General features: G+C 43.0%; 1 protein-coding gene and 2 long non-coding RNA genes across 3 annotated transcripts in view; all 3 read right to left on the bottom strand.

Moving 5' to 3' along the window:
* The window catches only part of LOC141277986 (uncharacterized), a 255,725-nt gene extending 252,054 nt beyond the window's left edge, over positions 1-3,671 (bottom strand). The window contains exon 1 of the long non-coding RNA XR_012330003.1: positions 3,444-3,671. This is a non-coding gene — a long non-coding RNA (uncharacterized lncRNA). The remainder of the gene's footprint in view (positions 1-3,443) is intronic.
* A 24,657-nt stretch (positions 3,672-28,328) lies between these two features.
* Positions 28,329-56,930, bottom strand: EGLN3 (egl-9 family hypoxia inducible factor 3). The gene is made up of 5 exons (XM_033851193.2): positions 56,264-56,930; positions 34,437-34,556; positions 32,704-32,840; positions 30,870-30,943; positions 28,329-30,005 (listed from the first exon to the last, which is right to left on the bottom strand). The coding sequence occupies exons 1-5, from the start codon at positions 56,618-56,620 to the stop codon at positions 29,974-29,976; spliced, it is 720 nt and encodes a 239-aa protein (XP_033707084.1). The 5' UTR covers positions 56,621-56,930; the 3' UTR covers positions 28,329-29,973.
* Positions 56,931-66,172: 9,242 nt separating this feature from the next.
* On the bottom strand, positions 66,173-69,066 carry LOC109548084 (uncharacterized). The gene is made up of 2 exons (XR_002174097.3): positions 68,166-69,066; positions 66,173-66,658 (listed from the first exon to the last, which is right to left on the bottom strand). It is a non-coding gene; the product is annotated as an uncharacterized lncRNA (long non-coding RNA).
* Positions 69,067-72,089: the final 3,023 nt, after the last annotated feature.

The following is a 72,089-nucleotide window of genomic DNA, read 5'->3' as shown; positions in this document are numbered from 1 at the left end:
ATGACAAACCCTGTTACCTCACCATCAACCAATCAGAGACTTGTGCATAAGCTGATCACACACCCTTCCATCCCCCTCCCTCACCTGGCCTTCAGAAATGCTTTCCTGAAATCCATTGGGGAGTTGGGGCTTTTGGGGCACTAGCTGTCCCAGACTCCTTGTGGCGCCTTACAGGAAATGCGGTGCTTTCATTCACCACAATCCAGTGTCAGTAGGCTGGCTTTACTGTGTGCTCGAGCAGACCCAAGTTTGGTTCGGTAACAAAAATAATCCATCAAAAGAGAGTAGGCCAGGACTTCCCTGGTGGCGCAGTGGTTAAGAATCCGCCTACCAATGCAGGGGACATGGGTTCGAGCCCTGGTACAGGAAGATCCCACATACCGCAGAGCAACTAAGCCTGTGCGCCACAACTACTGAGCCTGTGCTCTAGAGCCCGAGCCACAACTACCGAGCCCGCACGCCACAACTACTGAGCCTGCACACCTAGAGCCTGTGTTCCACAACAAGAGAAGCCACCGCAATGAACAGTAGCCCTCGCTCGCTGCAACTAGAGAGAGCCCACGCACAGCAAGGAACACCCAACGCAGCCATAAATTAATTACTTACTTAATAGAGTAGGCCATGGGAAATAGAAAAGGGAAAGTTGCAGAGATGAATGTTGGCAGCACCTACTCCCAACCCTCAGACACCAGGGAAAGGTACCCCAAATCATGTTTTAAAACAAAAGAAAATTTCTGTGTACACACAAGCCCTAAGAGAGAAGTTAATGGAAATACACTTTTTTTTTTCCAGTGGCTGGTCCAGTAGCTCAGGTGGTGACAGCACGTTGCTGAACGGTAACAACACTTCAGATTCATCACTTTGATAACTGTGATTTATAAAAGTAAATTTCTATTTGTCTTCCTCCTGTTCCTGGCGCAGAGTTCCTAAAACCCTTGGAATTTCCAGTGAGGAGAGCAATCAAGGTAGCTGTTGTTATGGTAATGAAGTGACTCTCAGAAAGCACCTAAGGGTGAGGGCTGGTAGCCAATAGAACCAACCAGGGGATTAGAGGGTTGAACTTTTAGTCCTGCTGTCCTCACCGCCCATCCCCCAACTTCCTGGGAAGAGAGGGGCTAGAGATTGAGCTCAATCATCAATAGCCGATGATTTGATCAATTGTGCCTATGTAATGAAGGCTCCATAAAAACCCAAAAGGAGAGGGTTCAGAGAGTTTCTTTGGTGGGCTCACACGTGGAGATGCTGGGAGACAGCAGGGAAACTCAACGCCCCTTTCCCCACACATTGCCCTGTGCACCTCTTCCATCTGGCTATTTCTGAGTTATATCTTTTTTTTTTTTTGCGGTACGCGGGCCTCTCACTGTTGTGGTCTCTCCCGTTGCGGAGCACAGGCTCCAGACGCACAGGCTCAGCGGCCGTGGCTCACGGGCCCAGCCGCTCCGCAGCATGTGGGATCTTCCCAGACCAGGGCACGAACCCATGTCCCCTGCATTGGCAGGCGGACTCCCAACCACTGCGCCACCAGGGAAGCCCAAGTTATATCTTTTTATAATAAACCAGTAATCTAATAAGTAAACCGTTTCCCTTCCATGAACTACTGAAGCCAATTAATCAAACCCAAGGAGAGGGTTGTTGGAACTTCCCATCTATAGCTGATGGGTCAGAAGCCCAAGTGATAGCCCAGACTTTCAACTGGTGACTGAATTGGAGGATGAGCGGAGAGAGTCTTGTAAGACTGAGCCCTTAACCTGTGGGATCTGATGCTATTTCCAAGTAGACAGTGTCAGAATTAAGTTATAAGACACCCAGCTGGTATCAGAGAATTGCTTGGCCATGTGTTTAAAAAGCACACACACATTGGAATTGGTGGCAGAATCATAGCTGATGATGAAATCGAGCAGGACCCTGTGGCGCTCCTGGGTCCAAAGCCTTTCCGTGTCCCCTGTTTCTTGTTCGTAGGAAATAGGCTTCATTCAGCCTCCATGACCTTCCCTGAGTTCCAAAGGACAGGTTCAAACAGTTGCTAATCAGGGAAGGGAGGGGATGCAGAGACAAGGGAGGAGCAGTCAGGAAACAATAGTGCATCTTGGGGCAGGGTCCTGGGTCCTCCTCAAGGAATATACATAACAATATTTTTGAGCTCTGCAGAACTAAGGCTCGCACGGAGGTGGAGGGGGGCCACTTCCGGCTGAGCACAAGATTCCTGGAACACCGCCCTGTTACCTCACCACCCACCTATCAGAAGAAAGTCACACACCCTGCAGCCCTCACCCCAAATTTTGCCTATAAAAACTTTTTTCAGAAAACCAATGGCGAGTTCAAGGTATTTAAGCTCTCCTTTCTCCTTGCTTGGCCCTGCAATAAACCTTTCTCTGCTCCAAACTCCGACGATGTTTTGGTTTATTTGGCCTCACTCTTCAACAGGCACACAAACTTTGTTCCATAACAATGATCAAAAATGGGATCAGAATCAGAATCATAAGCACTCACTTATGCAACTGCTATTAAGTGACTACTTGATAAAAGGTATTCAGCCAGGTTCTTTGTTTCCCCCAAAGATATATACAAAACCAAGCAACATAAAACATGCTCACTAATAGCTACAAAGGCAGTTTGTAATGAATTCCTTGAAATTCATAACATAATGGGAAATTAAGGCAAAGGATAAAATTGAAGTAGCACTGAATTTTGTCTCGAACAGATAAGGTTTTGGTAGGTAAAAGGACAGGAGAGTCAAGGTTTTTCCTCCTACACCAGCTATATCTATTTTTCAGATATACTGTAGCTGCTAGGTCAAGAGTCTGTAAAAGCGAACCCATCATCACTACAGGACTGACCATTCAAAAAGACAAATCCAGCTGATGGTGGACCAAAGATACCACTGTGATACAAAAACGTTATATAAAAGAAAGCAGACCAAAAAACTGTGGGAATAAAAACTCAGAGCTGCGCAAGACAAAGTCTGGCAGCAAATCCACTCCTTCCACTGGTGCAGCACCAAACCCTGCATTGAGCCACCTTGGAAGTCCTTCGATTGAAGGGGAAGGCATTCAAGGCAGGAGGTTCGCACAGGCAGTTAAATGCAGAGGTTGTGCTCCCTTGATTTTGCAGCCTTAGAAAACTGGGCCATTCCATCACTACTAACAATGTAGGCAGAGGAGCAAAGACAAGAACGCTTTGCTTTTGAAGTTAAATCCCCACAGGAAAGCTGCTTTGCTCTATGTGGGTAGAAACAAAGAGTTGCAAGAAAATGGTCACATCCTCTAGCACTTTTATCTCCTTGCTGCCTAGACATTTTCATGTGGAGAGGGAAAATTCTCATGGAAGTCTGAGAATAAGCAGGCACTGTCTTACGAGCTTGAATAACACTACCTCTGTGAGGTTTAGTAACATGACCTCTGAAGAGCTGCCACCAACCAAGAAGTTCTGGAGAGCGTTCTTACCTCTTCAGGTCTTTTCATGTAGAAGCGTATATCCGGCTGGTTCTTGGGGCTTTCTCCTCAGGCTGCCAGGAGGAAGAGGAAAGTTGTATTATTGGAAGCCAAAGGAATATTGTGGTTTAAAAATAAGCATGAGTAAGTTTAATAGCATCAGTTTCCATAGCCTTCTCACTCCAGCATCTTGACAGAACAGTCCCTGTTTCTGCTGGTGTCAATCCAGTGACGGCAGCACAGCTGGCTCCCACCATCATGGGCTCCTCCAGCTTCCAGCAGGAGCTTCCTAATCTTAAGCCAAAATCTGACTCTCAGGGATTCTGAGAAAACAGCAATAAGGGAAAGGAGAGGAAAGGGACAGTTGAATAGAAAAGTATTTCACTGCGCAGAAATGAGAAGAATTCACTAACTACCTAACATCAGAGCAGTCCTTAAAAAAAGGCGTGGGGGGGGGGTGGCGCATCACAGGGGAGACTAAATCCAAAATACATGTATCTGGAGATACTGTGGAGAATTTCTGATTTTCAGATCAGGTAGACTTGAAACCAAGCAGGACCCTGTGGGGCTCCTGGACATGGAAGCCTTTCCATGTCCCCTATTCCTTGTTTGTAGGGAACAGACTCCAGCCTCCATTACCTTCCCTGAGTCCCAAAGGGGAGATTCAAACAGTTGCTAATCAGGGAAGGGAGGGGATGCAGAGACAAGGGAGGAACAGCCAAGAAACAAGAGCGGCAGCCTTGGGGCAGGGTCCTGGTTCTGCCTCAAGGGATGCACATAACAATGTGCATCTTTACAGAACGAAAACCCCCAACAAATGGAGCTCTTTACAGAACGAAAACCCCCAACAAATGGAGTTAGCATTCTTCATTCTAGAGAAGACCACCAGAGGCCAGATTAAAGGAACCAGAGTAGCTCATTAGGAGATTACCTGAGACCAGAGTAAAGGAGTGCACACCCTAATCTTATCAGCAACCTTGCCCTTGAACTACTGCTGTAAAAACTCCACCAAATCCTCCCAGGTGGGGACACACAGTTATCGAGGGCAGGAGCCCTCTGTGTCCCCTTTTGCCTGGCAAAGCAATAAAACTATTCTTTTCTGCTGCACCCAAAACACTGTCTCTGAGATGAGATTTGGCTCGGCACCAGTGCATAGAGGCTAGGTTTTCAGCATCAGACTAAAAAGTACAGAAAATTAACGTTAACAAATACGGTTTAATAGACATCTATAGGTACACAAATAACATTGTATTCTTTAGAAAATAGACATTTTCAAATTTGTCTGGGACAAAATTTGTTTAGGCATTAGATTACTAAAATACTTTTAAGATTATAATATGCAATAAAAACTGAAAATAAGTTAAAAAACTGTATATATACAAATAGTGTGTGTGTATATATATATATATCTAATATATATGTACACACACACTCTAAAACTTGAAAATTTTAACAAATTTTCAAAAAAAAACAACCTAAAGTTAGAGGTTATTCAGCAATAATGAAAAACTTACTAAGCGTAAAATTGTAACTTGTGTGTCAAACACTAACCACTTTACGCTTAATCTTCATAATAACACTAAGAGGTAGATGCCCTGATCTCCATTTTCCAGGTGAGAAAACTGAGGCTCATAGATGTCAAAAAGCTTGCCTAAGATTATATAGATAGTTAGTGGCAGAAGTAGAATTTGAACCCAGGCAGCCTGGTTCTAAAGCATAGATCCTTAACCACTGTACTGTGTAATTTCATATAAAAACCCATGGGAATGGCCAAAGCCATAAAGAGGAAAAGTCATACCTTTTATTTATTTCATACCTTAATAGCTTTTCTTTTGAATTTTATTTTATATACAGCAGCTTCTTATTAGCTATCTATTTTATACGTATTAGTGTATACATGTCAATCCCAATTTCCCACTTCATCCCACCATCACCACTTCCCCCACCAGTTTCCCCCCTTGGTGTCCATACGTTTGTTCTTTACATCTGTGTTTCTATTTCTGCCCTGCAAACCGGTTCATCTGTACCATTTTTCTAGGTTCCATATATATGCATTAATATACGATATTTGTTTTTCTGTTTCTGACTCACTTCACTCTGTATGACAGTCTCTAGCTCCATCCACCTCTCTACAAATGATCCAGTTACATTCCTTTTTATGACTGAGTAATATTCCATTGTATATATGTACCACATCTTCTTTATCCATTTGTCTGTCAATGGGCATGTAGATTGCTTCCATGACCTGGCTACTGTAAATAGTGCTGCAATGAACATTGTCATACCCTTAATAGCTTTTTATATTAAAAAAAAATAGGTTATTTAACACAAGATTGCAACATGGTGGCAGACTTTAGCAAATGATCCTGTTGTTTCCTCCTGTGCTAAAAACTAGGGTACAGAGTGGGAGAAGGAAAAAAAAAATGGAAATGGTATTACATTGGCCAAGGATTTACCAGTGTCTACGTGGATGATGTTTAGGTAAGACATGCAGAGCCGTGTATATACACTGACACAGCTAAGGATTGGTGTGAATCATGGCTCTGACTAGCAATGCCACAAGTATTACACCATCTGTGCATATTGAGTGAAAATTACTTCTGTGCATATTGAGTCAAAATTGAGTTCTAAGTGATTAGTCCCTAATGACTTTGATTACAGTAACTTGCTAAATTGCTATAAATGGGGGCCTCTAGGATAACGTGTTTAAGAGCCCAGGCTGTGCCCTCAGATCTCAGCTTCAGGCTATGGCTTGGCCACCTGAGAGCTTTATGACCTTGAATAGCCACCACCGACTCTACCATTTCCTGGCGTTGCTGTAAGAACTAATTATAAAACACCTGATATGGTGCCTGGCACAGAATGGCTGGAAAACAAGAAACGGTTATTTGCAGAGCAAAAACTGACAAACACCCACCTTCCAAAAGTTAAAGTAGGCAGAAATACTTTGTCAGAAGGAATCATAAGACTTCAGATTCTCTGTAATAATGGGCTAGGATATTTGGACAAGCCCTCTTGAAAACAAACAAAACACACACACACACACACACACACACACACACACACACACACAACCACTAAGGGAATTACCTGGTGGTCCAGTGGTTAGGACTTGGTGCTTTCATTGCCCAGGGTCCCGGGTTCGATCCCTGGCTGGGGAACTAGGATCCCACAAGCCATGCAGCACAGCCAAAACCACCCCCCGCAAAACAACAAACAAACAAAAACAACAAACAAACACTAAAATCTATGGGTAAAGTGTTAAAAAATAAAAGAAAAGCAGACATATTTCTTAAAAGTAAGAGGAGCTAACACCATAGTTAGAAATAACCAGAACAAAAGGAACTCCAGAGATAAATGAGCGCAGAAGCCACTTTTGTCCTGAGGGAATCTGCTGCTCCCACTAGACTTGAACTTGCATGTGAATGAATTTTGGCTGCAAATGGGACACAAATCAAAGCTCAGACTCATACCAGGTGGGATGTCTAGTGGGAGACTCTCCCCTCAGTAAGCCTGGGGCCCAAAGGTGAGGATGAACCAAAGGAATGGAGGTTTTCTGTGAGATCTTGCATCCTAAATGGACCCAGACATAAAGTCTTAAACTAAGATTAGGGTGGTCCTGGATTAGAATTGCTTTCTGGTGCCAAGCAGAAGCAAACTCAAGCAGAAGCTCTCTGGAGGACCTGTAGCTGTGTTCTAGTTCTCCACTTCTTCCTAGAGATAGTTCCAAGTACAACAGTCAAGAATCAATGATGAAGATGCACACTAAAGATGTTACCATGAAGGAGAAAAGCAGAATCAGGCATGTGTGCATGTGCACACACGGACACAAACAGGTCTACAAAGGATTCGGACTGATGATAAAAGCATTCTGCTTATTATGCTTAGTGAAATATATAAGATATGCTCCATCTGCAGGGAACAGGAGACTTTTACCAAGTGATCTTGCAAGTGAGAAAGAGAACCAAATAGAACTTCTAGAATTTAAAAATGTGATAACTAAAGTTAACTCAGTGGATAAAATTAATAGCAAATCAAGCACGTTCATGAACAGGGATAAAAATCAAAAGAAGTTATCCAGAATGTAGCCCGAAGAGACAAACAGAAAACGCAGAAAAGCTGGTAGCAAATAGGAAGTACAGATGTGAGATCAAGGGTATTCAGTTGGGATCCCCAAGGAAGAAGAGAGTGGGACAAACATATTTGAAGAGATGGTGGCTGAGAATTTACCAAACCAATCCAGATTCAAGAAGTTCAATGAACTCCAATCAGAATAAGTAAAAATAAGTCCACACTTACACACATCATAGTAAAACTACTGATAACCAAAGACAAGGAAGATAACCCTTAAATGAAGTCCAAGAAAAAGCAACAGATTTTCTTAAAAGGAGTGTCGAACTAATAGTAAGAAGACAGAAAACAATAGAATGGTCTTTCCTCTTTGTATGTTGAAGATTGCTGTTAAGCTAGAATTCCATTTCCAGTTGAAATATTTCTAGAATGAAGGGGAAATAAAGACACTTTGAGAAAACAAAAACAGGATTTATCACCTAAATAAAGGAAAATCTAACAGATGCTCTTTAGGTAGCAAATATGACCCAAAGTGAAGATCAGAGATGTGAGAAGGATTTGTGAATTCATCTAAATAAACAAGGAATGCATAAACTAGGTTGTGTGGGTTTTACATATAGAAAGGTCATTGCATTTTCCAGAGGAGAGTAGTTACCAACTAACTTTAAACATTGATACGTGTTGTAATTTTTAGGATAAGATCTAAAAGGGATTAAAAAAAGAATGTATAATGTCTAATCTCGTAGAGGAAAAATGCAATTATAAAATAATTTAAGAGATGCATGAAAGAAAAGAGTGCAACAAGATAGGGTAAGCACAAAATAAGATGTCAGATTTAAGCCCAAATAAAACAATTAAATTCATATTTTAATCGATTTGAAATGTAAGAATAAAAGAATAAAGAAAATCCCTATGAGTTGACATAGGGTGATTTTCAGGATATATTCTTAAGTGAAAAAGCAAGATGCAAAAATTATGTCACATTTTGTGTGAGAAAAAAATAAGAATACACACATTTATTATTACAAAATTAAACAGAAAGGACAAATGAGAAATAAAATCAGTGGCCTACAAGGGTGTGGAGGTTGGTATCCACAGGGTGGGAGGGATAGAGAAGGGAATGAGACTTTTAAGCAGACCTTTTTATAGAATTTTGACTTTTGAACCATGCTAATCTTTTATATATTCAAAAAATAAATTGAAACAAGAAATGAGGAAAACTCTAACATTGAAGGCAGATAGAAACAAAACCATATCACACTGATACATAATTACCCAGAAGGAAAAAATAATAATAATTTCTGACCACAGTACTCTGACAGTACACACCCAATGTAATATAGTTCAGTCTTAGAACAAAAAGAAATCTTAAACGTAAGTAAGTTTGTTGTTGATGAATCAATTATGAAATATTTTTAGTTTACTGCCTGACTGAGTAAATATACTGTTGGGAACGCAGGTTCTCATTGTGGGAGGAGAGAAGTACAAAGAGCCAGTGTGGGCAGGACAGAAGAAACCCTGTGGTGTTAGGATGAAAATGGAGACATTGTCAGTGTAAACTTGAGATTTCTCAAGCTCTTTCCACGGAAAGGGCCTGGAAGCAATCACATCTCTGTACCAAGGAGCACACTTAGCATCCAGATCTTAGTTTTGAATACTATTCCCCACTACAAAGGAACAGCAGGACGTCTTGGAGAAATGCCTGACTTCAGGACGGAGACAGGGAAAGTAAAAGGGAAGCCTGGAAGATCTGGTAGCAGAGAGTTAAAAAGTGCTCAAAACTTATGGGAACTATCAAAAACACACAGGATCCCGTGACTCAGAAACTTAAAGGAGCTCACAATGGCCAAATATGGGAGAATTTAAACTTCAAAACAAATGGTGACAGGAATAGATTGTAATGCTGAATAAAAATAATTCATAAATCCACACTGGTTCCAAAATCCCTTTCCTTTAAAAAGGATGGGGCAAGAGGAGCGAAGGGAAAGTTTTCCTTAGAGCAGGTACCAACTAACAGGTGTAGGAGGAATAAGAGAAATAGAAAATCATTATTTTACATTAGTAGAAATCACCAGTGGATGATAAAATATGGGGTAAGAGATTGTTAGGGAGCAGAATGTGGAGAAATTTGACAGACACCCACCTTAACCAAGTGTTCAAACAGTATCAGTAATAATGGAACTGTGTCATGCACCCCTCACACACCACACTGAGGAGAACACGGCATGGGGCACCCCTAACAAAAAAAAATGTTTACCTGGGCCTGATTGTGAGGCAAGGAAGAGTCAGAAAAATGCAAATATGCAGAAGGATGTCCTGCAAAATAACTGAGGTGGATCCTTTAAAAAGGAGAAAAGAGAGAAGAAAAGGAAAAAGGAAAGAGAAGAAAAATGAAAAAAACCCAAAAGCCTGGGGACCTGTTCTACCTACAGAGAAAACTAAGTGTGGTTCATGACCCTTAACTGGGTCCTGGATGGAAGAAAAATTGTTAAATACTTTAGTGGGACACCTGGACATATCTGAATGTGGACTGTATATTAAATGATAATATTGCATTAATGTTAAATTTTGGAGAGGATAATTATACTGTGGTAGGAGAATGTCCCTGTTCTTAAGAGATAAAGGCTCAACTCTCATCCAGTTAAAAGTACATGTGTGTGTATGTATACATATATAAATACATACGTGTAAAAATGAATGATATACATATGCATTTGTATATACACATATTCACAGAGTGTAGCAAAGTGTTAATAATTGGTGAATCGAATTGATGTTTATTATTCTTGTGAGTTTTCTGTAGACCTGAACTTTTTAAAAATAATAAAGTTTGGGGAAAATTTAACTAAGATTTATTTATCTAAAAGACAAATGCTGTTATACTAGGTAAAGGGAGAAAATCCAACTAGTATATGCAGTGTAAAGCTACATTTAAACCCAAAGATACTAAAAGATTGAAAATAAAGGAGATTAAAAAAAGAAAGCTCAGGTGGCTCTATAAATATCAGATAAAACTAATTTTAAACAAAAAGCATTACCAGAAAAAACGAGTTGTCTCATAATGATTTTTCAAAAAGTTCAAATCACAAAGAAGTGATTAAAAAATCCCTAAAACGTTTACATTGAATGAGGTCTTCAATATATAAACCAAAATTGATACAACTACAAGAAGAAATAGAAAAATCTACATTCATAGTGAAAGACTTTAACCTAAATCTCTGTAATTGATAGACTAAGTGGCCAAAGTGGAATTCAAACGAGGAAAAAAATCCAGACATGCAAGGACCCAAAGTTTAGCAGCCACAAACACCTTCTGAAATACTAAAGGATATCTCTTGCTAAAGAAAAAAAAAAAAATCCAAAAGGAAGACATGGAGTACAAAAAAACAATGGCAATCAAGAAAGCAATTAAACAGATTGGTTCAAGATGGCAGTCTACAAGGATGTGCTCCCACTTCCTCTTGCAAGAGCACCAGAATCACAACTAACTGCTGAACAATCATTGGCAGGAAGACACTGGAACTCACCAAAAGGATACCCCACATCCAAAGACAAAGGAGAAGCCTCAAAGAGACGGTAGGAGGGGCGCAATCACAAAAAAATCAAATCCCATAACTGCTGGGTGGGTGACTCACAAACTGGAGAACACTTCTACCACAGAAGTCCACCCACTGGAGTGAAGGTTCTGAGCCCCACGTCAGGCTTCCCAACCTGGGAGTCCGGCAACGGGAGGAGGAATTCCTAGAGATTCAGACTTTGAAGGCTAGCGGGATTTGACTGTGGGACTTCAACAGGGGTGGGGGAAACAGAGACTCCACTCTTGGAGGGCACACACCAAGTAGTGTGTGCATCGGGACCCAGGGAAAGGAGCAGTGACTTCAGGGGAGACTGAACCAGACCTACCTGTTAGTGTTGGAGGGTATCCTGCAGAAGCAGGGGGTGGCTGTGTCTCACTGTGAGGACAAGGACACTGGAAGCAGAACTTCTGGGAAGTACTCCTTGGCGTGAGCCCTCCCAGAGTCGGCCATTAGCCCCACCAAAGAGCCCGGGTAGGCTCCAGTGTTGGGTCATCTCAGGCCAAACAACCAACAGGGAGGGCACCCAGCCCCACCCATCAGCAGACAAGTGGACTAAAGTTTTACTGAGCTCTGCCCACCAGAGCAACACCCAGCTCTATCTACCCACCACCAGTCCCTCCCATCAGGAAACTTGCACAAGCCTCTTAGACAGTCTCATCCACCAGAGGGCAGACAGCAAAGCAAGAAGAACTATAATCCTGCAGCCTGTGGAACAAAAACCACATTCACAGAAAGACAGACAAGATGAAAGGGCAGAGGGTTATGTACCAGATGAAGGAACAAGATAAAATCCCAGAAAAACAAGCAAATGAAGTGGAGATAGGCAACCTTCCAGAAAAAGAATTCAGAATAATGATAGTGAAGATGATCCAGGACCTCGGAAAAAGAATGGAGGCAAAGACTGAGAAGATGCAAGAAATGTTTAACAAAGACCTAGAAGAATGAAAGAACGAACAGAGATGCAATACAATAACTGAAATGAAAAATACACTAGAAAGAATCAATAGCAGAATAACTGAGGCAGAAGAACGGATAAGTGACCTGGAGGACAGAATGGTGGAATGCACTGCTGCAGAACAGAATAAAGAACAAAGAATGAAAAGAAATGAAGACAGCCTAAGAGACCTCTGGGACAACATTAAATGCAACAACATTCGCATTATAGGGGTCCCAGAAGGAAAAGAGAGAGAGAAAGGACCTGAGAAGATATTTGAAGAGATCACAGTCGAAAACTTCCCTAACATGGGAAAGGAAATAGCCACCCAAGTCCAGGAAGCACAGAGAGTCCCAGGCAGGATAAGCCCAAGGAGAAACATGCCGAGACACACAGTAATCAAACTGGTAAAAATTAAAGACAAAGAAGAATTATTGAACGCAGCAAGGGAAAAATGACAAATAACATACAAGGGAACTCCCATAAGGTTAACAGCTGATTTCTCAACACAAACTCTACAAGCCAGAAGGTAGTGGCATGACATATTTAAAGCAATGAATGGGAAGAACCTACAACCAAGATTACTCTACCCAGCAAGGATCTCATTCAGATTCGATGGAGAAATCAAAAGCTTTACAGACAAACAAAACCTAAGAGAATTCAGCACCACCAAACTGGCTTTACAACAAATGCTAAAGGAACTTTTCTAAGTGGGGAACACAAGAGAAGAAAAGGACCTACACAAACAAACCCAAAACAATTAAGAAAATCGTAATAGGAACATACATATGATAATTACCTTAAACGTGAACGGATTAAATGCTCCAACCAAGAGACACAGGCTTGCTGAATGGATACAAAAACAAGACCCATATATATGCTGTCTACAAGAGACACACTTCAGACCTAGGGACACATACAGACTGAAAGTGAGGGGATGGAAAAAGATATTCCATGCAAATGGAAATCAAAAGAAAGCTGGAGTAGCAATACTCATATCAGATAAAATAGACTTTAAAATAAAGAATGTTACAAGAGACAAGGAAGGACACTATATAATGATCAAGGGATCAATCCAAGAAGAAGATATAAGAATTATAAATATATATGCTCCCCACATAGGAGCACCTCAATACATAAGGCAACTGCTAACAGCTATAAGAGAGGAAACTGACAGTAACACAATAACAGTGGGGGACTTTAACAGCTCACTTACACAAATGGATAGATCATCCAAACAGAAAATTACTAAGGATACAAGCTTTAAATGACACAATACACCAGATAGATTTAATTGATATTTATAGGATATTCCATCCAAAAACAGCAGATTACACTTTCTTCTCAAGTGTGCACGAAACATTCTCCAGGATAGATCACATCTTGGGTCACAAATCAAGCCTCAGTAAATTTAAGAAAATTGAAACCATATCAAACATCTTTTCTGATCACAATGCTATGAGATTAGAAATCAATTACAGGGAAAAAAATGCAAAAAACACAAACACATGGAGGCTAAACAATATGTTATTAAACAACCAAGAGATCACTGTAGAAATCAAAGAGGAAATCAAAAAATACCTAGAGACAAATGACAATGAAAACACGAAGATCCAGAACCTATGGGATGCAGCAAAAGCAGTTCTAAGAGGGAAGTTTAAAACAATACAAGCCTACCTCAAGAAACAAGAAAAATCTCAAATAAACAATCTAAAGTTACACCTAAAGGAACTAGGAAAAGAAGAACAAACAAAACCCAAAACTGGCAGAAGGATAGAAATCATAAAGATCAGAGCAGAAATAAATGAAATAGAAACAAAGGAAACAATAGCAAAGATCAATAAAACTAAAAGCTGGTTCTTTGAGAAGATAAATAAAATTGATAAACCATTACCCAGACTCATCAAGAAAAAGAAGGAGAGGACTCAATCGATAAAATTAGAAATGAAAAAGGAGAAGTAAAAACTGACACTGCAGATATACAAAGCATCCTAAGAGACTACTACAAGCAACTCTATGCCAATAAAATGGACAACCTGGAAGAAATGGACAAATTCTTAGAAAGGTATAACCTTCCAAGACTGAACCAGGAAGAAATAGAAAATATGAACAGACCAGTCACAAGTAATGAAACTGAAACTGTGATTAAAAATCTTCCAACAAATAAAAGTCCAGGACCAGATGGCTTCACAGGGGAATTCTATCAAACATGTAGAGAAGTGCTGACACTCATCCTTCTCAAACACCTCCAAGAACTGCAGAGGAAGGAACACTCCCAAATTCATTCTACGAGGCCACCATCACCCTGATCCCAAAACCAGACAAAAATACTACAGAAAAAGAAAATTACAGACCAATATCACTGATGAATAGAGATCCAAAAATCCTCAAGAAAATACTAGCAAACAGAATCCAACAACACATTGAAAGGATCATACACCATGATCAAGTGGGATTTATCCCAGGGATGCAAGGATTCTTCAATATATGCAAATCAATCAATGTGATACACCATATTAACAAGTTGAAGAATAAAAAACATATGATCATCTCAATAGATGCAGAAAAAGCTTTTGACAAAATTCAACACCCATTTATGATAAAAACTCTCCAGAAAGTGGGCATAGAGGGAACCTACCTCAACATAATAAAGGTCATATACAACAAACCCATAGCAAGTATCATTCTCAATTGTGAAAAGCTGAAAGCATTTCCTCTAAGATCAGGAACAAGACAAGGATGTCCACTCTCACCACGATTATTCAACATAGTTTTGGAAGTCCTAGGCACGGCAATCAGAGAGGAAAAAAAATAAAAGGAATACAAATTGGAAAAGAAGCAAAACTCTCACTCTTTGCAGATGACATGATACTATACACAGAGAATCCTAAAGATGCCACCAGAAAACTACTAGTGCTAAGCAATGAATTTGGTAAAGTTGCAGGATACAAAATTAATGCACAGAAATCTCTTGCATTCCTATACACTAATGATGAAAAATCTGAAAGAGAAATTAAGGAAACACTCCCATTTACCACTGCAACAAAAAGAATAAAACACCTAGGAATTAACCTACCTAGGGAGAGAAAAGACCTGTATGCAGAAAACCGTAAGACACTGATGAAAGAAATTAAAGATGATACAAACAGATAGAGAGATATATCATGTTCTTGGATTGGAAGAATCAACATTGTGAAAATGACTATACTACCCAAAGCAATCTACGGATTCAATGAAATCCCTATCAAATTACCAACGCCATTTTTTACAGAACTAGAACAAAAAGTCTTAAAATTTGTATGGAGAAACTAAAGACCCCAAATAGCCAAAGCAGTCTTGAGGGAAAAAAACGAAGCTGGAGGAATCAGACTCCCTGACTTCAGACGATACTACAAAGCCACAGTAATCAAGACATTATGGTACTGGCACAAAAACAGAGATATAGATCAATGGAACAGGATAGAAAGCCAGAGATAAATCCACACACATATTGTCAACTAATCTATGACGAAGCAGGTAAGAATATACGATGGAGAAGAGACAGCCTCTTCAATAAGTGGTGCTGGGAAAACTGGACAGCTACATGAAAAATAATGAAATTAGAACACTCCCTAACACCATACACAAAAATAAACTGAAAATGGATTAGAGACCTAAATACAAGACCGGAGACTATAATAAAACTCTTGAGGAACACATAGGAAGAACATTCTTCGACATAAATCACAGCAAGATCTTTTTTGATCCACCTCCTAGAGTAATGGAAATAAAAACAAAAATAAACAAATGGGACCTAATGAAACTTAAAAGCTTTTGCAAAGCAAAGGAAACTACAAACAAGATGAAAAGACAACCCTCAGAATGAGAGAAAATATTTGCAAACGAATCAACAAAGGATTAATCTCCAAAATATATAAACAGCTCATGTAGCTCAATATCAAAAAAACAAACAACCCAATACTAAAATGGGCAGAAGACCTTAGACATTTCTCCAAAGAAGACACACAGATGGCCAAGAAGCACATGAAAAGCAGCTCAACATCACTAATTATTAGAGAAATGCAAATCAAAACTACAATGAGGTATCACCTCACACCAGTTAGAATGGGCATCATCAGAAAATCTGCAAACAACAAATGCTGGAGAGAGTATGCAGGAAAGGGAACCCTCTTGCACTGTTGGTGGGAATGTAAATTGATACAGCCACTATGGAGAACAGTATGGAGGTTCCTTAAAAAACTAAAAATAGAATTACCATATGACCCAGCAATTCCATTACTGGGCATATACCCAGAGAAAACCATAATTCCAAAGGACACATGCACCTCAGTTTCATTGCAGCACTATTTACAATAGCCAGGTCATGGAAGCAACCTAAATGCCCATCGACAGATGAATGGATAAAGAAGATGTGGTACATATATACAATGGAATATTACTCAGCCATAAAAAGGAACGAAATTGGGTCATTTGTAGAGGCGTGGATGGAGCTAGAGACTGTCACTGAAGTAAGTCAGAAAGGGAAAAACAAATATCGTATATTAACGCATATATGTGGAACCTGGAAAAATGGTACAGATGAACCGTTTTGCAGGGCAGAAATTGAGACACAGATGTAGAGAACAAATGTATGGACACCAAGGGGGGAAAGCGGCAGGGGGCGTTGGGGTGGGGTGGTGGTGGGATGAACTGGGAGACTGAGATTGACATATATACACTAATATGTATAAAATGGAGAACTAATAAGAACCTGCTGTATAAAAAAATAAAATAAAATTCAAAAAAAATCAAACAAAAATGAAAAAGAAATTCTCCAGAAACTCTTTATTACAGGGAAAAATAATAACCCTAGAAATATTATGAGATTATCTTAATATGAGAGATAGATGGAATAGAGGAAGGAGGAAGTGAAAGCATGCAAACATTATTTTGTGCAAGAGGAAGCTATAGATTCTGGTTACCTCTAGAACGTAGAAAAATATTTATATACACATCAAAAATTTAAGGTTAGCTAGTAGAAAAACACTTTAGTTTCTAGACCACCAGAGTAAAAAACAAGAACAAAAGCAAACAAGAAATTGATCAAAAACAGGCAAGGAACAAAACAAACAGAAAACAAGAAGCATGGTAAAACAACGCGTCAATCCAACACATGACAGTAACAGATGCCTTGTGTGAGGGAAAGCAAAGCTATGGCTATGAGCTATTTACAAGAGATACTCCTAAAATAAAATGACAGCAAAAGATTGAACATAAAGGGATGAAAAAAACATATCAGAAAATGCTAACTAAAAGAAGATGTGTAGCATAGTATTAATCTGACAAAATAGCGTACAAGGAAACAACTGCTAAGAGACAACAGTGAGGGATGTTTTTATTTTTAAAAAATTACAATCCACAGAAATCATAAGAGTGACAAACAGCTGTCCATTATCCCCAGAATTTCAAAGTACATAAAGCAAAAAGCCTTGTAAAAATATAAGAAGAGGAAAATCCATAACCACAGTAGGTCTAACACCCTTAAAATCCACTCCTATATATTCTGCAGGTTTCTCCTGATAGATTAGCAAAGCCTTACAGTGTCTGTAGTGTGTAAGTTGTTTCTTCCCAGGTGTTAGTATATCCCTGTCCCTGGAGCATGCAGAGAATTGACCCTAGTTACAGGGCTAATGGCAACAAGGACTGGTTTTGGTGCGTCTTGAGGAGAACAAGCATCCCCTTTCAAAGCATCTGCCCCAGATGAGGCTAGCATGGGGTTTTCGAGCAAAGGAAGGCTAGTCTCTTCAGATACCAGAGGGCAAGATAGTTCCACTGGCAAAGGAATCCTGGGGTGACTTGGGGTTTCAAGATTGTTATTTTATCAGAATCTAACAAGATGTTTCTCTTCCAAGTTTCAGAATCCCATTCTTTCCTAGTCAATGCCCTAAATTTTAACATAAGAAACTTGGCATCACTGTGAATTTAATAATCATAATTCAACAACCCACACAATTAAATTTTCTATAACATTTCAGCGATTATCAGCCCTGTGGCTATAAGAAATAATCCTTGTAAGGGCTTAAGAGAAGCTCTGTGACATTCTATAGTCAGACCATGACTTGAGCTGAGAGTTAAAGGACCTGACCTTGTCATATTCTCTTCGTAAATACTCTAGTACCCTCAGGACAATCCACCCCACATCGTTTTTATCATGACTGCCATTAACAGTCCGGCAGTTTCTTGGGATTCCAAGGCATTTGCTTCCATTGAGATTGCATCATAACGAATCACAGGTGATAGCTTGATTAACTGTGGTGCCGCTACAGTACCAGCATCCCATTTCCCACTGGCAAGGAGCTGAGCACTGCACTTAAGCTCAGACAAATCCCCAAATACTATTCGTGTGTGTGGTTGGAGTGGGGAGGGGGACATCTATCTACTGGGACCACTTCCGCTATCAATAGCTTTTTTTTTTTTTTTTTTTTTTTTGCCGTACGTGGGCCTCTCACTGTTGTGCCCTCTCCCGTTGCGGAGCACAGGCTCCGGACGCGCAGGCTCAGCGGCCATGGCTCACGGGCCCAGCCGCTCCGCGTCATGTGGAATCCTCACGGACCGGGGCACGAACCCGTGTCCCCTGCATCGGCAGGCAGACTCTCAACCCCTGCGCCACCAGGGAAGCCCCCGCTATCAATTCTCTGATAGGGTCCAGACAGAGACAGAAACTACACAGGAATTTGAACATTTGCAACCATACGGGGATGGTTAATATAAAGAACTATTTACAGGGAGTACACACTAATAAAGCAAGAATACCCTAGGACTGAGGGAGAACAGCCAAGGAAAGAACAAACTTTCCTAGGCTGAGATTCACATCTCCTTCCAGAGACAAGGCTGCAGCCCACTGCAAGGTGGAGAAGCTCTAGATGCCCGGGGCCAAAGCTGGTCCAAAATGAGGCTGGCGGTCAGGTGTCACAGGCAGAGCACACGGGCTGGGGACCAGCATTACAACTTGCTAGAGGGTGAGCACCACTCAGTGTCCTACACTTAACGCTGGCAACCGTGGGGCACACTGCACACTGGAAGGCACTCCCTTCCTCCTACAATGTCCCTCCAGCACCCTCTACTGACAAATTTAGCACTGTTCCGGATGGCAGAGTCTGGCTCCATTATCAAGGCAATGAAGGGTAGCATGGAGCTGAGAGGTAGTAAATTGGTAACCGTCTAACTTACTTGCTGTCCGTTGCACCTCCTTTTCCTTCAACCAGTCCCACAGCTGCGCGGGCTCTTTACCTGGCACAGTGCCCTGAACCCTCATTCCCAAAGGGGCTGACAGCATTCCCTGCCCATCTGTGCGGCTTTTTTCACCCCAGAAGCCACACCATTGACCCAAGAATGTCAAACCCGAGTGGCTCACCTTTGTAGCTAGAGACTCCTTCCCCGATCTCAGAGCGGTACATTTTCCGAGCTTGGAAACACTACAACAAGAACTAGTCGTGGGTCCAGACCTTGGGCGAGTGTATAACCACTACCCTGTGGGCAGTGGATACGGAGTCTGGCTCAAGCGTGGTGACAGTGGTTTTGCAGGAAAGAAAGGCAGAACTGGCGACGAGCGGGGAGAAAGTCAAGCTTCTGAGGGAGGATGAGCTGCTCTTTAAGGGTGCCTCCAAGCCCGAGCTTGGCTGTTTGTTTAGAAAACGATCAGCAGCTGTGAAGGAACTCGGCCCTTATGGGTGGCTAAAGGTCACGAACGCTGCTCCTTCGAGATGGTGGGCGTGGCTAACGCAGCCTCCAAATACCTGTTTATGGCTCCCTCACGTGCACGCACACTAATGAGGGCAGGAGAAGCACCTGGCTGAGGTTCAGGGCAAACAGTACTGGGACCCACAGTAAACAGTCTTTTTTTTAAAGACGCAGCTAGACGTAATCTAATAGGAAAAGAAATGGCCGTGCTGTGGTTATTCTCCGTGAGGATGAAACTTCAGAATACTGTGACTTTCATTTGTCTAGGTCACCCCCAAGACCAGGCTCCTTTGTGGGTTTAGAGATATGAGCTAACTTGTCCAGCTCTAAGTGCTCAGGCAGGGTCAGCCGTTACTCACCCACCGCTTGCCTCTTACCAAGGAGTCAAGTGAAATAGGAGGCAGAGCCCCCCCCACCCCCCCCCCCCCGCTTGGGGGACATTGTAAAATTAGGAGGAGTGCCTCCAGCTGCGGCCACCCAGCAGACGCCACACCTGCACCCCTCCTCCACGCTCCCCGAGCCCGGCCTCTCCTCCGTGGCCTGACTGAACCCTGGTTCCTGCAGCCCTGGCTCTCAGAGCCTGGATGGCAAACGGCGAATCTGCTTCACAAGTGAGTGCACGTGTGAAGACGCCAATCAACAGCCTACCACCGTTTTGGTATATTTTTAGTAAAACATAGCTTTCACCTTTTAAATGTCACCTGGAATTAATTGACTTGTTTTTCACAAAACCCGAAAGAGCCCACATTGGCTCTGTGTGACCTGGAGGGGCCTGCCCTGCCCAGGGCCCTTCTGAGAGAAGCAGCCCAAAGCAGCCCTATAGGGATTCTACCCCATCCCCTCCATCCATAACTCTAGTGAACACCTGCCCCCAGGGCAGTCAGTCCAGATTTCTGGTCTGGTCCTAAAAGATGAGCTTTGCAAATCATACTCTTTCCTTGGGAATTGGAAAACTGAAAGCAGCTGGAAAGTTCCGTAAGTGGAGAGTCACACAGCAGGAAAGTTGTATGACTAGGGTGTCAGGAAACTCTTCAGCTGAGAAAGAGTGGAAGAGAGAGAGAGTTTCCTCACTCCTGACTGCTCTCATGGCTCCTGCGCTAGTCCAGTGAGCCTTGCCCTGTTTGTGGGCTGTTCTTGGACAGCCACGACATTTCCTCTGGAATCCAGACCCCACCAGAGCACTTCCTGCTGGAGTGCTCTCTGGAGGATGAGCATGGGGGCCCTCATTTAGCAGCAGACCTTGGAACAAAATCCCGGCCTCCAGACCAAACTGATGAGGCTGCCCTCAAAAGCAGGGGTGGCCCTGAAAATTCTTGATAGTGGTGTGTGGCCGAGGTCCCACTCGTCAGAAGGGAGGTCTGCCCCTTCAGACGCCAGCAGGTGTGTGCCGGTGGCCAGCCGGAGTCGGGCGAGTCACGGGAGTTGGAGGGAGGCCATGGAGAATGGCTTCACGCCCTTCCCTAAATGAAATAATGTCTTAAACGCTCACTGTAAATTATCAGGGTGGCACAGTCTTCAAATTGCTCCCATCCAGGCTTGGCTCGGCAAGCCTCACTCCCTGTTCGATGGGGCCAGAGAGGAGTGGAGTGGGGCCCTTAGGAAAGACAAGGGAATCGCCCCCGGTCTGGCGTGCAAACCAAATCCGCAGGTGGAGCTAAAAAAGTCACTTCAAATTTTGGTTGCTCTGCATATGCACATGAGTTAGCATGAGTAAGGATGTGGCCATCAGAGAAGGGAGAAAACCTCCCTCTGAAGCTCGTGGGGGAGATTTTGTAGGTCCCTGTAAATAAAGAAATAACAGTGCTGGTGGCCATGGTAAAAAGCACAAGCACACAGCCTCCCGGTAGAGGAGGAGGGCAACTCACTCCTTCAAATGGCCCTTGGGGAACACTCAGGCTTTCTCAGTGATGTCCAAACACTTTTACACACCCCCAGCGAAATTCATAAACATAAGTACCCCCTGCATATTTGAAAGCTGATATCTGGTTTTCATCTTAAGCTTAAACAGTTGCAAAGAATACAACTTCCAGTAAAGATTGACATTTTAACATACAACTGTTCCGTTACTCTCTTAAAGGTAAAAATAAAACTAGACCATGAGATAGAATGACTGGAAGGTGAGGTAGAGGAACACTGAGTGGAGATCCTCTTTAGGGACCCATCATCATCCACACAAAACGGTGGGAGCAGACCACTCTAGGCAGAAGGAACAAGTGCAAAGGCCCTGAGGCAGAGACAAACTCGACTTGTTTGCAAAACAGAAAAATGCTAGTGTAGTGAGAGATAGGCTGTGAGGGGGAGGTGGGGCTGGATCATGTAGAAGTCCAGACACTATTGAGTTGATCTCTTCGTTTTGCCTCTCCACACTCCCTACTGTTACGGCCCTGTCCTGAGCCACAAAAGCCTGACCTCACCTGTGTCTCTGTCAGTGGGCAGTTGACTGGTGACTTCTAGATGTGCTTAGCCAAGAGTGCACTCCAGCAGTTCTGACGAGGGAAAAGCAAGAGGGTGGGATGTTTACTACCCCGGCTCCCTTCTTGCAGGGCCCCATGGGCCGGCTGGATTCCTTCAGCAAAGGTCCCAGCTCCTGTCAGGGAGCCTCTCTGTTTCTGGTTACTGTTTCCTTCCCTTTCCTTCCTGCAAGCCTTGGTGCCTGGGGTGGTTACCACCTGCTTTGGAGTGTTGGGTACCGCGCTGTCTCTTATGGTTTCCCTACCTGCTCCGCACCTTGGTGAAAAGTCCTTTTATTTAACTCTCCTCCAATGACCCTAATTTGTAGGTGTCATCCATAGCTTCCTGGGCCCCTGGCTGGTATTCCATGATTAAGCGGTCACATTTTATTAGTAGTATTCTTCAGTCCTTTGATAATTCTTTCATCCTGTGAAGCTACATCACAGACCTTTTGGGGTTTTTTTTTTAGCTTTTGTTTCCAAGCGCCTATTACAGTGTTATAGGAAAAGCACAGTGACCGTATACATAATGCACCACAGAGCCAAGAGATACTTGAGAGACAACTGCTCCGTGGAGAACAAAATGCAGTCGGAGGCCATGAAGTTCAAGTCTGGAACGGCATTCCCATGCACAACCCTCTCTGGGGAACGCAAACTCCACTGCCCTCCCCAGGTTCAAAACTTCCACTTCCCCCTAGTGTTAGTTGGAAAACTTTTAGCCATAACCATATTTAGTCATATCTGGGGAGGGGGGGTCAAAAGTCAAAAAGAAGAAAAAGAATGTATATATGCTTACGTAGCTAAGGTCACAGTTACGGCTAACACACTTGTCTGGGAAAGCCTCAGTCAGAGGGCTCAGGACAAAAAGCATACCAAGCCAAATAAAACCTTTCCCTTCAATCGGGTGGACACTAGCTGCTTTCATTCATCTCAATCCAAGAATCACCCTGTCAAGTCATGGCTTTATCACACTGTGGAAGCCTTAGGTGGCTGCAAGGCCACTGCCGATGGGAGACTCCACGCTAATCACTGCAAGTCACAGCTGTCTTGTTTTTTTTTTTCTTTTTTATAAATTTATTTATTTTATTATTTATTTTTGGCTGCGTTGGGTCTCCGTTGCTCCGTGCGGGCTTTCTCTAGTTGTGGCGAGCGGGGGCTACTCTTCGTTGTGGTGCACGGGCTTCTCATCGCGGTGGCCTCTCCTGTTGCGGAGCACGGGCTCTAGGCTCACAGGCCCCAACAGTTGTGGTACGTGGGCTCTAGGCTCCCGGGCTTCAGTAGTTGTGGCACGTGGGCTTCAGTAGTTGTGACACGCGAGCTCAGTAGTTGTGCCTCGCGGGCTCTAGAGAGCAGGCTCAGGAGTTGTGGCGCATGGGCTTAGCTGCTCCACGGCATGTGGGATCCTCCCAGACCAGGGCTCAAACCCGTGTCCCCTGCATTGGCAGGCAGATTCTTACCACTGCGCCACCAGGGAAGCCCTGTCTTGTTTTTAAAGCATGTTTCCTTCATCAAGATCATATTAATTTACTGACAAAAGGAAATCTACAGACAGACAGCCCAGAGAGGAAGCAGGAGGTAAAAGTGGATTGTCCAGTTGAAAACAGAACCTGAGCCGAGGAAAAGTTTCCCTGACATTGGTAGCTAAGCCAAAAAACTTTGGTGCAATACATTGTACCCAGACATTTTGCTCCCACCTTCTGAGAAAGCCAGAAAAGGCCAAGAAGTGCAGGGGGCCCATGAAAATAAGAAGCAAAGAAGAAAGGATGTAGAGGTTGGTTAAAAATAAAATTTATCAGATGAGAATTAAGTCCTGAAAATGTTATCTCTTCCCACAGGAGGATGGAAAAAAAAATCTGCATGTCAAGGAGAACATAGGCCACAGGATGAATAAGCATAAAAATAGGAGGAAATGACAAAGCAAACGTGCCAATCCTGCGGGAGGAGGGCTCTTCAGGAGGTGCTGACCTTCCAGGACAGGCGTCACCCTCCAGTGATACAGAAGAAACTGGCCGAGGGGCTGATTCTGGTGGAGAGAGACATTTTTTTTCCCTCTATACCTTTTTCAAACTGTTTGCTCTCCGTCCCCACCCGCAAGTGCATTTGTTACCTTTTCAGAAAAATAATAGGTCTTTGGAAAACACTCTAGGGGAATTCCTACTTCTCAGCATTTTTCTGGCAGGTAACCTGTCCCAGTGAATTTTTCAAAATCCAGAGAGTTAGCAAATGCTTAAATTGGGTTGAGGATGAAGGAAGCTGGCAGCAAGCAGCCAGCCCTTGGCCGCTAGGAACCCGCCCCCAACCAAACCCCCACCCCACCCTCAATAGCTTATCTTGAGATCTGCCATGAATTTGGGCTGCTCCCAAAGCTCTCTTCAAAACAGGCCTACCACACCCAGACCCCATTCCCATTTAACTGCCATTACAAATGATAAATGAAGTCCCAAATCTTCTACCTTATGACGGATCCGCCTGCATCCCTCATAAAGGATATGCCGTTTTTCCTTCAAGAAATAGGCACAAGACAAAGACTACCTGTTGAATGAATTTTTAATGACCCAATGTAAACAATGAATTTTGTTCCACAACTGATCTTAAATCTGTATGCAAAATTGTGACAGTAAAACACAACTGCCATTCCCTATCTGAGATGTTTCTCTAACCTTAAAAAAAGAATCGCAGAATGGTCTTACAAAATTTCTGAAAAATCTCAGCACTTCGGAGCACAAGCAGCAACTTCTTCCAAAAAAGCTGACTTTTCTAAGTACTAAGTTTATCAAAGGTCAAACGAACAGAATTCAAGAAAGAAATCTGGGCTTCCCTGGTGGCGCAGTGGTTGAGCGTCCGCCTGCCGATGCAGGGGACGCGGGTTCGTGCCCCGGTCCGGGAAGATCCCACGTGCCGCGGAGCGGCTGGGCCCGTGAGCCATGGCCACCAAGCCTGCGCGTCCAGAGCCTGTGCTCCGCAACGGGAGAGGCCACAACAGTGAGGGGGCCCGCGTACTGCAAAAAAAAAAAAAAACAAACAAAAAAGAAAGAAATCTGGTGCTTTTTCAACATTCATAGTCTTCCAGAGCATTTAAATAAGCAAAAGAGCTGTGTGTTTAAAGAAATTAAAATGACATCCTTCTACAAGCCACCTTAAAATGATTAGATAAGAGACTGTCCAAGTGCTTTGGAGAATTAAAAATGTTTCTACATCTCCACTCAGTGTCACTTAGAGGTGATGACAGAGCCTTGCCTAGCCTCCTCTCTTGGTTTCCACGTATCAGATGGAGAACTGTCAGTAATAGAACCACACCGTCATCTCCGCCCGAAGCCCAAACTGGAAAGTTAGGTGTATTAAAAAGAAAAAAGTTTTCTTTCCTCCCCTCAGAGGGCATCAACATAGGGACATGAGGGCAGCAGCTTGGACGCTGTCCAAATGTCCCCATGCACTGTGGCCTGCCGGGAGGCCTCCAAACCACACCCAGGAAGTCCCAATCTGTTTTTCTTCCAGATGGTCCACAATGCTTAACCCTGCTCTATGGGGAATGGCGCGCTCCATACAGCTCCTGCCCAGGGTTAGCCGGGAGGCCAATGTCGCCCATACTTCCTCCACGATCCTGGGAGGCATGCAGCAGAGATCCCATTGCAAAGACAAGGGAGTATTCAACTATGACACTGATGTTTTCTGCTCATGTGGTTTCTACTGAATAACTGACATTCCTTCAGGATACTGGGCATGAGACCCTCGTTGATAACCCAAACCTCATGTAAAGACATCAGGCGGCAAGCACTTAAAGATTCCCCTCTTCCAACTCGACTCATTCCTGCTTTTGTCTGGCATCTCCTCTGCAGGAAGGAGACAGCAAAGAGAGCAAATACTGAGGAGCTGGAAGTCTTGAGTGTGCTATTCCTTCACCATGTAATGTCTGACAAGCCATCTAATTGCTCTGAGTCTGTTTCCTCATCTGAAAAGAGGAAGAGCTGTCTCAAAGCTGCAAGGAATAAACATGTGAGGGCGCGTAGCACAAGCCTGGCATAGAGCTTATTCTCTGAGTATGCAGAGTCATCTTACCGACTGCACTACATCAGGACACGAACCTCTGACCTTGGCCTTGCAAATGTAAAGAGAAGATAAGCCACAGTAAGTCCAGGATCTCAAAGGATCTAACCTATCAACAAGGAAAGATAGCAACATATTAAAAAATCACTTTTGGATGGGAGTAGAGTCGATCTGAAGCCAGACTGGGTCTTAAACATAAACCAGCATATATTAGCCAAGAGTTCAACTATAACCAGCTTCATCTTGAAAAGAACTATTTATTTCCATTCTGTTTTGACAATAGTCTCTAACCATCTGGCTAACCAGTATTCTTTTCATGCCATTCAAAAGAGTCAAGACTGAAGCTAAGTCAATTTTGTATTACTTTTATTTAAAATAACTTTACCAAGTACATTCCTTGGGCTTGTCCTCATAGTTGATCAAATATAAAAGTACCTGACATGTCCAAACCCCTATTTTATATAAACTGCTGACCCAGCATGGCATTTCCCATCACTGCTTCCTAAATCACAGGAAATTTCAAGACCGTAGGGCCAAAAGAAATTAGGATGACCCAGCCTCTAAAAAACCTGATTTAAAGAAGAAAACCCAAATCATATCTGAATGGATAATTCATGATCCAGACAGCCCAGCATTTAATTGGTATTAACTACTCCACTGAAGACCTATTTAATGCACTTAGGTAACACTTTTTATTTCCATGAAATTGGATCTTTGGTTCAAAATTTAATCTCCTGCCAAGGACTCTGCTCTATGTAGGTGACGTAACACTGAGGTAGGCTCTTAACATGTCATTGCCAGGAATATAAAAGAAATTGATCCGATTATTTGCTAAATAATGTTTCTTCATCAGGGCTAAGTTGTCCCCTAAGTGTGCTGTCACAGAGGGGAGCAAAAAGCAGTCACTATTAGTTGTATTTTTCAGGACTCAAATTCAGCCATGAAAAGAATCAGTGCATTAAAAATTGACTTGATACATAGTTTATTAGGTTATAGGACCTTTGTCTGGAAGGAATAAGCAAGGCCTACGAGGTCTGATCTTCTGGCAAGTCAAAATATTGACTAAAATGAAAGATACAAGACATACTATTGGAACAACATGATATTCCTTCAGAATATCATCATTATCATTCTCATGACATTAGTAATCATGAAAAAAACTTAGCTACCATTTTAGGGAATATAAAATCCCTAATAAATAACCTTCTTCCATTCTCTCTTGCTGAAGTGTTTTGAAATTGTTCTGAAGGAGGAATGTAGTCTGTCCTATATGAAGCTACTCTTATGTTACTCCCACGGTCCCTGGACACAGAGGGCAGAATCCTCTTGGTTCAATCTTCAGATTCATTGTGGTCAATGACCTCTTCAAAGAGGCAAACAGACAGGAGAGGACACTGTGACCAAAGCTTTCTAGTTTTCTTAGCCTAAATTTACAGGTCAACAATAAGAGAAAGACGTATGTGCAAAACTTCTAGCGAGCCCTTCCTGCCCAAGATGGAGGAAATGAATCAAACCATTAAAACGTGACGACAGGGGCTTCCCTGGTGGTGCAGCGGTTGGGAGTCCGCCTGCCAATGCAGGGGACACGGGTTCGAGCCCTGGTCCGGGAAGATCCTATATGCCGCAAAGCAACTAAGCCCATGCGCCACAACTACTGAGCTCATGTGCCACAACTACTGAAGCCCGGGTGCCTAGAGCCCGTGCTCCACAACAAGAGAAGCCACTGCAATGAGAAGCCCTCGCACTGCAACAAAGAGCAGTCCCCGCCTGCCGCCACTAGAGAAAAGCCCGCGCGCAGCAACAGAGACCTAACGCAGCCAAAACAAAATAAATAAAATAAATAAATGAACAAACAAAAAAATGGGGCTTCCCTGGTGGTGCAGTGGTTGAGAGTCCGTCTGCCGATGCAGGGGACATGGGTTCGTGCCCCGGTCCGGGAAGATCCCACATGCCGCGGAGCAGCTAGGCCCGTGAGCCATGGCCGCTGAGCCTGCACGTCCGTAGCCTGTGCTCTGCAACGGGAAAGGCCACAACAGTGAGAGGCCCGCGTACCGAAAAAAAAAAAAAAAAAAAAAAAAAAAAAAATGCTACAGCAGGAGAGTGAGTTTATTCAACAAGTATTTACTGAGCCCTTACTATGTGCCAGGCACTATTTTAGGTGCTGGGAATACATTCCATTGATTAAAAACATACAAAAATCCCTGTCTTCATTGTGCTTACACTCTAGAGGAAGGATACCAGACAATGAACATAATAAATAAGTAAATTACACAGTAAGTTAGGAGGTGATGAGTACTACAGAAAAAAAACAGAGCAGTCGTGAGAATGAAGACAAGTCTTATCTGGAAATTTTCCAAACCAGACACACACACACAAAAATATGCTTCTTTCCTGGAAAGTCTATATATCTGTCAGTGACCAAAGAAAATATTTCTGGCCCCTTAATGTTCATGGGATTTTCAAACAAGAAATTACAAGGATTTAAAAAATATGAAAATGGAGTTGAAAACTAAGAAAAGTAACTTGCATAAAACAGGAGCTCAATAGAGAGTTCTTGAGGCAGCGGAATCTGTGCTTACTGTAGGAGCAGAGCTTCCCACAGTTCTAGCAAATTCCATGATTCTGGCCACACTGCCAACCACAGTGGATCTGAAGTCAAATCTGTTGAAAAGAGGCTACTAGGGTCAGAAAATGTGGAAGAACTCAAGCAGCTTTTCAGGATTTTTTGTTTTATTTCCATTTCCTTTTTAAAATACAGTGCCCTAGTTTTTGTGATTTTCTTATTTTGTTAAAGAAGAAGGGTGAGCTCATTAGAAAGGAAAACTGAAAAACAGAAATGCCCACATTTCCAACTCCATCTCCAATCTTAAATCATTCAAGATGCACACGTTTATTGTATATCAGTAGACCCAGGTCTTTTGACACCATTATCAGAGGCTGTTGGCTCTAAACTACCAGGAAGATTTTTTCCCCTTGATTTAAATTCAGATTTCATTTCAACAAAGCAACCAGAACAATGAATGAATGAGGTTCTCTAAGTCAGAAGTGAAAATAGAAAATAAATGGTGTTGTCATCTTTGATCAGAAAGTCATATTTTCAGCAAAATGGGGCAGAGGCAGCAAGTCCAGTTTGCAGGACCAGGAAAAAGGAGTGTCCACCCACAGGATATTTAGAAATTGATGACTATGACAGCAGCCCTTTCTAGAGGTAATAACGTCATTAGGTTGTGATAATCCTCCAGAAACCCCAACAGCCCTGGATTAAAAACATCTGGAAATTGTTCAGATGACACAAATTTCTGTTTCCTGCTGTTAAGGCTTCAGTGATGCCTCTCTGTGGCATCTGTCACCGTCTAACTTCTTTGCAAACCTCCTCCTTTCAAATCAGGAAGTGTACATAAAGTGCAAGTAAGATTCAGTCCCTCGCCTGTGCTTCCAGGTTCTTGCTTTGATACCCAGGATTACCAAATCTGACAATGAAACCGCTGGCCAGCTAGGTCGTCTGCAGGTATTTCTGGAGTTAGCAAATGAGTTCATCTGGCAAAGAGAGTGTCTGAAGGTAGATGGAGTCTTGGCAAGAAAACACAAAGTACCGTACGCAAGACAGGGATGTGAATGATGCAAGCAATAGGGGGGTTCTCATCACCGAGTCACTAAAGAAGTGGCCTTCTTTGGATCTCAACTCTTAAAAGTGAATTCAGGAACTGTTACTAAAATGAATGAGGCCAGCAGATTTCAGATCAGGGTCACTCCTCAGTGAGGGCAGGTTCAGTTTTCCCTGGGTTGGGAAGAGAAAAGAAAATGAAGAGGGTAAGGAACCAAATCTGATGACTTTCATGTCACAAATGTCACCCCAAAAGCCTCCGGCAAATGCTTCCCATCTTACAGAACAAAGTGAGCAGAGTGCCTCCTGACAGGGCTTAGCAAAATGTGTTTTCTTTGGGATTTGCTAGGTAGACAGTCCAAATGGATCATGGGTTAGGCAATGTTACATACATCTTTAAGATTTCTTAGATTAATTTTTCTTGATTAATATGCCCACAAGCACTGTGACTCTTCAAGAAAGAGATACAGTATATAACATTTCCCACATTTGGGGACCAGGAATTTTACCTTCCCGCAAACTGACTTGGCTTTCAATACAATGTATTTTCGGAAACGCTGCTTTACAATACTGGTTGGAGGGGACAGGAATGACCTTACGTCATTCAGTTTATATTACATGAGCCCAGTTTTTTTAATGAGAGTCACAGTCCCGTACCAATATAACAAATTAACCGTCGTTGTTGGGATCCACTGTATTTCCTTTGCAATGTGCCAAAATCATGGGCAAAATTTAACGTTATGTTTGACGGACAAACATTAACGATCAAAAGTTAACTGTTTCCCATCTATTATAAACTGTCACACAATCAGTGACAGTCACAGGGGATGTCCTTCGCATTTTTTCTGATTTTTCCAGAAGAGCTAAGGCCAGGGTTTCAGAATTAAGTCCACCAGGCTGTCATCATATATATATATGCAGTCCTGCATATATATACGGCTGAGACTGAACAGAGTATATTAGAATATACATAAAAATCTCGAATAAAAGTCAAGGATTGACTTGGTCAAAAGTCACAGAAAATTATCAAACACATACTAGTTAAATTCCTGAATTTCTTTTTGGCTTCTGCCCTTTCTTCAGCATCAAAGTACCAAACAGTCATGGCATATCTGTGAAAGATAAGTAGATATTAGAAAAGAGGTTTAAAAATACTACCAAAAATAAATACTATGAATTTCACATAACAGTCATTTGTAAAGCCAACATTTAAAACTTTTCCTATTATCAGAGGTCCATCCCAATTTTAATTTAAAATAAACTTCTCTGGTTTCAAGTCTATTTAAATGTAATAAAACATTTAAGGAATTCCATGTATGCTCCAGGCATTATCCTGGGCGATGGGAATTCAAATGGTCATGTGAATACATCAGCCTCTTACTCAAGGAGCTCAGGCTCTAGCAGGCAGGAAAGGAAATTTGACAAATAATGTAACAGGTTAAGATGATCTACACAGAAAGGGCTAGAAGGGAGTCATTCTGCTAAAGACTGAGAGACCTAAGCTGATGGGGAGAGCACAAAGGAGTGAAGCTTTGAAGAATAACTTATCAAATGACGGGACACGTAAAACTCCTGGCTTTTTTCTTTAGTTTTGGACATTGAGGCAACGATGCAATGGCCTCAAGCTTTCTACTGCGTCCCATCTATGGGACAGACTATAATAGGAGTAATTTCATGCATGCGTTTTCAAAAAGTTGCATTTTATTATTATTACTAGTTAATGGAATTTCTATAGCACCTGACTTTTTCCAAAGGCTTCCCATCAGCATGTGCTAATGTTTCCCCTGTGACCCTGGTCATAAAGGAACTTAGGAAGAACGAGGGAATTCTGCACAAATGACAGGGTCCAATTATTGTACAACATTAAAGAAGCCACAAGCAGGCTTTGCTGGTAGAATCAGTTACCTGCTCACCCAGGGCACGTCCCAATTTGGTATTTCATACGCAACTCTATGTGGGGCTCAGATCTGTGATTTCTGGAAGGGGCCACATAAACCTTAAGCTGTTAACACCTGTGATTTTGATGTAATCAGTCTTGTTAAGGTTTAGGCATTACCTTTCTACCCAACCTCTCTCCTCCCTGCGCCCAACTGCTATTCCCAATTCAGGCTGCACCCCACAGAGCTCCAATACCACCTGCTTTGGCCATAAAACAAAGGCAAATGAGAGGCAGAATCTGAAATTAAGATTACATCAAGGGTTTTCAGATTAATAGTAAACAATACTAAATTGTTCAGTTACTCTGAAAATCTCCCCATGCATGATCTAAAGAAAGAAGTCTGAAAAATCCAATTGTTGGGACATGATGGGTATAGTAAGCCCAATCTAATTTTAAGCTCAGGAAAGGGTAAAAAGGAAAAGAAATCAGAACAAATTCCTCTTTCTTTTTTTTTTTTTCTTTTAAATTTGTATCGGAGTAGAGTTGATTTACAATGTTGTGTTACAAATTCCTCTTTCTCTTCTCGAGGTTCTTTCTCTGCTTGCAACTGGCAACTTGTAAACTCATCCAGAGCTAACCAGACAGAATTCCTGTTATGTGGCAGCCAACATTCTCCAGGGGTGGTTCAACGTTAGGTTTTTTTTTTTAAAGGGGGTAGGGGGAAGAAAGGAGAGAAGAGAAAAATGCTCTGGGAAATTCGGAATCCAAGATGCTCACCTAATGGAAAACAATTTGTTAATAGTTCAAACTGATGTTAGGTTTGTGTACTAGAGAACCCCAAATTTCTCCTTTAATTTTTATTGACTTCAAACAGGTTTGCTAGGAGCTTTGGGGGGTGGTTGGTCCCTCATCTGCATAGAACACAAGTTTAGAGAATTCTCTGGGCGTTTGTACACGGAGCTTCTCAAGAGGAATCGTGGCCCTGGCCGTTACCTGGTTGCATAGGAAGGCTGGACTTCATGTGGGTTCCTGCGGTCTGACCAGAAGAACAAGAGTCTGTCAAAAATGGGCTCCACATCCGCTATGAACGATTTCCCTTCTGGAAATATCCGCAGGACCCCACCATGTAGCTGAGGGCCACAAAGAAGGGAGATTATTGCCTCACACATAGTCATTATCAATGATACGTCAGCCTCATCTAGAAACAAAGCCATCTTCCAGCCGCCACTCCAAGCGCATGTTACTCCCAAATTTTTACTTCAGCCTCATCCTTTGTATTAAATGTTATTTCAAATTTGGCTAGATATATCTCCTTATTCACTTCCCACCAAATGAAGCCTTCCCACCCTCATAATCACGGAGTCCATGGATACAACATGGAGTACTACTAGGTCAAATCATACAGAATTGCCAATATTCGACTGTTTCTGACCTATAACCCCCTCCCGCCCCTCCCCCCAGCAATTTCATAGAGTTCAGTCTAATATTAACAGCTCCCTAGGATAGGGACCACACAATAACCTCCCCTTCAATTAGAATTTACAGCTTTCTTTTGAGCTCCTCTATCTCCTATCCGATTTCATCAGTTGAAAGTTACATGCTCTTTTTTCTGAACTCTCAGACGACCTTATCTTTCATGACATATATCACTCTCTTCCTTGAATTACTTTTTTTTACATGTACACCCAAGCTGTCCTACTAGAATAACCACGTCAAGGTAGAATTCAGACCTCACAGGTCGACGTTTCCTCACAGCACAATGCCCGGCGCTAGCAGGCACTCAACTATTTTTTGAATGATTTCATACTTTGTGATTTATCATCACTGATCTGACAACTTTACCCTCTTGCCTATAACGCTACCTTTCAAGATTTCAAAGGACAACTAAGGGATATATTTCAGTCACGTTACCAATAGGGAGCCGACACAAACCTTGTCACTAATTCACTGGTTTCCCAGGCTTAGTTTTTCTGACCCCAGATAAAATATCCTTGCTTTATGACAGCAAGTATCTGGCCTAATGAATAGTGAAAGGAGTTGCAGAAGGTTCAAAAGCCAAATAAGCCTGAAAAGTCCTCCAACTTCTCAGACTCCTAAATCATCCCCAGCTTTCAGAAAGCATACATATTCCAGACAAATGTTTGTCAGCGTGGAACCAGACTTCATATCTCTATCTATATATATGTTCAAAAATATAAAAATAAGCCATGAAACCTTTGGCATTCACAAACCATAGTAAACCATGGCAAGAGGCCACCAGGGAGACATTTTACTCCAAGAGGGAGGACTGTGTGGGAAACCTCACTTGGGGATAGTTTAATATCCTACAGTTCTATTTTTGTGAAATTCTCTCAGTGTTGCTCCTGGCAGGGAAAAGTATGTATCTTATTCCACATTGAGACTCAAGAATCCTATCAGCTCTGGATTAGACTAAAGAAATTGATCCCCATTCCTAAAATTATAAATTATTTTCTCTTCATCAACCATCAAATTATAACCTATAACCTAATAATGGCCCTACCCACCCACTCCCATCAAATTAACTTCATATCTATTATTTTCATCTCATCCACTTTAGTACTAACACCGTAAGAGGAAAAAAGAAAAAATATGAAATAGAAAGGATTCATCAGTGGGGATTATGAACTGCAAACTTTCCTCTAAGTCATCTGAATTCTTTTCCTATAGTTCCTAACCCCTCACTCTACTCCCATTATTCCAAGTACCTTGGCATCCCAGTTCTTGTTCAGATAGTAGATGCAGGTGATGCAGCGGCCGTCACCGCTGGGGTTGTCCACATGTCGAACATAACCTGTTCCATTTCCTGGGTAGCAAGCCACCATCGCCTATGGAGAAATCCCAGGGAAGCTGGTTAACAAAGCTGAACCAATCTTCTCCCACCAGTGAACAGCTGAGTAACACAGTCTCCTTGGGTGCCACATGACATAGTTGACTGTTGGCTTCTTCACTTCACGTACAGTACATGAATTTGGACTCTTCAGCGTATATGATTAACAGCCAAGTTATACCTTATGGCTCAGCCCAGTGGAAAGTAGTTCAACAATATTCCCACAATTCTAGAACATTTTGGACAGTATCTATGGTTGTCATTAGGATGCCCCGCCTTTCTTCAATCTTTCTTTTTGAAAAAGCAGGTTCTGGGTTCCCACCCTAGAGCCACAAAATCATAATCACTAGGTTTGGAGTTTAGGGATTATGCATTATTGACAAGTGCCCCTGAATCACTGAATCAATGGCTAAAGATACTTGCATTTACAAAGAGACAGGAACCAGTGATGAAGGAGAAAAAGGTTAGGCTTGTACAATAAAATGCTTAGGATAGAAAGAAGAGGGGAGGGTCAATGGAAGCTGTGCCCCGACTTGTCAGCATAGATGATAGTCAGATCCAGTTCATAGAAAAAGCCACAGACACATCTTAATGCATTCTTCAATGCTTGTCTTCCTCCTCCTGACAATTATCAAATTAAATGATAACCTGAAATTCTCTTCCTTTTGCCCAAGCGCTACCTGTATCAGTCAGGTGGAGAAATAAAGCAGGAAGCCAAACTAAAAATCCTACTAACAAGTACTATTAGGGAATTACTATGAAGAGGGTAACAAATCTCTAATTGTTCCCTGGAAAATTTATAGCAAAAAGTAGAAAAAATTAGACAAAGTGTAAAAAGCCAGTTCTTTTCACAGGACACTGACTTATTTCTAAAATATCTTTGTAGGGATGAGATACATGCAGGGAAGATATTGTCAACACAAGAGGAGAAAAAGGATATTTTTTCTGTTTTGTTTGCTGATGTATTCTTAGTGTCTAGAACAGTTCCTGACGCACAGAAGGTATCTGATTAAATTTGATTTTTTTCTTGGAGGGGAGGGGAGTACCGCGGGGCTTGTGGGATCTTAATTCCCCAACCAGGGATTGAACCCAGGCCCTCAGCAGCGACAGCGCGGAGTCCTAACCACTGGACTGCCAGGGAATGCCCTTTTTGTGTTGTTTTAAAATTTGATAAATGAATGAATAGCAAACAGCTCTTTCCTCTAAACAGTAAGTTTACTTTCTGCCTAGATCAATAGAGATTTTTGTCATTTTAAAGCATATCTTCAAACATACATGTAGCGATCCAGTTCACATTTTCCTTCATAAATGGCAAGACTGTTTCACTGGTAAAACAACCAGTCAGGTAGAGTCCAAACTAATAACACTAGTGGCTCAATGAATCAGCTTCAAAACCATGGGTGCCAAGTCACTCCCAGTGGTAACACGAAGACATGAGCTAGGCATGTACTTGAAAGGCTTCTTGCATACTAGAACAAAAATAAGGCTGAATAGTAACTTGGCTTTACGTGGATCTTAAGGCTTAAATCACCGTATCTCTCAAGCATTATATCCCTATACAGCTAGCAATCCCCATATCCTGCCTTTGAATGTCTAAAATGTCAATGCAGTGTCATCTGAGAGCTGAAGTTAGGCTGTGAGCTTGAACATCTTTCAGAGGCGGAATTCTGAGGCTACTCCAATCGAGATTTAACAAATGTTGGTACCACCAAGCAAAGGATGGCTTGGGGAAAGGTGATCGGTAGCAGACAGAAATGATGAGTCTAGCTGGGGAAGAAGAGATAAATGAAGTCGCCTATAATGACTAGGGAATTACCCATCCCTGGAAGCAGCTATTAGGATTATAAGAGCCACCACTGAGCCAATAATGAAAGTCACTTAAGCCACAAACAATTATAGGCTGAATTCCCTACCAACTCAGCCTCTCCCCACTGTGAAGCTCTGAAAAGAAGAAAAAGTACTCCATCAGTGCTACATAATCGGGCAGAAACAGAGACACAGATGTAGAGAACAAACGTATGGGCACCAAGGGGGGAAGTGGCGGGGGGAGGTGGTGGTGATGGGATGAATCGGGAGATTGGGATTGACATGTATACACTAAAATGCATAAAATAGATAACTAATAAGAACCTGCTGTATAAAAAGTAAATAAAATACAATTCAAAAGAAATGCTACATAATCTTATATTCTTAAACAGCTTTACTCTAAGGAAAAGGTCAGTGGTCTGGATGTCTGCCATCTAATTTACTCTGCAACTAATCATGTGATCCCAGGCTTGGTTTCTTTCCTGTAAAAAATGGCTTGGGTTACCCAGCCTCTGATGGTCCAAGAAGATCTCAGACTCTATCTAAGCATCAACCCCGGAAGCAGCAACAGAGTTCTTCAGGGCATTAGGAAGTGCTTAACTGCCTCAGGACTCAGCTTAGAGCAAATACTGATAAAAAGAGACACAAACTCAAAAAAGTACGTCCTTTTGTGTGTACTGCTGCATCTATAAAACCCACCCGTAGAGAAGGAGCTAGCACATTCCAGGGGACTTATCACTAGGACAAAACTCCTAAGTGTCAGCAAAGTATCAGATTGCTTAAGGGAGAGAAATAGAATTTTTCTGGCCAGAGTGAATCTTCACCTTCTCTCCTGGTTCCTGAAACCATAGCATCAAGTTCAAAACAATGCAAGCAAATCACTGTGAGCCTCAGTGGGCCTGTTGAAACTACACAGGCCAATTTTATCAGTGTTTTCTGGACAAGAGCCACAGGAGATGGGTCTTGGCTTGGGCACATTCCCAGTATCTGTTGGGTTTTGACACAGTCTAAAACCAGGAGGCTAAGGATGCGCTGAGAAGCAAGGCTCACTTCAATAACGTCATGCGTTTCTATGCCAAATCATGCACGGGGCAGAAACAAACCCTGGAAACCGATCAGTTAGTTCTACAGAGCTGCTATCCAAACCTCATCAAGCCAGCAAGGGAGTTAGAGTGTACAGAGGAGGAGAACGCTCCAGGACAATAAGAACATCACCAGAGTACTTCAGTGATCATGTGACAAACACGCTGCGCAATAACACCGACACCCATCAGGAGGAAGTCTCACTTATCGCCGACTTTTTATTTGCCAGAACTTGCGGACTAGATTAATATTTGAAATTTATACAAGTTTAATAATATGTTAGTGTGACCTGCAATAGCACATACAATTTAGTCCTATACTTCTATTCTTGGATGGGCAGATAACTCCACATGTCCCCTTATGTATTCACCATCCCTTCCTACGGCCCCATCGTGGACACCCCCCACCCCCTGCACCATGCCCAGAGGCTTCTCCATAGCTATGTAGCAAAAGGAAATGAGTGGAGAGGGGTGAACCCCTCCCAGGCTCCCAAACTGGCTCTAGACCAGAGATACGTGCTCTGGATACCTAGGCGGCCACGTTCAGGCAGTAAATGTATAAGGATTCTTTGAAAATGTACACAGACCTATAGAACTTTTTTTTTTTTTTGCGGTACGCGGGCCTCTCACTGTTGTGGCCTCTCCCGTTGCAGAGCACAGGCTCCGGATGTGCAGGCTCAGTGGCCATGGCTCACGGGCCCAGCCGCTCCGCGGCACGTGGGATCTTCCCGGACCAGGGCACGAACCCGTGTCCCCTGCATCGGCAGGCGGACTCTCAACCACTGCGCCACCAGGGAAGCCCCAGACATATAGAACTTTGACAGCCAAACCCAAGTAACAAAATCTGCTCCCCAAATGCCACAGGTGGAAAGAAAACAGTTTCTGTTAAGGGGTATTACTGAGTTGGCTTCATAAAAAGCCATATCTCATCAATCCCAAAGGTAAAGTTGAAAGAGGAAAGTCCAGGATTTCCATCCCAGTGCCTAAACAGAATGTTCTTAATTGAAACAAGTTTGATCGCATATATACACCATTTCAAACAACTGGCATCATTGACCTCCACTGTCATTCATGGGTGGGAAGGGGACACATCTGTCCTATCCCAGCCTCCACTCAGATTCACCACTTCTCTAAAAACAATCAACAACATAGATGTTTCATAGAAATGTATTTTACATCACTCATGACTTCAGCGTCAGTCACTAGTATGACTTGATCTTAAAAAAGAGAGTGACGTTTTACATAAAGTTTAACTCAGCAAATTAAAATAGTAATCAAGTCTTATTTTACTTACCAAATTTGCAATAAATATGAACCCATTTTTAAAAATTTGTCAAGAATAGCATAACTTCAAAACTGCCAGGCTGAGTGACCTTTAAACTGGTATTTTGGTCCACGGCCAAATGCTAGGCCCCTCTAACCGTGAAGCAGAAATACCAGCCAATCTTGGTAAGGATTTGTTTTGAATTACGAACGGTCCCTAGCAAAGCATATTTTAATAAAATGTAACCTAAACACAGAATAACCTGTACTTAACCTCTTCACACCTCAGTTTTCTCATCTGAAAAATGGGTTTATGAGGATTGACGGTGACAATCCGTGTAAAACAGTGCAAGGCCTGGCACACACTAAATGCTGCTTAATGTCAGCTATTTTTAAAACTGATGATGTGCATGTTTTTGTCTTCCCCTCCACTGGGGCTTCAGAATGTCTCCCCTTCAGGGATCCGATCCTACCTAAGTGCTTTGTAGCTTCGAACCCGGGGCTGGCAAACTCATATAGCCTGTGGCCCTTGCAAGTAACATAAAAAATTGAAGCCAACCAGGTATATATGTGTCAAAACTCTAGAGTGTGTACCATGCTAACTACAACTAGGGAATTTTCTAACCTTGGCAATGAGGGGCCGGTGTTACAAAATCTTCAGATTTTAGGACAGTAGCAGGGAACTGAACCGGATTTGTATGTAAACTCTCCTGTATATTTTTTATCCCGATTGTTAAATCAGGGCCACAAAAAAACATATCAGGCTGGATTTTGAGATCACTGTCTGAGGCTCTCCCAAGAGATCAAGCTACTCTGTGTTACTTCCTGAGCTACAAGGAGGCACCTTCCCCATTTCTCTTTACCAGGCTCAGATGTATCCTTCATCCTTCAGTGCCATCCACATTGCACAGGCCTCTGCCAAACCTCTCTCCCCTCAAGTCCTTCCCCCATGTCCGCTCTGGATATAGCAATGGGGGCCCAGGATCCCTCCTCTCTTTACCATAAGACACTAACCACATAGAGTATTAGATGTGTAAAGACTTGAGAAGAAATACACAAGGCCATGCACCTTGTTTAGCTTGGAAAAACAGCTAAGCAAATGTAAAAGCTGAAGTTTTCTGGTCAGAAATGGGTCCAGTTTATATTACCTAAATCGGACAAAAATCATATGATATCACTTACATGTGGAATCTTAAAAAATGATACGAATGAACTTATTTACCAAACAGAGATAGACTCATAGACATAGAAAACAAACTTATGGTTACCAAAGGGGAAGGGGTGGGGGATAAATTACGAGTTTAGGATTAAAATATACACACGACTATATATAAAATAGATAACCAACAAGCACGCACTGCATAGCACAGGGAACTCTACTCAATATCTTGTAAGAACCTATAATGGAAGAGAATCTAAAAAAGAATATGTGTGTGTGTGTATGTGTGTGTAAGGGAATCACTTGTACACCTGAAACTAACATGATATTGTAAATCAACTATATTTCAATAAAAATTTTAAAATATATATATATATTACCTAAATCACTTAAATTCCTACAATATTTACAACGCATCTTTACAACATAGTTGCAACTATGCAAAGCTTTCTTCAACAGTTTCAAGAAAATGTCACTAAACAAGAGTTCACCTTGCGGCCAGCCTCTTACAAAAAAGCAAGCTCTCAGTGTGATGAACAGCTCATAAGCAGAAGAAGTGCTTTAGAGTCTTTATATTCATTCTCATGTCATCTAGATTGGCATAAAGAAATTAGCTGGAGATAACGTAGGCACTTTAAGGAAACAAGTGTGCAAACTGTCACTAGTTATTTTGGCATCTTGCTTGTTATCTGTCTTGTTAGTTAAGAGCAAGCCTAGCTAGTTCCTTCCTCCTAGTGCCCTAGTTAAAGACTGAGGTAACAAAATGAGGGAGAAATGGGAAATATGCTTTTGGTGGGCAAAAGCAAGAGCTGTGTCCAGCTACCACGTTCCCCTTCCCAAAGTTTCAGCATCTGACCACACAATTCAGAAGATTCAGAACATCAGTTAATATCCATCAGGTAAGTAATCTTGAAAACGAACCCCAAGTTTTTCACTAAAATGTCTTCTACTATTCTGTTTCTATCCTGGGAACTTCTGCCTTCCTCGTGTGCCCTAAATCCACACTAAAAATTCCCCTCCCTGAACCCACGTACCCAGAACTCTGCCACATATAACCTCACCTCCAATTTAGAGCAATAATCATTATGCCCCCATACCTGAACTTTGCTGAAATGCAGGAGCTTCAGTAATTCTGAAAATGAAAAATCAGAAGTTATTGATATAAGCAACTCTCAGTTGCTCTGGTGAAGTAGGCCTGCTGGTTCCTCCTGATCAGGCAAGAGCATCCTGCCTAGAAGGGCAGGGAATTTACCATATTCACCTGAAAACCTGTCCTCGGGGAGACCTTTTTCATCAATGCCCCTCTTTACTATGAACTTGATCCTAACTTTGGGATCATTCAACCAACTATCAACAACTATCAAGACTCTGAAACCGGGATAGGGAGGGTGGGAGGGAGGGAGACGCAAGAGGGAAGAGATATGGGAACATATGTATATGTATAACTGATTCACTTTGTTATAAAGCAGAAACTAACACACCATTGTAAAGTAATTATACCCCAATAAAGATGTTAAAAAAAAAAAACAAAAAAAAAACAAAACAAAAAAAAAAGACTCTGAAACCTTCTACTCAGTTCTCTTAGCTCCTTGAGATTCTTACATTAAAGAGCTGGGCTCCCACACCCACTCTCAGAAATATGCATAGATGCACACACACACACACACACACACACACACACACACACACACACACGCATGCATAAGGTCACAAAGGATTCACAGGCTTGTAAGGTCTAACTGAACGAGATCAAGATTCTATTTCAGGGGATCCTGTACTTCGTGCATGAACCTGAGTAAATCACCCTGAACTTGAATGAATCACCTTTCCCCAGAAGCCACTGAAACTCTCAGAGGCCAGGAATTTAAGAGACTATTGTCACTCCTATTCGAATTCTGCTTAATTCCTCTCCTTGGAGGGGATTCAAGCAGAGTCCTGCAATTAAGCACAGTAAACAGGCCCCGGAACATCGACACAGCAATACAGGCTGTTTGGGTTTGGGAAGGCGGCGCTTCCCGCAGAGGCCTGGCTCCCGGCCAGCGGGGTGACGGCTGAGTGACAGGGCTACGTGCGCTGCGTGAGGGTGGCAGCCAGCCCACACCCGAGCACACAGCCCGGCAGCCCGCGGAGGGAACCGGCACGGGAAAGCCCTCCCCCATCACTACCCCAGTCACCAGAGAAATGTACTCAGTAAGGGCTTCCTTGCAATTATGAAATCCGCAGAAGTCAGCCAGGCCCTGGGTTGGGGACATTAACACAGGCATTTAACCGTATCCATTCCGCTGCCTTTCCTCAAATCGTTAACAACTGCCATTTCCGGAAGACCCATGAAGCCAGGGAGCATTTCAGGTGGCAATTTACACATATTCTCTCATTTAATTTCCGGGTTAAGGGGAAGGTGAGCAGCGGTCACCTGCCCTGAGTCACCCTGCCCACAAGTCTTCGGTAGAAGTCATTAACCCTGGAAGTTATCATATTGACCTAGAAGTTACCTTATTCCTATAGAAAAACAAATTCAAGAGTAATCCTTAAGGCAATATGGGGGTAGGGACGTTTAACTTCCTTTGATGTGAGAAACAGACTTATCAGTAAATAAAACTTTACATGTAGCTCTCTAAAGGCTTGAACCGAATAGAAAAAAAGAATGTCTGTGACCACAGGATTGTCAGAGAATTAAATATGGTCGGCTTTAAATTCTCATCTGGAATGAATCCTAAAATACTTGAGGGAAGCCATGATAACTTAAATACAGTTGGTAAGACAAGATTTTATTGAGTAATATACAAAAATATATAGTTACCAATCAAAACATGTCAAGAAAAATGCCTTGAAGCAACGTTCTTAAGAGAAACCAGGAAACACTTTACTTGCAATTCCCAGTCGCTCTGAGGAGTCTTAACGTGGGACAAGGTAACTATGTTGGAAAAAGAAAAAGTTAAAGAACTTTCTAGGAAACCAGATCTTATATTCACATTTGGATTTCAGCACTTAGAAAAATATATCTGCTGAATGAAAGGAATGACACACAGCAAGTCAGAACTAGAACTCATGAAACTCGGGAGGCACATTTATTTACTGAACAAACATGCGTACGTGCCTGACACTGTTCTGTGTGCCTCCCAAATATTACCTCATTCAATATTCATAACAGCTCCATGAGGCAGGAACCATTATTATCTCCATTTTACAAATGAGGAAACCGAGGCACGAGGAGTTTAGGTAACCGGCCTTTTCAAAGCCAGTTAGTCTGGCCGCAGAGTGACCTCACACTTTACCCGCGCAGCTTATCCTTTGTCTAACATTAACCGGTTCACCTCTTTTTTGAGAGAACTAAGATCTTCGGTTCTTCTTGAAGTATTTGACTTCTTCTCCCCCTCACCTATCACCCTTGCCATAATGATAGAAAATCACAAAATGCAAAAAGAAAGAAAGAAAAATAGAGTGTCCTTGGTGTTGAGTCTGTGAACTAAAAGCTCCAGGGCAGTCAAGGGGGTAGGGGGTAGGGTGCAGGTGGGGTTGTATTTCAACAAAAGCCGAGAGCAAAGGAAACTGACTCAGTCCTGCAGCGAAACACTAGTTGTCCAAGTTGCCTTTGATTGGTTATTCCCACTGCAGGACAAACTCAAGCCAACTCTAAGCTCTGTAGCCCCATATCTGACTGGGATGCAGTTGGTCAGTGATCAGTCTTCTCCCCAGGCTGCTCTTCCCCTTACCTCGGGGTCTGTGGAAGGAAGTCAGCCTCTCCAGGACCTTTCCTTTTAGCTCAGGTGAACACCAGCCAAGGTTTTCAGACTTTTTCAAAGTCAGAAAGCAAATGACCAATTAAGAAAAAACTTTAAAGGACATACAAAAGTGTATTTCCCTTGGGAAGGCACCTGGTAAACTCCAAGGAATCCCAGGGATGAGACAATTTTTCCTTACTCAGGTGCAAAGCTTATTCAGGAGACTCTTAACTCCACTACTACCACATTAATTAGAATTCACTAAGTACAGAACTTTCTAAGATCAAGTGAATTAGAATACGCTGGATACAGACCCACTATGGCTTACAGGAGGGGTGATATCTAGAGGACCACTCAGACACATGAAAAGTAAAAGGCTCTTCTGAGAGAGATGTATAAAATACTTCGGGGAGCAGCAAGGGGGCTAGAAATAAAGGAGTTGCCTGGCTCTGAGTCTAGGGGGCAGCGATGGTGAATATAATTGTACCTATGTCCCTTCAAGATGGGGCTCCAAGAGGAGCCCCATTTTACGAACGTGGAAACTGGGAGAGACAAAAAGTAACTTAACGGGACATTATAGAACCAAGCATGGTCTTCCCACTGCTAAACACTGCTTCTACAATATCAGGAAAAAGTTGTTCACTGAAAACAGGTGCAATTATTTCCAGAGTGACCACGAATGAAATTGTCTTCCTTCAAGATAACACAACAAAGGATTCTCGGATGATTATCATGGCTTATCAAATAGAGGCTCAAACGATATTAACTGGGCAATCAAAGCCCTCCATGCAGAAGTAGGAAAAGGCAAGTGCCAGCTACTCTCCAATCTCTACCTAGTAAAACCTTTGATTACAGTCAAGCTGGATTCGTTTTTCGGCTTTCCTTCCCCAAAGAGTCCCACACCTCAGCCATCTTACCCTAGAGGGTCAGAAACAACCCTAGGCTTCTGAGTGGTGTTCAGTGAGCGCATAATAGATACTCAATACTGACAGAATCATCTGCTCTTTTCCAGTTTGTTCTCACCCCAAATCACTACGATGCTTTCTTGTTCTCCCTGGTGCCTTGAGCTTGCACTCCTTGCCAGGCTGTAGGATACAGGGGAGCAATACTGCGCAGATATTAACAAAGATTGTTCCCCTCCATTCAACGCAACAGGAGAGAAACAGTTCCAAATTATACTCCAATTCTGGTTCTGGAAAATTAACTTTTTTTTTTCTGCGGTACGCGGGCCTCTCACTGTTGTGGCCTCTCCCGTTGCAGAGCACAGGCTCCGGACGCGCAGGCTCAGCGGCCATGGCTCACGGGTCCAGCCGCTCCACGGCATGTGGGATCTTCCCGGACCAGGGCACGAACCCGTGTCCCCTGCAACGGCAGGCGGACTCTCAACCACTGTGCCAGCAGGGAAGCCCCTGGAAAATTAACTTTTATTGGAAAAAATAATAGAAAAATTGTGTGTGTGTACTTAACATGTTAATGTGTTTTTCTCAAAAATTTCCCAAATGAAACAAAAACACTTGCATGTTTTAGTTTTAGCGATCAATCAGCTCAGATCTGATCAACTGATCGAACGCCGACTTTCTCACTGATAGAGAAACTCTAAGAAGATAGAGCACCACCCCCATTTAGCCTCCTCATATTCATTTTATTCTGTGGTTCTCAAACTTCAGCCTGTATGAGAATTGCCTGGAGGACTTGTGAGCTTCTGATTCACTGGGTTTGGGGAGAAGCTCAAGAACATGCATTTACAGCATGTTCCCAGATGCTGCTGCTGCTGCTGTGGCAAAGCAAGAGTCTTCGTGCAATGCCTCACCCTAAATAATAAAAGGTCAAGGGGAATTAGAATTAGTCACCTGCACTAGTTACCTTGGAGAACAGGCGGTGGTGGGTAGAGCAGGAAGTGAGAGGAATTCCTATAGGGCAGTTTCTGGCACAGCCTCTGCATCGCGATTCCTGAAACTGGCAGGAAACATTCCAAGTGCAACTCTGTAGCATTGTTGAGGATTACTGTCCTGTCAGCGCTGGGGTGTGTGACTGTGGATAGAGTCAGATCTCTTCTTCAGGCATCCAATCAGAGGCACTGAAAGCACCTATTTGCCCTCTCAAATAAAATTACAGTCTCAATTTTCATTGAATTCCTTATCATATGGAGGTAGATTTATATTATTGGACCCATGTTAGAGATGACAGTGAGGCTCAGAGAACTGACTTGCCAAAGATCACAGTGAGACAAAATAAAATGTAAAACGTCCACCCCAGTGCCTAATAAGGTACTGACCAAATTAAGTTCAAATACAAAAATAAAAATCGACCTTGTTCCTAAAGAAGTGGAGATTAAGGTCCTGAGATGCTGCCTGCCAGGGTCTGAGCAAGGACCAGAAGCCAGGGTCCTAGCCTCATGGTCCCGGGCTTCTCTGAGGCAGACCTCTAAGTATGAGCTGCCAGGATCTGATGTGACTTGGTACTTTCTAGGGCCAAGCATAGAGTATCAGAACTAAGGAAAAAAAACCTTACAAAGCCAAAGTCCCTCCTTTGAGATGGTCCCTCACAGCCTGTTAATGTAATAAAATAGTTAAACCCTTTAGCACCAAATTAGGGAAGAAGTTGTAAAACCTTTCTTTCTCTTTTTTCTTTTTTGGCCTAACAAAATATTTATAGCACGAATGGATGAAGAAGTTGTGGTACATATATACAACGGAATGTGGTATATATATACTCAGCCATAAAAAGGAACGAAACTGAGTCATTTGTTGAGACGTGGATGGATCTAGACACTGTCATACAGAGTGAAGTAAGTCAGAAAGAGAAAAACAAATATCGTATATTAACGCATGTATGTGGAACCTAGAAAAATGGTACAGATGAACCGGTTTGCAGGGCAGAAGTTAAGACACAGATGTAGAGAACAAATGTATGGACACCAAGCGGGGGAAACCGCGGTGGGGTGGGGATGGTGGTGTGCTGAATTGGGAGACTGGGATTGACATGTGTACACTGATGTGTATAAAATTGATGACTAATAAGAACCTGCAGTATAAAAAACCAAACAAACAAACAAAAAAACCCAACAAATACTAAACTTTCTTTAGGTTATTTGTATGGAAATACGTTAATATAAATGTTTCAGACATTACATGAAATTTCTAAAAAATATATATATATATATTTATAGCTATTTTTTTGACACCCTGACATCCTTAAAATCAAAGTTCCTTTTAAAGATGAAATTAAGTCAACAGTAAAGGACTATTGGAGGCACTAAAAGTATATATCAAGCTTAATAGTCTCTGCCTTCAAAGAATTTATAGGTACATGAGGGGCAGGCAGGGTAAGCAGCAAAGAAATAAATCTACTGGGGTGGCCCGGGTTGAGCCACCCACAGAGTTCTAGGAAGCAGAAGGGAACTTCACGGAGAAGGCAGGAGGATGGATTTTTGAGGAGAAGACAATGAGGAAGCTTGGTTTGCCCGGCAAATCCGTTTCCAGCACTTCAGGGATCTGGAGGGAAGGAAGGCTGTCAGTGGGAGATTAAATGTGGAAAGGTCAGATGGGGTCAGACGTGGAGGGTCTTAAATGGCACGCTAAATTCACAGCATATACGGTGGACAATGGGGAGAGAGCACGGTTGGGTGTGTTTTTGGTTTTGTTTTTTTAAGCATGGAGACTGCTTGATTAGCGTTGGGTTTTACACTGCTTAACACCGGCAAAGCTCATTAAAATGGATCACAAGGAGAACAAGAACCAAGGGCAGGTGATTTCTCTCTTTTTTTTTTTTGCGGTACGCGGGCCTCTCACTGCTGTGGCCTCTCCCGTTGCGGAGCACAGGCTCCGGACGCGCAGGTTCAGCGGCCATGGTTCACGGACCCAGCCGCTCCGCGGCATGTGGGATCTTCCCGGACCGGGGCACGAAGCCGTGTCCCCTGCATCGGCAGGCGGACTCTCAACCACTGCGCCACCAGGGAAGCCCAGAGCAGGTGATTTCTGATTAAAGTAGGTATCTTTAAAATACTTCCCTCCTCAAGGATTTCTACTGTGAAAGGGAAACAAAATTTAGTTTTTTAAAAAAAGACAAAACTTAAGGTTCCACAGGAGCCTAAAAAAAACCCTCAAAAAGCCAAAACAGCACAAAATAGCCAAATTTTGAGCAATAATATTGCACGTTCCTGAATGAACCTTCAATGTTTAAAACAGTTTTGTTTACCTACTCCAAACAATCAAATTAAACTGCAAAACAATATAAATAGGAAAGAAGCCATCCAAAAAAAAAAAAGACTCACTGCCAACTTTGTGTGGGGTATTGAGATTTCTAAGTAATAGTCCCTCAGGTTTGACTAGACAGATAAGTAGAACTGGGAGGGGATGTGGAGGGAGGGGCACAGGCAGGATCTGTGATCTATTTGTCTGGAGAACACAGAGCAAGCTCCCCCCAAATGTTCAGACTGTTTAAAACAGTGTCTCTTTACTTCCAAGCAATGTTCAGAAAGAAGAGTATTATCCTGAATACTTCAAAACAACTTCAAGTTGCCCTAAGAGAACCAAAACTAGATGTCACTGCCACCTGGAATTGTGTTTTTCCATTTGTCTTCTTCCCACTGGCAAATAATCAAGACTACTATCATATTCTTTGAATCTCTGTATTTTGGAATTATTTTTATATGGTGATATTATTTTGGCTTCATTTTGGAAATAAAAATAAAAGTTAATATGAGATAGGTACATTTACCCCAGAACTTGAGAAACAGTGATCATTGCATCTCCTAAAGAATGAAAAATTGGTTTGACCAAAAATAGAACTACCATATGACCCAGCAATTCCACTCCTGGGTATATGTCCAAAGAAAATGAAAATACTACTTTGAAAAGATACATGAACCTCAACGTTCATAGCAGCATTCTTTACAACAGCCAATATATGGAAGCAACCCAACTGTCCATCCACAGATGAATGGATAAAGAAGATGTGGTATATATACAACGGAATACTACTGGGCCATAACAATGAACGAAATTTTGCCATTTACAGTAACATGGATGGACTTGGAGGGCATTATGCTAAGTGAGATAAGTCAGATGGAAAAAGACAAATACCGTATGAATCACTTGTATGTGAAATCTAAAAAATACAACAAATGGACAAATATAACAAAACAAAAGCAGACTCACAGATACAGAGAACAAACTAGTGGTCACCAGCGGGGAGGGGCGCAGGGCCAAAATGGGAGTGGGGGAGAAGGAGGTACAAACTATTGGGTGTAAGACAGGTTCAAGGACATATTGTACAACATGGGGAATATAACCAATATTTCGTAGTAACTGTAAATGGAAAGTAACCTTTAAAAATTGTATAAAAATAAAGGGCTTCCCTGGTGGTGCAGTGGTTGAGAGTCCGCCTGCCGATGCAGGGGACACGGGTTCGTGCCCCGGTCCGGGAAGATCCCACATGCCGCGGAGCGGCTGGGCCCGTGAGCCATGGCCGCTGAGCCTGCACGTCCGGAGCCTGTGCTCCGCAACGGGAGAGGCCACAACAGTGAGAGGCCCGCGTACCGCAAAAAAAAAAAAGTATAAAAAATAAAAATAAAATTGGTTTGATTTAAGGAGGTATTGACATTGTACTGAACATGGAGGACACTCAGTAAGTAGGAACCAAATGAAACCAACACAAGATGCGAAAGCCTGCATTACACAGCTACAAACCCATGGGTCTGTAAGGCTGGGACTGGGCAGAGGCAGGGGGTAAAAAATATGACACTGAGTCACTACCAGCTCACCAAAAACAAGAATAGGGACTCACCTATAAATCAATATCAAAAGAAGATACAAAATTAAGGTAAGAGCCATATTGGTTTAAGATTGAAATAATCGAGGGAAACAGGGTACGAATTTCTATGTATAAAGAACCAAGCTAACTAATCTTGCCTGGCAAACAGACACATAGTTCTGAATCTGAGCAAAGCAACGGCTCCTGGCAATCTGCCAAAGCCAAATTCCTCGGTCTGGCATCATAAAATGATTTGTCTGTCGAATTTACAATTCCAGTGTCTCTGGATTCAGCTACCCACTGGGCACCCCTGGCAGTTGCCCAGCAGAATACATCTGAACTATCATTACTGTCAGAATATGGGCATTTGACAAACATTGGAGAAAAATGACATTCATTTCTTAGAGCAATATTAGTTAACAGCTACAAAGTGCTGCTACAAAGGAATTATCAAGTCTGTAGCTATAATAATTAACGAAGAGTTAATAACCTTCTCCGTAGTGCTAACCTGCAAGCTGCTCCTTGGTGTTCAGTAGACATGGGTCAAACTGTCATTTAATTTACTGGAGGCCACAAAGGTGAGTCAAAATCAGAGGTCTTGCCAAACTGAGCAAACATGGTCCAAAGGCGAGATGCCCTCTGAACTTTATCCTCAAGTGCTAGGATGCTTCTCAGATGCGACCTGCTTATCATGGGTTAAACTCCACCCCCAGTTTTAAGCTCATCAGAGAAGTCTCCCAGACATGGTGCGTTTTCAGTGTAGAGTTGTAACACGCAACTCCAAGACTGCTTGTTATTTATAAAATCTGAAAATTTTCTAGCCAGAGTTGGGAATCAGGGAAGAATTTACAAATTTTGCTTGAGCTGAGTAAGGTCAGAAAGGGACATAATTCATGATACCCACAAGTCGAAGGCACAGATTGGCTACTTAATTCCCACCTAAGGATGGGTGCTGATCAATTTTAAGTCAGAATTATATTTAAAAATTATAAACCACTGGCCATCTGAATTTTAACATCTATTTTCCACATAAATAATTCTGAAAACGGTGAACATATTCTAATTTTTTCAAAAAAAGAGCCAGATGGACAAATGAGATAAGCAACTGTTTTAAGATATTCCCGGTAAATTAAAGAACCATGATTGATTTTAAGAAGCTACATACATCCTAGCCCTAGTTTTCTTCAGCTTAAAGTAGTTAATAAAGTAGAGCGACTTTCCTCTTTTCCTTAAAAAAAAAAATTCCCAAATAAGACACTGATGCAGCTGACTTAACCTACCGACCGTGTCTCCCAGTCCACCTGACTTATGAAGCAACCCCAACCAAGGTAGCCCCTTCTCTATTAAAGCACTTTGCTCAAGCCCAAGACCTACTCCAATCTCTCCTCAAGGACCTATGCAAGACCTCATTTCTCCAAATACAAAAACCACCTAATTGCTGAATGATTGAGGAATTGGACAAATGTAATTTCTGATACCTCCCTAGCTCCAAAAACCTTTATTATTAAAGTCCTAATAGTTTTGGTCACTTATTTTAGTCACTTCATGTTAAGTAAACAGAGAAATTGGACAAAGCCCAAAGAAGAGAAACAAAAATGACTAATCAGTGTAAAACTGGTCTGTTTAACCAGAAAAAGAGAAAACAAAGTTGGTGACAACCATTTCATGCCACTCAACTTTCAGCTTACTTCTTTAGGTGCTTTTATCATCCCTTTCCACCTCCTTTCTCCCATCCATGTACAGATCTACCGCAGTGCAAGGCATTTAATGATTTGTGAATGAATAAATTAAATTGATACCCCCGATTTCCCGCTTCACTGCAAGCAGACAAGGTCGTGGTGGAGTGGCCAGTGGCCCAAAATTGAACAAAAGAAATTATAAAGGAAACACACATATGCACCTTCTTTTCTTTGTTCCCAAGTGTCATTCAACAAAATAAACAAAGAACACTATGAAAACTCACCCTATGGAGAAACTTGCTTCACTGTCACTGAGGCTGTATTCTGTAAATTATTTCCTTCCTCCAAGAGCTAAAATACAAAACCTTTTATTAAGAATTCTCACATCCTTATAGAAAGATGTTCCAGTGCTTCAAACTCAGTGCCTCCTCCCCCTAAAATACCTTATTTTTTTTAAAAATTAATTAATTTATTTTTGGCTGCGCTGGGTCTTCATTGCTGTGTGCGGGCTTTCTCTAGTTGCAGCAAGCGGGGGCTACGCTTTGTTGCGGTGCGCAGGCTTCTCATTACGGTGGCTTCTCTTGTTGCAGAGCACAGGCTCTAGAGCGCGCGGGCTTCAGTAGATGCGGCGTGTGGGCTTCAGGAGATGCGGCGTGTGGGCTTAGTCGCTCTGCGGCATGTGGGATCTTCCCGGACCAGAGCTCGAACCCGTGTCGCCTGCATTGGCAGGCGGATTCTTAACCACTGCGCCACCAGGGAAGCCCTAAAATACCTTATTCACAGGTAAATTTTTAAGACTTTAATTGCAGAGACACCATGTATGATGCCTAGTCCCCAAACCCCATGCTCTAAGAACTGCACCTCTCATGGGCCCTGGCAACTGTATTTGTGATGTATGATTCCACATGCCCTCCAAACCACCCCACGCAAGGTTGACAGGTCCTCTCTCAGGGGGGATGAAAACAGGGATTCTAGAATGTTAGTCAAGTCTCTGTTGAACTCAAACTGAGGCTGAGATGGCCTCTGTGGGGTAGCCATCTTGAGCTGTGCGCTCAAAAGCTGGACGGAAGGTAGAGAGGGCTAGAAATAAAGAGTACAAGCAGAGAAGCAAAGATGGGGGCCATAGAGCACCAGAGAAAAGAACTAACACACCAGCTCTCCTGGACGTTAAGGACTTTCTAGTTCCTGGTTCATGGTTTCAGGCTTCTGTGAACCCCACTTGCATTTCCTGCACTTGGGTCCTGAGAGAGATCCTGATCTTTGAAATTCATTACCCCAGGTTTGTCTAAGGTAGTTCACAACCATGCTAAGCTCCATCGAGTCACGAATATTCCTGATATCACGAATATTCCTGATATCACGAATATTCCTGATATCACAGGAGAAGGAAGGGCCCAAACTGTTCTTGTTCTAGCAGCAAAGGAACAAATCCACCATTTGTAACATATTTTCTGTTATCTACAACGTACTGCTGTTTCATCATTTCCCTGTACAGTTTCCAGGGGAGGACTGACCTGCTGATACAACCCCCATAACCCAATCATCCACAGCTACTCCAGTTGGGGATCCTAACAACCAAGCTGGTTAACAAATGCTTTTCCTGCAAGTAACAGTAGGAAAACATTAGCACAGCATTCCACTCTCTTCTTCAAATGTACTTAACTGACCCACTTCAACGTTTGGGTTTTGTCTTTTTTCTTTTTTAAGCTTGAGAATCATCAAGTGTGCGCTAGAGGATCCTACAGTTCAAAAGTGCACGTGAATGTAAGCTCTAGGGGGCAGGGCCGATGCCTGTCCACCTTTGTATCCCCACCCCTGCACGGTACCCCATGCTGAGTGAACATTTGCTGAGGGAAGGAAAGGAGGGTAAGTAGGAGCCTAAGAGTCAACAACACAAACTCTGGGCTCAGACAGACCTGGGTTAGACTCCCAAATCTCCCCTTAGAACATTTATGAAGGCTCAAAATTCTGCTAAGAATTTTATGTACACTGTCTTATTTCATGCTCCTTCCCCCGCCAAAGCTTTAAGGTATTCTCTCTCATTTCACCTTTGGTAAAACTGTGCAACTTACCTGTGGCCACAAGGTTAGTCACCCCAAGTCCAAGACCCTAACCCCTATGACAAACTGCATTTACTGCTGACTTCGTGTCCTTGGACAAATGATTTAATTACTCAACTTGCCGAAGATTTTGGTTCTGAAGACTGTCAGACAGTGTCTGAAAAGTGCTTAGCACAGTACCAGGCGGAGGCAACGGCTCATTAAAAGGTAGTTATTATTATTAGAGTTACTAACTTCTGCTGCAAGCAGAGGCACTCTGGGTCCTATAAATTACACATTCTGTGGAAAACAGCCATGTCCAAGATCTAGGCAGCCAAAGCAAAAGGAGCAAATTAGGACCAATATTTATCTTGGATATGATCTAAGTTCTCCAACAGGGAGTAACAGATAAGAAATCTTTTCATAGCCTGAAAGCAATGATTGTGCTTGAAGTTAGGGGGCACCATACTGCTGTATATCATAGAAACATCTGCCCCAGAGTCCTCAGCACCATTGGATTTTTCTCCAACAAAGCGGAGGTAGATAAATTCTCATCAGTTAACACCTTTTGTGGCCGGGAGGGGAACACTTTAATATTTCTTTCCATACCCTTCCACAATTTCAATTTTAGGTCCACTATATTCCTATTCTATTTCCAATGCCTCTGCGATTGTTTCATTGAGATAAAGAGCATTATTACCTGCTTCAATGACCTTTAAAAGTTCAGGGAAAAAAAGTATTTCATTAGGATTAACAAGCATAACACCAAGAAATGTAAAGTACCTAAAAAAAAACTGGTCGAAAATATGTAAATGTATATATTGGCAATTGTTGAAAATGGGTGATAGGAGCTCATTATACTAGCCTCTCTACATTTATATATGTTTGAAAATTTCCATAATAAAAAGTTACAAATAAATGTTTAAAATAAATGTACAAATTCTACCTTTTAATAATTTAGTTTTTACTGAATACCTGCTTTAGGATGGAGCAGGAAACTGGGTCCGTATCACTACTCTGGGAAACAGCACAGAGTAAGGCACTCAGTTGAGGGAAGAGAAGTAAATAAGGTTAAATTAAGGTGGAACTAATATAAATCATATAGAAATGGAATGTGTTTCTACAATGCTTTAATAATGAACTTCAAGTAAGAGACCCAGGGCTACAAGACATTCCTAAGGAGACTTCTTTATACAAACAAACCAAACTTTTTTTTTTTTGAGTACATATAATAATTGTTTGCTCAAGCCTGGTTTACATTTGGTTTTAGCTGGCCAAAGAATATCCCAATTTAGAGGTGATTTTTCTAAAGGGCAGAAATAAAGAACTTTGTGCCAAACCACTAAAAGAAAGCTGGAAACCAAGGTACGGGCAGATGTCTCTTCAGTGGACAAAAAATGAATTTTCTCTTTTCAATTCACAGTCACCTTCTGAAAGGGTTAACTGAAAGGTTATTTGTTCTACCCAGATGATAACCCATAATTGAAAAATCATATCTAGAGATCTTTTAGTTTTCCTTACCCAGATGTACACAGTGTTTTTCATTCAATTTGTGGAGTTAAATTCTAGCTTAAAACCCTACCATCGTCCATTAAGTCAAAGCTAAAATAAGAACAAAACCCAAAAAAACGTAACTTTCAAATATGTTAGTGACCTCTATCAACGAATTCTGATCTCCCTCCCTCAGAGCAAATTCTGTTCCTAGAATGCTAGGGGTGAATTTCCTAACACCAAAATTTAAAAGAAACTCTAAAAAACTGATAAGAAGCCACCTGCTGTTCTAGGTTGAAGCTACGTACACCTCTTCAACACTGAGGATAGCTGGTCCCCTCCTGACCCCATCCCAAAGGCACGGTCATTTACAAAACGAGTGCAAAAACAAAACTAATCAAGACAAATGGCTTTCTACTCCATCACCAAAACGATGCCACAAGAGTAAAGAAACACTTTACCATCAATCTTCTACAGAGTCCGGCTAACTGAATTTTCCCCTAATCACAGTAAAATTTAGGAAGCAGCATTTTCTTCTAAGATTTGCTTTATTTGCACTCTATTAAAAACAGTGCTTTCAGATATTCTAACCATGTCCTCCTGGCTTGAAAGGTATACAGCAATCTCTTCTCTATTCCACTCGCCCAATCCAACCCCTTCATTTCTATACACTTCCAGTCTTTACCACTTGCCCTTTATTAAAAGTATTCCTCTTAGTTTACGGGACAAATGAGACAACGATGGTATGTTTTATCACAAATTGAGGAATACTACATAGAGTGTGACAGAGTAGTACATAGGTGAATGTTCACCTTCCTTCTCACGCTAGTATGTTTTGCCTCACTGTGTTAAAGTAAAACTTGTCTACAGTTCTGAGTGCCCCTTGACCAGTCCACAATAAAAGAGGTACGAAATCACTCTCAGAACTGCCCTGAAAAACGTGCTGGATTATCATTTGTAGAAAATACTGAGTAGCTCGACTATCCCAACGTAACGTACACGCACAAATATCATGGTACTCCGCGTTCCCATATTTCTGCCAATCTACCTGTAAATGTTTCCAAGAAAAATTACCACCCAGGGAGTGACTGCTGGCCATCTGAACAAAAACATGGTTTCTTTCCAGAGGTACTTGACTACCCTCTTCTGATCACTTAACTGGTTGTTCTCAGTGGATCTCCCCAGCAATCGATAGTTAGGAAAGGAGGCTGGGGCTCAGCACCAGGAGAGAATTTTCAACTCAAGTGGATGATCAAATAATGTCCTGGGCGCAGAAAGCCAAGGGCAGCACTAGAAAGTGATGGCGATGAGCCTTACTCCTTCACAGGTCAAACTCTTCCCACACCTGCCAAACTCCACAAGCCAAATGCCACACTGTGAAATGACACTGTCTCTAGAATTCTCTAAAAGTGCTTTCGCTGGAATCCCCTCTGAACACAATGAAGGGCTGACGGGCAATATTAGGTGACTTGAAAGTAGACATTTAAGATCATGAGTTCTCATGTCTCGGACCATACATAATGTTTCTAATAACCTGTCCCAACGTGGGGCGGGGGAGTGGGAGGTGTAGGGGGAACCAGGCGGACTTCTTGCTTCTTGGTTAAAAACTAAAGTTGGTTTGCAGCCCTGCCAAGGCGACAGACCACGGACTCCAAACGTCCCCAGTCCCCGCGGGCTGCAGCAGCGGCCGGGCACCCGCGCGCGTCCTACCTTGGACCTTTCCTTGACGTAGTATTTGCCCAGCCGGCTCCCGCAATACAGGACCAGCCTGTCGATGAGGGACAAGAGGAAGCTGATGGCCTCGCAGCCTTCCTCGTTGCCCCCGATCCACGTGATCTGGTCGCCCCGCAGGTGCCGCTTGGAGACGCCGGCGCGGGGCCCGGCCAGCTGGCCGTCCCGCAGGGCCCCGTTGCAGTGCAGCTGCTTGACTCGCTCCAGGACACAGTCACCCACCACCTCGCCCAGGAAGTTGTCCAGGTAGCAGAAGCCGACCTCGTGCAGACAGGGCACGATGTACTCCAGGGCGATCTTCTCCAGATCCAGCCTCATGATATGTCCTAGGGGCATCTCGCCCGCAGAGCCGAGCTCGGGGACCCCCAGCGTGCACCCGGAGAGAGAGCGACCCGCGAGCGCGCTCAGCCGAGGCGCAGGGAGAGTGGCCCGGAGTTCAGCTACCTGCGGCGGCCACGGTCCCCGAGCCACCGCGGCACCAGGGAGAGGGGAAAGTTGCTCGCAACTCTGGGGAGCAGGGATCCCGTTCAGGGACCAGCGGGAGTTGTGCGGGGCTCCACGACTCAGCGCCGGACTGGCCCAGCGAGGAGTCGGAGGGCCCCTTTTGGAGACGCGGAGCCACCACTGGCGCGGCGGCGGCCCCAGGCGGGGAGAGGCTGAGGTCCAGCCCCTGAGCAGGCCTACTCCGCGCGTCACGGGCCCCGCCCAGGCTCCGCCCCAGGACCGCCTCCGGGACAGCCCTTCACCCCCCCGGCCCGTCACCCCGCAGGGTTTACCCCTTGCCCAAGGAGCCCGGCGAGCCCGGCGCCAGCCTCCCTTGTTTGTGACCAGGAGAGGGGCTGGAGAACAGACGGCATTTTTAGAATGCCATCGATTTGCATATTGCTTTGCATAAAATCCCATAACAAACTTGAAAACCTGTATCCCAACTCCGAAAATGCAAACGGATTAACAGCACAGTTTACTGCCACATTCTAGGCTGGTCACCTCCCAGGCATTTGAATAAAATAATAAACCCAGGAACAAACAAATATTTTAGCAATGATCTCGTTTTCGCTTTACCTGGTACCTTATTCCCCTTTCCTCTGCTGTTTGACCCAGGTCGGGAGGTGCAAAGACACTGAGAGACTGGGAGGAATCCAATTTTAAATAAAATTAACAAGCATCTCCCTGACCCCTACTATCTTCAAGGCCCCATGAGCTCAATGAAGGGGGGGTGCGTACAATGAAGAAATACTGGGTCATATCTCACTGAATCCTAAAAATACTGTATTTTTCTTTGCTGAATGTTTTCATCCACTTATCTTTCAAGTTTCCTACTAAAATATGATGTTCTGAAGGTCTGCCTTCAAAATTCACCACATTCTCATGTAACAGCTAACACAGGTATGTCCCACAAGACTTTTTACTTATCCAAAGGTAAGCTGATTGCTTAATGAATTTTTTTTATTCCCTTTCCTACCGAACACCAGAGAACAGACTCCGGAGAAAAAGATTCATAAATTGCGTGCAAAGCCATTTCTACATTTTTAATTTTACATCAGTTTGCACTTGGGCTCTTCATGTAGGTTGAACAAAAGAATGTACAGTTCTCACATTAAGTTGTAAGTTACAATGCATTAGGTCTTATATAAAGTTGAACAACAAAAAAATGGGTGAGCTGTTTCTGTGTTTTAGTTTAACTAAACTGAGTAAAAGATAAAAGTACAATTAACATTTGTGAAGAAGAAGAAGGAGAATGTACAGGTTTTTCAGGTATCATTTTGTACACAATCCCCTACAGCGTTTATTCTCCTGCCCATAGCCCTCTCTTTTCTTCATCTGAGAGGAGAAATATGAAAGGAGAAATGGAGTGAAGTCTGGGTCAAGAACAAAGAGCAAACAGGAAAGGCACACTGCTGCTACTGATGGAAAGAAGCAGACAGAGGCGCATGGTCATCAAGTGAGAACCTGAAGAAGTGGTCCATGGGAAACTTGGTGAAACTCCTAGTTATACAGGGAAGAGGACCTCTGCTGAGATGGCGATAGTGGGCACCCTTGGTATGACCTTTCGGCAGGAGGTGCACCAACTGGGGTAACGGTTTGATTGGTCAGCATCGAGAAGCTGCCATCTAAATTCCCACAGCAGCTCCTGGATGACAGAAGCCCGTCATCCTTGGACCCCCAGCACGTAGCACATAGTAAGTGCCTAATAAATAGGTACCAGGAACCTGGTGTCTGACCCTGAGCCATGGCAACCTCCACGTGGGATTGGGGCATGTCTGGGCTTGTAGGAAGCCTGCCCAAGGGTCTATTTGCATGAAAGGAGGTGGGGGGAGCCTCCCCAGAGAGAAGTCCCTGGGAGAGTGTCAGGCAGAGCATCCTGGCTCACTGGCTCAGAGCAAAACCTCAGGGGCCAGTGAAGGGGGCAGTCAGGCATTCTGTAGGATACTTGTCTCCTGGCTTTGCCTCCCTATCCAGCCATGGTGGATGTTCAGGGACTGGGGACTGGGTTCGAAACCTGGGGACTGTTCGTTTGCTGCAAGGAGTAAAATGGAGCTGCAATACCAAAAGAGAGGAAGGCCTTTCCCCGACTTGTGCTGGAACCCTGCATAGCCACAATACCTTGCCCCATCCAGTGATCTCCTTTAGGGGCAGGAGAAGAGCCGTCCGAGGCCGCCTGAATGTGGGCCCTGGTAGGCAGTGGCTTGTGTTTTTTGCAGCTTCGGGGTTTGTTGTAGACCTCAGAAGTAGATATCCTTGAATTTAAAAGGGGGGAAATGACAGACTTGATAGCTGGCTGAAAATTTTCTGAAGGTTCTTTGGAAATACGCCTGACACTCCTAGGAATAATAAGGGGATTTACAGAGGACCAGAAATCCGCAGTAGAAGGTGGAGGAGGTAGTGGTCAATAAAATACACAAAATTACATCCCCACCTCCCAGAATGAACATGTGGACCCAGGACTTTAAATCCCAGGACTGGTAAATTTGGCTCGCTATTCAAATAATATTTCCATAATTTTAGAATAAAGTTACAATTAGTTTAGGTGTCACCAGAGCCATAGTCTATGCGCAAGTTTTAGTGACTGCGATCCTTAAATTGCTCTAGATGACTCTGGTTGCAAAGCATGGGCAGCTTAGGAAGGTATTCTAAGTAAGAACCATCCCTTAGAAGAACCAGGGACTGGTTCTTGCCTACTTGGCAAGGACACCTGTTAATCAATCAAGGGCCTCCTAATCAACCCGGGGCTGCCAGCACTGCAGCTGGCAGAGCAGCCTTAGATACAGTGACTGGCAAAAAGCACAGTGTGTGATTACACCGAGCGGTGCAGACAGGCTGGAGCCATGCACGGGCTCAGAGGAGTCTGAACATCAGAGTGGCAAACACCAAGCTAATGGTTCAAGTGCATTTGTTCCAGTTATTTGCCCGTTCATTTGCATCATTATCACAATAAATATTAAAATACTTTTCCTGTTAATAACTAAAATTGATTTCCCTGTAATTTAATTTCAATAAATTGTCTTCCAATGTATATCTGCAGTACAGACGCAGTCATTTTTATTTTTCAAGCATGTGGATGAGAGAGGGTAAAAGAAGGAAGCTGAATTTCTTTGCCTTGGAATTTGAATCGGAAGGGATCCTGGTGGTCCAACTTCATTATCCTACTGATGAGGAAACCAGGGCCCAGAGGGGCTGGACATTAGGTAACTTCCCTAAGAAAGGAATCTCTGGTCAGTGGAAGGGGAAGCCTGGAATGCTTTTGTGTTCTCAGCCACAACAAGAGAGCATTCAGCTCTTGTCCTGTTTATGTATGTATGGGGGTTTTTGTGTTTTTGTTTTGGATGAGGTAAAATTCACCAAAAGTAGTGTGCAATTCAGTGGCATTTAGTACATTCACAATATCGTGCAACCACCACCTCTCTCCAGTTCCGAAACATTTTCACCGTTCCCAAAGAAAACCCTGTATCCAGTAAGCAGTTACTCCCCACTTCCCCAGCCCCTGGCAACCACCAGTCTGCTTTTAGTATCTGTGGATTCACCTTTTCTGGATATTCCCTATAAGTGGAGTCATAGGATATGTAACCTTGTATGTCTGGCTTATTTCACTTAGTATAATGTTTTCCAGGTCCATTCATGTTGTACCATGTATCATTCCTTTTTATGGCTATTATTCCATTGCATGGATATATGACATTTATCTATCCATCATAAGCCGATGGACATTTGGGTTGTTTCCACCTTTTGGTTATTGTGAGTAATGCTGTTAAGAGCATGTATGTGTAAGTACCTGAATGCCTGCTTTCAATTCTCTTGGGTTTATACCTAGGAGTGGAATTGCCGGGTCATATAGTAATTTTACATTTAATTTTTTGAGGAACTGCCACACTGTTTTACACAGCAGCTGCACCATTTTACATTTTTGCTGGTAATTTGGGAGCGTTCCATCACATCACATCCTTTTTTATTTCCGATGAAAACCACCTACATTTCTTTCACCCCTTCAACATCTTTCTGTGCCAGAGTTTCCCTCCCTCCAAGCTGGCATCTGAGTATTCTTTTCTGTGTTTTTGCCATGCCATATTATCAAGAGGTTTATCATCACATTGAATGGCTTTAACGTGGGCAAGGATGATCTTATTTTTTGATTTATCAAACACTTCTTTTAACACCATATATTCCAGGCACTGTGCTAAAAGTATTACAAACACTATTTCTATGAATTCTTCTAACACCACCAAGGAATTATTATTTTCACTATTGTGAAGATGACAAAAATGAGGAGTAGAGAGGCTAAGGAACTTGTCCAAGTTCACACAGTGAGAGAGTAGGACAATGCTGGACAAAATCTAAGAGATTCCAAATGAGATAAGATTGGGGGTGGGGTGGGGATCATTTTGAGCCGCTTGCTTGACATAGCAACGTTTTTGCCCTTAAGTACTCTTTTTTATTATAACCCTTAATTATAGCACGTTCACCTGCAATGACAATTTTAACTCTTGGTTTCCTTACTGATACTTAGTGTAGAAGGACAATAAGCAAAATTTACCACGAATTATTTAGTTGACTACATTGGTGGGAACCTTCCAAGCTACAAATTAGGATTTGCTCCTTGCTCCGTTCCAATTATGGCGCAGTGCTTCCAGGAATCCCACATAAATTCAGTGATGTACAGTCTGTTGAGAGTAGTCATCAGTAATGAGCCACACCTCAATCCACCGGATTGGATTGCCAGACTCACCCCTCAGGACACAAGATGTCCATTTCATTTAAATGGAGCTGGTGAAACAAGAGGAGAGTGCCTGAGGGAACTTACGCTTGCGCTCACTGCTATGAATTGGGTTGAGAGAGAGAGGCATGGGATTATGTCCCATTCCCTGTGGAGTCCAGCCATCCTACTCCTTTCCAAGTCTAAGGGGATGGCAAAGAATGGGACTTGATTGGTTCTTAATTATTTCTAAGCATATGAACAAGTTTAAGCCTCTCTCAATTGCTCTTTGATAATTCTGCTGTGTGCAGGTTCTAGGAAGTATGACATATCAGGAATATTCATTAGTATTTTCCAATTCAACTTTTGTTTAAGCTGAAAACGTCTAAAAAGCATTCTCTCTGGCTAAAAACATGGTACCGATCATAAAAATACAGCAGTGTCAAATTTAGATTAATATGGAATATTTTAAAGAACTTTTTTTGCTTAATTTTATAAAGCTTTTTCCAAAGGTGTTTTCATTCATTGGAATTTCACATCTTAATATGCTGTATTTAAAATAACCTTATTTTAGAATAGTTTTAGATTTACAGGAAATTTGTGAAGATTTATACATAGTTCCCACATGCCGCATACCCAGTTTCCCCTATTGACATCAGATATTAGTATGGTTACATTTGTCACAATTTATGAACCAATATTGTGACATTATTGTTAACTAAAGTCCTTATCGTGTTCAGATTTCTTTTGTTTTTACTGAATGGCCTTTTTTCCCCCCCCAGGATCCTGCTGAAATTGTACAGTAGTTGAAATTAGTTCAAAGGGTTTTCAGGAGAGTATATACCAGGCCTGTCTTTTCAACCCTTTAGCACCTACAGAAACTTCCAGGTTCCCCAGGGTAGGAAGGAATGGATACCTACAGCATGTGCTTTCTTCCCATCTTAGCTTGGCCCACTGCGGAGCCTGTTGCTGTGGCTAAGGCTTGGTGGCACAGGTGGGAGGCCTCTCTGTACAGCTAGGCGTCTGGGGGTTCAGGTGGCGGATCCCCCGCCCTGTTCTGGTCTGTCGGCGGGAGGAGGGAATGTTAAAAGGCTCGGGGTCCTGGGGTTCACCGTTCTAACAGACCTCGATTTTGTTCTCCTATTTATCTCCTCCCAAGCTCCAGAGAGGAGCCTGACTGATCTCAGGCCGTGGGTCTCAAACATTAGTATCCATCAGAATCACATGGCAAGCTTGTTAAAACACAAACTTCTGGGTCCCACCCCTGGAGTTTCTGAGTCCACAGTCCTGGGTGAGGCCCGAGAATCTACATCTCTGACAGGGTCCTGGGAGCTGCTTCTGCTGCTCGAGACGGGGGCCGGGGGCGGTGGGGAGGTGTCACACTTGGAGGTCCACTTTTCTAAGCCAATCAGTTCATGGCATTACCCTCCCTGGTGACTGTTAGTCTAGGGGTGGGCAGGTGACCTAAACCATCCTAAACCAGTGGTTCTCTGCCCTGGCTGTACATGAAAATCAGCTGGGAGCTTCTACAAATGACCTCCAGCTGGGCCCTACCCCAGACTAATATTTCTAGAGAAAAGGCCTAGGTATTGCAGTTAAAAAAATAAAATAGCAAATAAATAATATATCATCATCATCAATTAATAAATAATAAAGTACAAATGAAATAATCACAATAAATAAATAAATGATACAGCACTCCTGGTGACTTTAATGTGCAGCAATACTGGGAACCACTGGTCTGCTTGAAAAGAATTTGTATTGAAGGGAAGGGTCTAATTTTCTTGCTGAACATGGAGAAGGGCAGGCAGCTCTGTGGCCTCTGGCAGCCATCTAGTCACCCTGAAGGGAGCCAGTCTCAGGAGGAAGGCAGAACAGAGTGTGGCAAGAACTTGGGACCTTGGTGACATCACTGAGCGGCTCATCTTACTATTCCGGTAGCCTGTCCTACCTCTGGACTTCCAGTTATGTGAGATAATGCATTTCCTCATTTTTAAAGCCAATTTAAGTCACGGTTTTCTGCTACTAGTTGTCAAAAGGATTCTAACAGATAACACCAGAGACATGGTCACCCTGTAGCCATAATAATTAGCACCCACTCTTTTTTTTTTTTTTTTTTTTGGTACGCGGGCCTCTCACTGCTGTGGCCTCTCCCGTTGCGGAGCACAGGCTCCGGACGCGCAGGCTCAGCGGCCATGGCCCACGGGCCCAGCCGCTCCGCGGCACGTGGGATCCTCTCGGACCGGGCACGAACCCGCATCCCCCGCATCGGCAAGCGGACTCCCAACCAGTGCGCCACCAGGGAAGCCCTACCACCCACTCTTAAAGCCACCTTGTCTCCGTGTCACCCCTTCTGCACACTTCTGAGGACCAGCTTCCTCAAGAAGTCTGACTCTATGGAGACCAGGCAGATGCGCAGCAGGAGAGTTCTAGTGTATTCTGTAGCTAAAGCTCGTCTCCATTTCCAGCTCTGAAATTCTACTGTTTTCTTCTTCCCAAAAAAAGGAAATGAACAGTCTAAAGAAAGACCTGATATTCTACCTTATATTTAAAAGAATTATTTTCTCTTTCTACCTAAGCAAATAATCTCCTAATAATCAAATTAGAGTTTACGACTGTATTCTTCATGAACTGTTTTCTTAAACTGCAAATTTGTCTTCAGGCAATAATTCCTTTTTTACATTTATAATTGGAAAATGTTTATAGAACATAAATATTCAACCCTGGGAGCTAGTTGTAACGAAGTAAACGTCCAGCAGATGTTTGATTGCAAAAATTTAGTGCAGTGGGTTACAAAACTGAATGTAGAGTTAGAGTCCCTTTTTGAGAGAGATTGAGATCAAGATGTTATTAATGATTGTTTTTGGGTAGGTGGGAATATGGAAGTTTTTACGTTGTATTGTTTTCCTTATTTATTTATTTATTTAATGGCTGCACTGGGTCTTCGTTGCTGTGTGCGGTCTTTAGTTGCGGAGAGCGGGGGCTACTCTTCATTGCGGTGTGTGGGCTTCTCATTGCAGTGGCTTCTCTTGTTGCAGAGCACGGGCTCTAGGCACGTGGGCTTCAGTAGCTGTGGCACGTGGGCTCAGTAGTTGTGGCTCACGGGCTCTACAGTGCAGGCTCAGTAGTTGCGGCACACGGGCTTAGTTTCTCCGCGGCATGTGGGATCTTCCCGGACCAGGGCTCGAACCCATGTCCCCTGCAGTGGCAGGTGGATTCTTAACCACTGCGTCACCAGAGAAGTCCCTCCTGTATTTTCTAACGGGCACATATTGCTTTTGTTAAAAAAAAAAAAAAGAAATATAATATATAACTTTTTATAAAATATAGATTGTTTTTCCTACTTAAAACAAACCTTTAGTTCTTCCATGCGCTGGCCGTTGGCTTGCTCGTGCTAAGTACAGGCCCTGCCATTCTGTGTGCTGCTCTGTTGGAGGTGGCTGGGATCCTGTGAACTGCATCTCCCAGACTCCCTTGCCAGCCGGCCGAGTTAAATGCTGCCAGTACGAAGCACTGGTGGGAAACTGGATAAAATGAGGGAGGGAGAGACACCCCCCCTTTAAAAACAAGCTTCTGACAGTGGCCGTGGCAGTGGCCTTCAGCAGCTCCAGCAACAGCATCCATGGTTGGGGCAGTGGCCAGTGCCGACAGCATCGGCAGCTTCCCGCGGTGTCAGATGCCAGGTACTCCTGGGCTCTGAAAACATCAGCACTTCTCTATTTTATCTCCAGCCTTAGGAGTGGTCCAAGACTTCTTGAAGATACTTATCTCTAGGTCACCGCATCCTCTCCTTTTGGTTCCTCCAACCTATCCCACACTTTTGTAACTGATTCCTTAGGTTAAATTCTCTCCACTTGAAATACCTGGAATGATTTCTGTTCTCCCAGCTGGACACGGACTGATATGCCTACTCTCAGTTCCTACGTTGGACTCACCAACAACGCCTCTCAATTCGACTGCCAAGTTGTACCTCCAACTTCTCCTCCTTCCCAGTCTCACTGCCACAACCATTCCAGACTGCCATCATCTCCCGAGTGGATTACTGCAACAGCCTTCTCTCGGGGCTCCCCACTTTTACACTTGCCCCACATCAATCTGTTCTCTACATGGAAGCCAGAGCAATCTTCCTTAGACTTAAATAAGCTGGCATCACTCTGCTTTGTGAAACCCCTGCACTTAAAATCCAAACTCATTACCGTGGCCCAGGAAGCCCCAGTGACGAGTTCATTGTGCCTCATCTTCTTTACCCACCGTGATCCAGTCACACCCCCTTTTTTTTGTTGTTCTTGAAATAAGCCAAGCTCTCTTTCCTACCTTAGTAACGCTGCATAATGTGGTATTTTCACCTTGCAATACACTTTTCCCTACCCTCCATAAAGGCAGCTTCTCATCATTTCCTCCATGTTACTTCTTCCATAAGGCCTTTCTTATCACCCGAACAAGAGGAGGCATCGCCCATCTCAGCTCCCTGTTTATTTCCTTTTTAGTGCCTATCAAAACTTGACTTTTTTTTGGTTTGAATCTGTGTTACATCTATTCCTCCCAGGAGTCTGAAGGCAGAATGGGTTCACCACAGCAATCCTAGTGCCCAAAACAATGCCTGACACAAGTCAGATGTTCACCATACACTCAATATTTAACTGTTATATATGCACTGCGTATTTAACTGTTTCTATATTCATGCACAGAACTCAGGGAAATCTGGTTTTCTCAATAAAATTTTTATTGCTGGATGTTTAAATTATGTTTCCCTAGAGAATAAGCCAAAAGTTCATTAAAATCTAAGAAGTAGAAAGTAAAAAGCAAACATTTTGGAAAAACAGACCAAATGGATGAAAGATAAAGAACTGAAAAACCTTTCCATGATATAGTAGCAAAATGTTCTACCAAATCTCATTTGGTCCAAATTCTTCTGTTGACAGATTGGCTTTTGCCTAAATTGATTTATGTCCATCAGCGAAAGCTGATTCGGTTATCCAAGCTGGGTTCCAAGTCACTTTTAAGGTTCTATGATGGACAAGCAGAGAATTTCAACTAGGATCAGACCTCATACGTAAAACGCTTTGAGCTCTTTCATTCAGTCACTGAGTCAGTCAACAAATATTTTCTTGCATGCCTTCCAGGTGCCAGACACTGTACTAGGTGCAGGATGCAGAGTAAACAAGGCAGACAGGATTCCTGGGCTTCTGAGGCCCACATGCGAAAGGGAAACAGACAGTCAACAAGGACGCACATAAAAAAGCACAATAGGGGCTTCCCTGGTGGCACAGTGGTTGGGAATCAGCCTGCCAATGCAGGGGACACGGGTTCAAGCCCTAGTCCGGGAAGATCCCACATGCCGCGGAGCACCTAAGCCCATGTGCCACAACTACTGAGCCTGCGCTCTAGAGCCCACAAGCCACAACTACTGAACCCGTGCTCCTAGAGCCCGTGCTCCACAAGAAGAGAAGCCATCATAGTGAGAAGCCCACGCACCGCAGCAAGGAGTAGCCCCCGCTCGCCACAATCAGAGAAAAGCCCGTGCGCAGCAGCAAAGACCCAACGCAGGCAAAAATAATAAATAAATAAAATAAAATAAATTAATAAATAAAATAAATAAAAAATAAAATAAATAAATAAAATAAATTATTAATAAATTAATTAAAATAAATAAATAAAATAATTACATAAATAAAATAAAATAAATTAATTAAATAAATAAAAAATAAAATAAAATAAATTAATTATTGCAAAACAATAATTGCAGAGAGTGATTGTGTGCTGTGAGAAAACACAACAGCAGAACGTAATAGGGTGGTGAAGAGGCACCAGCAAGTCACTGGTTGGAGAAACCTTCCCTGAGAAGGCAACACTTGACCTGAGGCCACAGTGACCAAAAGGAGGCAGCAGGGGCACACTGAGACTTTAGAGGCTTTAAACACGACAAGATTAGGGTGGCCTGCCTCCTTCCCAGCCCCCGCCCCCCCCCAGGCAACTAAAAATATAAAAAGCGAATCAAGGCTTAAAGTAAGTGCAAAGAATGTCAATGAAGTTCTGCTTCCCTCACCCCTGTAAGAACTACTTGAATACTTTGGGGGAAATATCTAAAATCAAATTCATTCCAAAATATTTTCTCATTTTTAGAGCTCTTTCTTCGCTGATTTTCCAAATATACATTTAATCTGTTTACTGAGTCAGCTAGCACTTGGAGCCATCTATGCAAAAATCTGAGAAAGAGGATTCCAGGAAGAGGATGAGCAAATGCAGACTCTGACCTGAGAACTTGGTGCACGCAGCCTGGGGGCCAAATATTGTTTTCACGGAACATGGCCATGCCAGTTCTTTTTTTTTTTTGCTGTATGCGGGTCTCTCACTGATGTGGCCTCTCCCGTTGCGGACACAGGCTCCGGACGCACAGGCCCAGCGGCCATGGCTCACGGGCCCAGCCGCTCCACGGCACGTGGGATCCTCTTGGACCGGGGCACGAACCCGTGTCCCCTGCATCGGCAGGTGGACCCCCACCCACTGCGCCACCAGGGAAGCCCCATGCCAGTTCTTTATGTGTTTCTGTGGCTGCTTTCACAGCCTTGAGAGTGACCATCTCCTTTAACTTTGTTTCACTGGATAACTGGCTTGCTTCACTCTAGTGCAGCCCATCTTTTGGGGGACAACAGCACAGCAGACACCATAATGGACAAAGCCTGAAATACTTACTTTGTGATCCATTCCAGAACATCTTTGCTGATCCCTGGGCTTTGTTTATTCATTTATGTTCATAAAATGATATCAAGTGCGGTTAGAGAATTTTCAGCTGTGGAGGGAGCATGGTTTCATTTTCCTTTTCACTTGAGGATTCTGGGCTTTCACTGCTGTGGCCAGGGTTCAATCCCTGGTCGGGGAACTGAGATCCCACAAGCCTCGCAGTACAGCCAAAATAAAAAGATGGCTCTGGCAGCTGTGTGGAGAATGTGATGGGAGGGTGGGCACAGGAGAGAGCAGGTAGAGGCTTTGGAGATCGTTGTGGGGAGACACTGGGGCTCGGGCTTGAGAGGGAGTGGTAAGCATCACGTCTCCTAAAGGGCCAACCCTTCAGCAAATACAACAACATGAGCCTATTTTTCTCTTGAAAGAACTCTCATCCTTCAGCAGAGTGTCCACCACTTTTCAGTAAAAAAAAAAAAAAAAAGATGCCTTTTGAGACTTCCTGTCCAATCGATCGTCTTGAGAGGCCTTTGATGTACTTCTGCCCAGTTGCAGGTCTTCGCAGGAACCTCTGGAACACTCGTGTCCCATTTTGTTCCCAGACATCAGGAAAGCGCCCCAGGGCCTCTGCCAGCTGTCCAGGCCATAAGGAACGCACTGTGGAGGCTGCTGTCTTTTGCCGGTTTCTCCAGGTGACAAGCTGGTGAGCTCCCTAGGAGGCTAAAGTCAGAGTTCTGGTGCCGGGTCCCCTCTGTGGTCCTCATCACAGGCCCAGAATCTTCGGGGGCTTTGCTGATACACCTTCCTGGCTTCCTTCCTCAAGAGCCTGAGGCTTTACCCCAAGCAGACCTGCGTCTCTCCCGTGTGATGCACGCAGCAGGGCCCGTCTTCTCTTCTCTAACCTGAGAGTTCTGAGTCAGCCGCAGGGCTACATCTGCTTTCTTCTGGGTGTTGGCTCCTACCAGGAAGGGAAGTGGAGGGTGACGGAGGGTGGAGTTTCTGACAAAACTTCCTTGATTGATGGAGAGTGGATGGCTTCTTCCATATCTCTTTTGTTCACTCTCAGTACAACTGTATTCAAGGTTCAATTCACTTTTTTAAAAAAATAAATTGCTTTCCTCAAATCATTGTAGATTTGAATTAGAATTTTCCATGTGGGGACTGCCCAGAGTGCCTTCATTTTATAAGGCTCAAGGCAAATCAAGGTGAAGACAGAGGCTGAGATACACCTCATAATCATATTAATAATGAAGAAGCTTTACAGAATGTTTTTAGCTGTTTTTAGTCATTAGAAGGATGGATGGAAGGAGGGGGGAGGGGAGGGAGGAAGAGAGGGGGAGGGGAGGGGAGGAGGACATTTAGGAAAGTGAAAGGAATCATGTCCTACTAAACAGAGTGGAGCTATTTCTGAGTCTGCCCTCTATTTTCCAGAGTTCTCTGCCTCCTTCACTTTTTAAAAAAACTATAGTTATCTATATATAACCACACATATATATGTATATACAACTACACATATCCACATATCCATGTATATACTTCACTGCTTGATTTATGTAACTGGGGTCTTTCCTGCCAGCCTGGTTTACTCTCTACCTTCCTCAAAATTTCTCCAAACTTCCCAAGCAGCAGCACGTGTTTCTCTGACAACTGGCAAAAAGGAGACAAACAGAAAGTGGATAGCCATGTGATTTTTAGAAGATGAGAACTGTTTAGAGGCGTCTTGCCTCCAGAACTGACAGACTTCGAGGATGATCTGGGAATTTCAGGTGATATATTGCCATCTTATCGTTAAACACGAGGTGAATAGTAGCTGTGTTTCAAATCAGAGGTCAGAAGAGCCCGGGAAAGGAAGCCACTCTGGAGTTAGGATGGCTGGTCCCAGCATCCTAGGGTCACCTCAAGGGCCGACGGAACTAGGCTGACGAAGGCAGGGAGGTCGATGAGATGGATGGAGGCCACCTGAACGTTAGCTGCATAGGTCAGTCTTCATCCGACAGTGCGAGTGGCTCTGAAGCCTTAAGGAGAAGTTAGGGGGACTTCCCTGGCGGTTCAGTGGTCAAGACTCCGCGCTTCTGGGCTTCTCTGGTGGCACAGTGGTTAAGAATCCGCCTGCCAACGCAGGGGACACAGGTTCGAGCCCTGGTCTGCGAAGATCCCACATGCCGCGGGGCAACTAAGCCCGTGCGCCACAACTACTGAACCTGTGCTCTAGAGCCCGTGAGCTACAACTACTGAGCCCGTGTGCCACAACTACTGAAGCCCATGCGCCTAGAGCCCGTGCTCCGCAACAAGAGAAGTCACTGCAACGAGAAGCCTGAGAAGTCACTGCAATGAGAAGCCCGCGCACTGCAACAAAGAGTAGCCCCCGCTCGCCGCAACTAGAGAAAGCCTGCAAGCAGTGATGACCCAATATAATAAATAATATTTATTTATTATAAATAAATGGGCCACGGGTTCGATCTCTGGTCAGGGAACTAAGATCCTGCATGCTGCATGGCTCAGCCAAAAAATAAATATATTTTTTTAAATTTTAAAAAATTAAAAGGAGAAGTTAGGACATGGGAAGGGCTGTACAACACTGGGGACTTGCGGTTGAACACAGAGCAGTAGTAAATGTCAAAGGGGTGGAGCATATCAGAATCACCTGGGAAACTTCTTTTTTCATTGAAGTATGGTTGATTTACAACGTTGTGTTAGTTTTAGGTGTACGGCAAAGTGATTCAGATATATATATATATATATATATATATTCTTTTTCAGATTCTTTGCATTGTATGTTATTATAAGATATTGAATATTGTTCCCTGTGCTATCCAGTAGATCCTTGTTGTTTATCTATTTTATATATAGTAGACACCTGTGGAACTTTTTCACACTCTGATCCATCCCCACCCACCCCTATATCCCTCCATATCCTCCTCCCCCTCCCAGCACTGTGGAGCAAACCTCTGTCATTGACAGGAATGTGTCTGTTTCCCCACTGTGTTGCAGGGGAATATCCTGGTTTCGTAGGGCCTGAAGCTGATACAATTTTAGGGGCTCTCTTTAAAAAAAACAAAACAAGGGCTTCCCTGGTGGCGCAGTGGTTGAGAGTTCGCCTGCCGATGGAGGGGATGCGGGTTTGTGCCCCAGTCCGGGAAGATCCCACATGCCGCGGAGCGGCTAGGCCCGTGAGCCATGGCCGCTGAGCCTGTGCGTCCGGAGCCTGTGCTCCGCAGCGGGAGAGACCACAACAGTGAGAGGCCCGCGTACCACAAAAAAAAAAAAAAAAAAAAGCAAATAAAAAATGCCTACAAGCCAATACAAAATACACTCAATGCACCTTAGTGCCACCCATCTGCCGTATTCTTGTTAATAACTGCATACTATTTTACTGTATGAATGCACTGTAATTTACTTATCCATTCCCCAGTTGATTGATCCACGTATTGTTTCCAGCCTCTTGCTATTACATGCAACACTGCCATGAGTACCTTTGTACCCATATCAATTTCCACACTCGGGAGCATAACTGTAGGGCAAATTTCTAGGAGTAAAAACCACTGGATGAAAGGGTTTGTGCATTTGTAACTTAGATAAATATTATCAAATCACCCTCTATAAAAATTTTTCCAGTTTACACTCTTACCAGCAGGATATGAGGGTTACTGTTGCCATAACCTTGCTGATACAATATTATCTTTGCCAATCTGATAGATAAAAAAAGTATCTCTCTCTCTTTTCGTTTTTTTTTACCATAGGTGAGTTTGAGTACTTTTATAAATGTTTGAGCAGCATATGTTCGTTGTTTGTTTCGTGAACTGTTCATATCCTTTGCCCATTTTTTTCATATTAGACCAATAGCCCAACTGGTGTTTATCTTACTGAACTGTAGAAAGCCTTTCTGTTTTAAAGGCCATGTAATAACAAATTAGCCATGTAATACCTAATATGCAA

Source organism: Tursiops truncatus, chromosome 2 (assembly GCF_011762595.2).
Source record: "Tursiops truncatus isolate mTurTru1 chromosome 2, mTurTru1.mat.Y, whole genome shotgun sequence".
NCBI lineage: Eukaryota > Metazoa > Chordata > Mammalia > Artiodactyla > Delphinidae > Tursiops > Tursiops truncatus.
The sequence above is the reverse complement of the archived record's forward strand: the minus strand, read 5'-3'. Positions and strand labels throughout refer to the sequence as shown.

Coding starts and splice junctions, on each gene's coding strand:
- EGLN3 (XM_033851193.2), bottom strand. CDS start 56,620: ATGCCCCTAGGACATATCATGAGGCTGGATCTGGAGAAGATCGCCCTG. Junction 34,557..56,263: donor ACGTCAAGGAAAGGTCCAAG/GTAGGACGCGCG, acceptor ATTTCTCCATAG/GCGATGGTGGCTTGCTACCC. Junction 32,841..34,436: donor ACAAGAACTGGGATGCCAAG/GTACTTGGAATA, acceptor TGTGGCCCTCAG/CTACATGGTGGGGTCCTGCG.